The 72089-nt window shown below is 45.6% G+C and overlaps 1 protein-coding gene and 2 non-coding genes across 3 annotated transcripts; 1 reads left to right on the top strand and 2 right to left on the bottom strand.

Moving 5' to 3' along the window:
- The first annotated feature begins 22688 nt into the window (after nt 1–22688).
- Nucleotides 22689–24066, top strand: LOC139250752 (probable G-protein coupled receptor 139). Its single transcript, XM_070873115.1, has 2 exons — nt 22689–22779; nt 23165–24066. The coding sequence occupies exons 1-2, from the start codon at nt 22746–22748 to the stop codon at nt 24064–24066; spliced, it is 936 nt and encodes a 311-aa protein (XP_070729216.1). The 5' UTR covers nt 22689–22745.
- A 15144-nt stretch (nt 24067–39210) lies between these two features.
- Nucleotides 39211–39283, bottom strand: trnav-cac (transfer RNA valine (anticodon CAC)). Its single transcript has one exon. It is a non-coding gene; the product is annotated as a tRNA-Val (tRNA).
- A 14242-nt stretch (nt 39284–53525) lies between these two features.
- On the bottom strand, nt 53526–53599 carry trnan-guu (transfer RNA asparagine (anticodon GUU)). The gene has a single exon. It is a non-coding gene; the product is annotated as a tRNA-Asn (tRNA).
- Nucleotides 53600–72089: the final 18490 nt, after the last annotated feature.

Here is a 72089-nt window from a genome sequence, read left to right as displayed (position 1 = left end):
CTTGTTGTCCCTTTGCCAATAATGTATCCATGCTGCCATTTTATCCCACGTCATTCAATGTTGTTAACACGCCTCGCATGTGGTACGTCATCAAACGGCAGCTTATGGTCATCATATTGCTCAGTTAGTCACAAATTAAGGATATTCTTGTTTTATTTATCCGCGGAATGTGGGTGTCGTTGTAAGTTGGACATTTATTGCCCATCACGGATTGCCCTTTCAGAGGTGATGGTGAGCCACATTCTTGAACCTCTGCCATCCGTGTGGTGAAGGTCCTCCCACAGTGCTGTTAGGGAGGGAGTTCCACGATTTTGACCAAGCGACAATGAAGGAATGCCGATATATTTCTAAGTCAGAATGGTGTGTGACTTGGGTGGGCACCTTGAGGTGCTGATATTACTATGCACCTGCTGCCCTTGACCTTCTGGGTGTTAGAGGTGGCAGATTTGGGAGGTGCTGTCGCAGAAACAAAATAGATGAATTACTAGTGCAAACAGAACTTAATAGGTTTGATCTAACAGACATTACAGAGACATGGTTGCAAAGTGACCACGGTTGGGAACTAAATATTCCATGATATTTAACTTTTAGAAGAGATAGGCGAAATTAAAAAGGAGGAGGGATATCTGATAATGAAGACATCAGCGAAAGGATCTTAGCTCTAAAAACCAAGAAGTAGAATCAGTTTGGGTGGTGCAAAGAAACAGCAAGAGGCAGAAGCCTTTGCTGGGAGTTGTTTATAGGACCTCGAACAGAAGTGATAATGTAGGGCACAGTATAACTCCACAAAATTAGAGGTGCATGTAACGAGGGTAATATAGAAATCCTGGGGGAGATTAACCGACATATAGGCTGAGCAAACCAAACTTGCAATAATAGTGTGAAGGACGAATTCATGGAATGTGTACAAGTTGGTTTTCGAAATCATATGTTATGGCACCAACTGGAGAACAGGCCATTTTGGATTGAGTATTGTGCAATGAGAAAGAGTTAATTAATAACCTTGTAATAAAGCGGCCCTTGGGGAAGAGTGACCATAATATGATAGAATTTTACATGAAGTTTGAAAGTGATTTATTTAAATCTGAAACTAGGGTCTTGAATCTAAACAAAGAAACTATGTATGCATGAGGGGAGAGATGGCTAAGTTAGATTGGAAAACTACATTAAAATGTCTGACGATAGACAAGCAATGTCCAACATTTAAGGAATTATTACATAATTTACAATAACCATACATTCATTTAAGGCACACAAGCCCCACAAGAAAAGTGCTCCAACCGTGGCTAACAAGAGAAGTTTAAATTAGTATTAAATCGAAGGAAGAGGCTTATAATTTTTCCAAATAGAGCAGTAAGCCGGAGGATTGAGAGGATTTCAGAATTTAGCAAATGAGGACCAAGAAATTGAAAAGGAAAGGGAAAATAGAAAATGAGAGACTAAAAGCTTCGACAGGGATGTAAAAAGGAAACGATCAGCCAAAGTCAATGTGCGCCCCCTACAGGCTGAGACAGGAGAAATTATAATGGGGAATAAGGGAATGGAGGAGAAATTAAATAAATACTTTGTGTATGTCTTCATGGAAGAAGACACAAAAAACCTCCAGGAAATAATGGAGTACCAAGGGTCTAGTGAGAATTAGGATCTGAAAGAAATTAGTATTAGTAAAAAAAAGAAGAACTGGAGAAATTAATGGGACTGAAATCCAATAACTCCCCTGGACCTGACGGCCTACATCCTAGGGTGTCGAAAGTGGTGGCTATAGCGATAGTGGATGCGTTGGTTGTCATCTTCCAAAATTCCATAGATTCTATAACGGTTCCCGCAGACTGGAAGGTAGCGAATATAACCCTGCTATTTAATAAATGAGGGAGTGAGAAAATGGGGAACTACAGACCAGTTCGCCTGATATCAGTAGTATGGAAAATGCGATAATCTGTCATTAGCCCCCAGCTATTCATAATCTCGATCAATGATTTGGATGAGGGGACCAGGTGTGATATGTCCAAGTTTGCTGATGACACAAAGCTAGTTGGGGATATAAGTTGTGAGGAGGATGCAAAGAGACTTGAAGAGAATGTAGACAGGCTGTGTGAGAGGGCAAGAACCACGGCAAATGGAATAACATGTGGAGAAATGTGAAGTTATCCACTTTGGTAGGAAAAATAGAAAAGCAGAATATTTTTTAAATGGTGAGAGATGGGGAAATGTTGGTGATTAGACGGATCTGGGTGTCCCTGTGCACCAATCACTGAACGTTAATATGCAGGTACAGCAAGCAATTAGGAAAGCAAATGGAATGTCGTCCTTTATTATAAAAGGATTTGAGATAAAGAAATGTTACTGTAATTATGTAGAGCCTTGTTGAGACCAAACCTGGACTCCTGTGCATAGTTTTGGTCTTACCTAAGGAAGGATATACAGGGCACAGAGAGCATGCAACGAAGGTTCACCAGACTGAATCCTGGGATGGAGGCAGGAGGGGAGATTAGGTCCTATGAGGAGAGATTGAGTAGAATAGGCCTAGAGTAGAGAGGTGATCTCATTGAAACATACAAAACTCTGACAGGGCTTGACAAGGAAATGCAGGGAGGATGTTTCCCCTGGTTGGGGAGTCTAGAACCAGGGGTTGCAGTCTTGGAATAAGGTGTTGGCCCGTTAGGATTGAGATGAGGAGACATGTCTTCATTCAGAGGGTGGGGAATCGTTTGAATTCCCTACCCCGGGGTCTGTGCCTGCTCAGTCATTGAGTATATTCAAGATAGAGATCGATAGAGTTTTGCATGTTAAGGGACAATGGCTATGGGGATAGCACAGGACAGTGTTGAGGTAGAAGTTCAGCCATGATGTTATTGAATGGCGCAGCAGGCTCAAGGGTCTGATTGGCCTACTCCAGCTCCTATTTCTTATTATCATGTGTCCATTACAGACTTCGAGCACAGAGTGCCTGTGGGGAATGGGGAAGTGAACAAAACTTGTGCAGGTTGGGCCTATACTCACTGGAGTTTAGACGAATGAGAGGTGATCTTATTGAAACCGAAGATTCTATGGGGGCTCGACAGGTTTGATGCAGAGAGGATGTATCCCCTAGTGGAGTAATCTAGAACTAGGGGACATAGTTTCAAAATAAGGGATCGCACATTTAAAACAGAGGTGAGAAGGATTTTCTTCTCCAAGAGGGTCGTGAGTCTTCGGGATTCTCTACCACATAGAGCTTTTGAGGCAGGGTCATTGAATATATTTAAGGTGGAGATAGACAGTGTTTTCAATGATAGGGAAGTAGAGGTTTATGGGGAGCAGGCATAAAATTGGAGTTGAGGCCAAGATCATATCAGCCATGATCTTATTGAATGGCAGAGCAGGCTCGAGGGGCCGATTGGCCGACTCCTGCTCCTATTTCTTATGTTCGTATATGGAGACCAGCAGAAATCCCCACTGGGAGCACATGTCCATCTAATCTCCATTTTTATGTTGATTAGTTTTGATGGGCTTTCTGGAAAATAATTTTCAACCATTTTAAACATCAACCACATCTACACGACTGGGTCAATGATTACATCATCAGCACCAGTGATGTCGTCAGCTGGGACAGTGGGCTTTTGAAATAAAGTTATTGGCTGCTTGAAAACACAACAGTTAAACTTGTGTTGACCATAAAGAAGCTAGCGAGAGATTTACAGAACAAAATCAACTCAATCCTTCTACGAAATAGTTCCAAATCCATCAAACTAGAACTCCTGTGCAGAAAAGTCAAGTTATTATTGAGAAATCTGTTGCGAGAATTTCATTGGACCGCAGGGAAATCAGGCGAAGAAAACGAGTAAATCGACACCAGAGAACAAATCAACAGGAAAACTTCATTAACTCTTATGAAGACCACGGATAAAAAGCTGAGAGCTCTGTGCTCGAGCAGACCCTGAGTTTATCAACAGGAGATATTTTCTGCAAAAGGCAATCTGTTCACAACCGAATTACATCTTTTCTTCTTTTCTTATCAGTAGGAAACCTTTGGCATTGTTGCCAAATTAAGTCAATCTAAGGGTTAAGTCATGACAGGAGAGCCCAGACCCACGTCATGCTCCTCCTGTGCTATGTGGGAAGTCAGGGACACTTCCAGTATCCCTGGCTATTATGTGTGCAGGAAATCTGTTCAGCTGCAGCTCCTGTCAGACCGCATTGCAGCACTGGAACTGCGCATGAATTCACTCTGGAGCATCCGTGATGCTGAGGATATCGTGAATAGCACATTTAGTGAGTTGGTCACACCGCATGTAAAGATTACTCAGGCAGATAGGGAATGGGTGACCAGCAGGCAGAGCAGTGGAAGGAAGGTAGTGCAGGGGTCCCCTGCTGTCACCTCCCTCCAAAAGAGATATACTGTTGAGGGAGGTGGCTCATGAGGGGAATGCAGCAGCAGCCAAGTTCATGGCACCGTGGGTGGCTCTGCTTCACAGGAGGCCAGGAAAAAGAGTGGGAGAGTGATAGTGGTAGGGGAATCAATTGTAAGGGCAATAGCTAGGTATTTCTGCAGCCGCAAAGGAGACTCCAGAATGATATGTGGCCTCCCTGGTGCAAGGATCAAAAGATGTCTCGGAGCGGCTGCAGGGCATTCTGGAGGGGTGGAGTGAACAGCCAGCTGTCATGGTGCATATAGGTACCAACAATATAGGTAAAAAACGGGATGAGGTCCTGCAAGCTGAATTTTGGGAGCTAGGAGTTAAATTAAAAAGTAGGACCTCAAAGGTGGTATCTCTGGATTTCTACCAGTGCCTCATTCTAGTCAGAGTAGGAATAGCAGGATAGTTTCGAGAAATACCTGGTTTGAGGAATGGTGCAAGGGGGAGGGATTCAAATTCCTGGGACATTGGAACCAGTTCGGGGGGAGGTGGGACAAGTACAAACCGGACAGTCTGCACCTGGGCAGGACCGAAACTGATGTCCTTGGCAGAGTGTTTGCAAGTGCTGTTGGGGAGGATTTAAACTAATATGGCAGGGGGATGGGAATTTATGCAGGGAGGCAGAGGGAAGTAAAAAGGGGGCAGAAGCAAAAGATAGGAAGGAGAAAAATAAAAATGGAGGGCAGAGAAATTAAGGGCAAAAATCAAAAAGGGCCACATTCCAACATAATTCTAAAAAAAACAAGTCTGAAGGCTCTGAGTCTCAATGCGAGGAACATTCGAAATAAGCTGGATGAATTAACTGCACAGATAGCAGATATGATGTAATTGGGATTACGGAGACATGGCTCCAGGGTGACCAAGGCTGGGAACTCAACATCCAGGGGTATTCAACATTCAGGAAAGATAGACAGAAAGGAAAAGGAGGTGTGGTAGCGTTGCTTGTTAAAGAGGAGATGAACGCAATAGTAAGGAAGGACATTAGCTTGGCTGATGTGGAATATATATGGGTGGAGCTGCGAAACATCAAAGGGCAGAAGCCTTAAGTGGGGGTTGTGTACAGACCACCAAACAGTAGTAGTGAGGTTGGGGATGGCATCAAACAGGAAATTAGGGATGCGTGCAATAAAGGTACAGCAGTTATCATGGGTGACCTTAATCTACATATAGATTGGGCGAACCAAACTGGTAGCAATACTGTGGAGAAAGATTTCCTGGAGTGTATAAGGGATGGTTTTCAAGACCAATATGTCGAGGAACCAACTAGAGAGCAGGCCATCCTAGGCTGGGTCTTGTGTAATGAGAGAGGATTAATTAGCAATCTTGTTGTACGAGGCCCCTTGGGGAAGAGTGACCATAATAGGGTCATTACGATGGAGAATGACACAGTTAATTCAGAGACTAGGGTCCTGAACTTAAAGAAAGGTAACTTCGATGGTATAAGATGTGAATTGGCAAGGATAGACTGGCGAATGCTACTTAAAGGGTTGACGGTAGATAGACAATGGCAGACATTTAAAGATTACATGGATGTACTTCAACAATTGTACATCCCTGTGTGGCATAAAAATAAAACGGAGAAGGTGGCTCAACCGTGACTAACAAGGGAAATTAGGAATAGTGTTAAATCCATGGACGTGGCATATAAATTTTCCAGAAAAAGCAGCAAACCTGAGGACTGGGAGAAATTTACAATTCAGCAGAGGTGGACAAAGGGATTAATTAGAACGGGTAAAATAGAGTATGAGAGTAAGCTTGCAGGGAACATAAAAACTGACTGCAAAAGCTTTTATAGATATGGAAAGACAAAAATATTAGTGAAGACTAATGTAGATGCCTTGCAGTCAGAATCAGGTGAATTCATAATGGGGACAATGGAAATGGCAGACCAATTGAACAAATATTTTGGTTCAGTCTTCACTCAGGAAGACACAAATAACCTCCCGAAAATACTAGGGGACTGAGGGTCTCGCGAGAAGGGGCAATTGAGGGAAATCCCTCTTCGTCAGGAAATGGTGTTCGGGAAATTGATGGGATTGAAGGCCGATAATTCCGCAAGGCCTGAAAGTCTGCATCCCAGAGTACTTAAGGAAGTGGCCCCAGAAATAGTAGATGCATTGTGGTCATTTTCTCACATTCTACAGACTCTGGATCAGTTCCTATGGATTCGAGGGTTGCTAATGTAACCCCACTTTTTAAAAAAGCAGGGAGAGAGAAAACAGAGAATTCTCGACCGGTTAGCCTGGCTTCAGTAGTGGGGAAAATGCTGGAATCAATTATTAAAGATATAATAGCAGCGCATTCGGAAAGTAGTGACAGGATTGGTCCAAGTCAGCATGGATTTATGAAAGGGAAATCATTCTTGACAAATCTTCTCGAATTTTTTGAAGTTGTAACTAGTAGAGTGAACAAGGGAGAACCAGTGAATGTGGTGTATTTGGACTTTCAAAAGGCTTTTGACAAGGTCCCACACCAGAAATTAGCATGTAAGATTAAGGCACATGGGATTGGGGGTAATGTATTGACGTGGATAGAGAACTGATTGGCAGGCAAAAAGCAAAGAGTGGGAATAAATGGTTCCTTTTCAGAATGGCAGGCAGTGACTAGTGGAGTACTGCAAGGTTCAGTGCTGGGACCCCAGCTATTTACAATATATATTAATGATTTAGACAAAGGAATTAAATGTAATATCTCCACGTTTACAGATGACACAAAGCTGGGTGGCAGTGTGAGCTGTGCGGAGGAAGCTAAGAGGCTGCAGGGTGACTTGGACAGGTTAGGTGAGTGGGGAAATGCATAGTAGATGCAGTATAATGTGGATAAGTGTTTGGTTATCCACTTTGGTGGCAAAAACAGGAAGGCAGATTATTATCAGAATGGTGACAGATTAGTAAAATGGGAGCTGCAACGAGACCTGGGTGTCATGGTACATCATTCATTGAAAGTAGGCATGCAGGTACAGCAGGCAGTTAAGAAAGCAAATGGTATGTTGGCCTTCATAGCTGGAGGATTTGAATATAGGAACAGGGAGGTCTTGCTGCAGTTGTACAGGGCCTCGTTGAGACCACACCTTGAGTATAGTGTGCAGTTTTGGTCTCCGAAACTGAGGATGGACATTCTTGCTATTTAGGGAGTGCAGCGAAGGTTCACCAGATGGATTTCCGGGATGGCAGGACTGACATACAAAGAAGGACTGGATCGACTGAGCCTGTATTCACTGGAATTTAGAAGGATGAGAGGGGATCTCGTAGAATCATTTAAAATTCTGACGGGATTGGATAGGATAGTTGCAGGAAGAATGTTCCTGATATTGGGGAAGTCCAGAACCGGGGTCTCAGTCGAAGGATAAGGGGTAAGACATATAAACCTGAGATGAGGAGAAACTTCTTCACTCAGAGAATTGTGAACCTGTGGAATTCTCTACCACAGAAAGTTGTTGAGGCCAGTTCGTTGGATATATTCAAAAGGGAGTTTGATGTGGCCCTTACGGCTAAAGGGATCAAGGGGTATGGAGAGAAGGCAGGAGTGGGCTACTGAGGTGAATGATCAGCCGTGATCTTATTGAATGGTGGTGCATGCTCGAAGGGCCGAATGGTCTACTCCTGCACCTATTTTCTATATTTCTATGTATGTTTCCCTGTTGTAGTTTTTTTTAAGGTGATGTTTGTTGAGATATTGAATTGAAAAGATAGAATTACAGTGACGATGAATTGATAATCAAAGAACAAACTTCTACTTTGGAGAAATACACAACACTGGATTGTCAGGAAGAGAAAGAAGGGGAGCATTAAATTACTGACAGGAACTGGAATGAAACTCGAGGGATGGAGCATAGAGAGAGTGAACTGCTCGACACAGTGAATTACCAGCAGGAAAATGTCTTTAAAACGGGGATTTGGTGAGAGGGGGGATTAGGTGCAGAGAGGGAAGGAGGTGAGAAGTAATTTAAACCGGGGCGGGGGGGACAAGAGCAAAATACAGGAGGGAGGAGTGAAGCACTCGATGTAAAAAGAACTTTAACATCACTAACGGTTAATGTCAGTAAAATGATGGGAGAGCCAAGACCCATTGCCTGCACATTGTGTTCAATGTGGGAACTCGAGGACACTTCGTGTCTCCTGGATTACCACGGGAACAAGAAGTGCCTCTGCTGTTGGAGCTCGAGCTCAGGGTCTCTGAGCTTGTGGAGCGCCAGGTGTCACTGCTGGGAATATGGAAGGCTGAGATTTCCCGGGAGCACACGTTCCAGGAGGTGGCCAGCGTGCAGCACAGAGAGTTCAGGAGGACAGTACGTGGGTGGCCATCCGACATGGGAGGAATACGAGGCAGGCAGTGCAGCAATCTGCCGGGACTGTGGCACTCAGAAACTGGTTGTCTTCGCGGGTAGCAGCACCTTGGGCGCACTACAGTCGAGAGCACTGTGGGTCAAAGGACTACATGGGGGCACAGGAAAGGGTAGAAATGCCGAGTTCACAGGAGATTGAATAGTGAGGGGGATAGACATGTGCTTCTGTAACTCTCGGTGTGAGTCACACATGAAGTGTTCCCTCCCTGGTGCCAGATTAACAGATGACGTGGAACAGAAACATTATGTGGGGCAGGGTAACAGTCAGAAGTCGTGGTCCATGTTGGAACTAATGATATCGGATGCAAAAGGCTTGGCGCCCTACAGACATAACTTGGCCAGTTAGGGAGGGGCTGGAAGAGAAGGACCTCGAAGGTGACAATCCCTGGGTTATTGACACTGCCGCGCACTAGTACATCGATTACATACAATATGCAGCAAAGAATCAGACCATTCGGCCAACCAGTCCATGTCGGCGGTTATGTTCAACTGGAGCCTCCTCCTGTCCTTCCTCCTCTAAATCTATCAGCATAACCCTCTACATCCACCCCCCTCATCGGCTTATCTAGCCTCCCCTTAAATACATAGATAGTACAGTAATAACAAGATAAATCAGGTTAATGCGTGGCTGGTGATATGGTGCGAGAGGGAGGCTTTACATTCCTGGAACATTGGGACCAATCCTGCAGCAGGAGAAACATGTTCAAGATGGAGGGATGCACATGGACCGGGCTGAGGCAAATGTCCTCACAGGGAGGTTAACTCGTGCTATGGGGGAGGGTGGAAACTAATTTGCCAGTTGTTGGGAATCAGGATGATGCATCAGAGAGGAGGCACAAGGTGTACAGAGGACGGCAGTGACAAGCAGCATAAGAATTACAAGTAGTTCAAAAAGAGGGATCACACGGGGGAGAAATGCAAAGGCCAGTTTGGAGAACATGTGCGTAAATTCATCATCATCATAGACAGTCACTCGGAATCGAGGAAGATTTGCTTCCACTCCTGAAGTGAGTTCTTTGGTGGCTGAACAGTCCAATACGAGAGCCACAGACCCTGTCAGTGGTGGGACAGATCGTCGTTGAGGGAAGGGGTGGGTGGGACAGGTTTGCCGCATGCTCTGTCCGCTGTCTGTGCTTGATTTCTGCATGCTCTTGGCGACGAGACTCGAGATGCTCTGCGCCCACTCAGGATGCACTTCCTCCACGTAGGGCGGTCTTGGACCAGGGACTCCCAGGTGTCAGTGGGGATGTTACACTTTATCAGGGAGGCTTTGAGGGTGTCCTTCTAACATTTCCTCTGCCCACCTTTGGCTCATTTGCTGTGAAGTAGCTCCGAGTAGAGCACTTGCTTTGGGAGTCTCGTGTCTGGCATACGGACTATGTGGCCTGCCCAGCGGAGCTGATCGAGTGTGGTCAGTGCTTCAATGCTGGGGATGTTAGCTTGAATAAGGACACTGATGTTGGTGCGCCTGTCCTCCCAGGGGTTTTGTAGGATCTTGCAGAGACATCGTTGGTGATATTTCTCCAGCGACTTGAGGTGTCTGCTGCACATGGTCCATGTCTCTAAACCTTACAGGAGGGCAGGTATTACTACAGCCCTGTAGACCATGAGCTTGGTGGTAGTTTTGAGGACCTGGTCTTCAAACACTCTTTTCCTCAGGCGGCCGAAGGCTGCACTGGTGCACTGGAGGCGGTGTTGGGTCTCGTCATCAATGCCTGCTCTTGTTGATAGGAGGCTCCCGAGATATGGGAAGTGTCCACGTTGTCCAGGGCCGTGCCGTGGATCTTGATGTATGGGGGCAGTGCTGTGCGATAAGGGCAGGCTGGTGGAGGACCTTTGCCTTACGGATGTTTAGCGTAAGGCCCATGCTTTCGTACGCCTCAGTAAATACGTCGACTATGTCCAGGAGTTCAGCCGCTGTATGTGCGCAGATGCAGGCCTCATCCGTGTACTGTATCTCAACGACAGAGGTTGGGGTGGTCTTGGATCTGGCCTGGAGACGGCGCAATCTCTTTGCTATTAACCACTGGGAAAGTCATCGCTATAGTCCTCCTCAACCATCTTCTTCCCTTGGCCGAGGTGCTCCTCCCGGAGTCACAGTGCGGATTTAGTCCCCTACGGGGCACAACGGACATGATCTTTGCAGCGCGGCAGCTGCAGAAAAAATGCCGGGAACAGCGCCAGCCCTTATACATGGCCTTCTCGTACCTTACAAAGGCGTTTTACACTGTTAACCACGAGGGTCTATGGAGCGTCCTCCTCCGTTTCGGATGCCCCCAAATGTTCATCACCATCCTCCGCCTGCTCCATGACGACATGCAGGCCGTGATCCTAACCAATGGATCCATCACAAACCCAATCCATGTCCGGACCGGGGTCAAACAGGGCTGTGTCATTGCCCCAACCCTCTTCTCAATCTTCCTCACCGCCATGCTCCACCTCACAGTCAACAAGCTCCCCGCTGGAGTGGAACGGACTACAGAACCAGTGGGACCTGTTCACCCTATGTAAATGCACGGCTGTATTGAATGAGATTGTCACATGGGGTTATGATATAATAGTAATAAGGAGAACAAGCCCAGCTTCGGCAGTCTATTCATGTAACTGAAGTCCCTCATCCTTGGAATAACTCTCACCAATATTTTCTGACCCTCTCTGAGGCCGTCACATCTTTCCTGAAGTGCGATGCCCAGAATTGGACCCAGTATTCCAGTTGGGGCCGAACCAGGATTTTACATAGGTTTATCATCAGTTCCACACTTTTCCACTCTATACCTCTGTTTATGAAGCCCATGATCCTGTACGCTTTATAACCGCTATATCGACCTGTCCTGCCAGCTTCAACGATTTACGCACACATACCCCCAGCTATCTTCTGTTTGAACACCCACTTTAGTGTTTTGCCATTTAGTTTATATGTGGTCCCCTCATTATTTCTACCAAAATGCATCACTTCACACATTTCTGCATTAAATTTCAGCTGCCATCTCTGTCTTCCTGAAGACAATTACCTTCCTCCTCACTACACTTCCAGTTTCCTCAACTGAACAATGTGAAATTGTGCCCTGGATAGCCACGTCCAAGACATCAATACATACCAAGAAAAGCTGTGGTCCCAGAGTGACCCTGGGGAAGACCACCTTCCTCCAGACCGAAGAACAACCATTCCCCACTCCTCTTTGTTTCCTGTAACTGAGACCATTTTCTATCCAGGCTACTGGTCCTTATATTCCAGGGGCTTCAATTTTGCTGGCAAGCCTACTATGTGGAACTTTTTCAAATGCTTTTTGCAAATCCATGTACACTACGTTAACTGCATCACCCTCATCAATCCTCTCTGTTACCTCATCACAAATACTCCATCAAGTTGGTTAAACACGATTTTCCTTTAACAAATCCATGCATGCTTTCTTTCATTAATCTACTCCTATCCAAGTGACTGTTAATTATGTCCCTGATTATGGTTTCTCACATCTTTCTCACTACCGAGGTAAAACTTACTGGCCTGTAGTTGCTGGGTTAATTGTTACTCCCTTTCCTGAACAATCGTGTAACATTTGCAATTCTCCATTCCTCTGGCAGTACCCCTGTAGCTATGGAGGATTGGGATATTATGGCCAGTACCTCCACCATTTCTACCCTCAATTTCCTCAGTATCCGCTCCTAGTGATGTATCTGCTTTCAGTACAGCCAGCCTTCTTAAAGCCTCTTTATCAATGTTTATCCATTTGTCTCCACTACCCTCTCCTTCACTATGTCTATGGCAGCATCCTCTCCCTTGGTGAAGACAGATACAAACACTCATTTAATACCTGAAAGGTAGGAGGTAAAAGGGTGGGTGTTGCCTCTCCTGCCCTTGCACGGGAAGGTGCCGTGGGAAGGAGTGGGGCTGCTGGAGGTGACTGCAGAAGGCACCAGCTTGTCGGGGAGGGAGTGGGCCCTTTGGAATGCTGAGAGGGGAGGGAAGAGGAAGATGTGATTGATGGTGGGACCAGGCTGGAGCTGGAGGAAATGGCGGAGTGTGCCCGTAAAATGTGGAGGCTGGTTGGTTGGAAGGTGAGGACAAGGGGGACCCTGTTGTGTTTCTGAGAGGGAGGGGAAGGGGTGAGAGCAGAGGTGCAGGAAATAGAACAGACACGGTCGTGGGCCATGTTAACTATGGTGGGGGGAAATCCACTGTGAGGAAAAAGGAAGACACGTCAGAGGCACTCATGTTAATGGTGGCATCGTAAGGGCAGATGCGACGGAGATGGATAAATTGGGAGAATGGAATGGAGTCCATCCAGGATGCGGGATATTAGGGAGTATAGTCCAGCGAGCTGTGGGAGTCAGTGGCCGAAAGCCTATCGCTATAAATGGAGACAGAGAATTTGAGGACGTGAAGGGAAGAGTCAGAGATGGACCATGTGAAGGTGAGGGAAGGGTGGACATTGGATGCAAAGTGAATGACATTTTCGAGTTCACGGCGAGAGCAGGAACCTGCACCAATACAGTCATCAATGTTCCCGAAAAAGAGGTGAGGGAGGGGACCCAAGAAGGACAGACACAATGAATGGCAGATTCATAATACAGCGGATAATGAAACAGAATACAGAAAGTGCAGAGGGGAAATGTAAAGAAGAAATAAGGTGGGAATATAGAGTCTATGAGAATAGATTAGCTGGTAACATAAAAGGGAACACAAAGTATTTTATAAATGTACAAATAGTAAAAGGATAGACCGAGGAAGAGTGGGGCCAATTATGGAACAAAAAGGAAATAAACTTGTTAATGCAGAGGGCTGCGACACTAAATGATGACTTTGCATCTGTTGTTACAAAAGCAGAGAATGCTGCCAATGTCACAGTAATGCTGGAGTTAGTGGAGACATTCGATCGGTAAAAAAATTAAGAGGGAATATTTAGAAGGTTGGCAGTGCTCAAAGTAGAAAAGTCAACTGGTCCAGATGGGATGCATCCTGGGTTACTGAGGGAAGTAAGGGGAGAAATAGCAAAGGCTCTGGCCAAAATCTTTGAATCCTCCTTAATCTGAGACAGGTGCCCGAACACTGGAGGGGTGCAAACGTTACACCGCTGTTGAAAAAATATTAGAAAATGAGGGGTTAATAAATGATAGCCAGTATGGAATTGTGAACGGAAAATCCTGTCTGCCAAACTTGAAGGAGATCTTTGGTGAACAAATGGAGAGGGTTGATGAGGGTATTGTGGTAGATGTGGTATATCTGGACTTCCAAAAAGCATTTGATAAAGTACACACAAGGGACAGAAAGCAGAGAGTAGTGGTGAACGGTTGTTTCTCAGACTGGAGGGAAGTATAAAGTATAAAGTGGGATCTGCATTAGGACCACTGCTCTTTTCCATATATAATAATGACGGGAACTTGTGTATACTGGGAATAATTTCAACGTTGGCAGACTTCACCAAACTCAGAAATGTTGTAAACAATGAGGAGGATAGTAACAGACTACAGGAGGACAGACAGGAGAAATTGGCAGACACATGGCGGATGAAATTTATTGCAGGGACGTGTGAAGTCATACAATTTGCAAGGCAGAATGAGGAGAGGCAATATGAACTACATTTTAAAGGGATACAGTATCAGAAAGACCTGGCGTTTACATACACAAATCAGTGAAGGTGGCCGGACACATTAAGCAGGTTGTTAAATAAAGCATACACTATCCCTGGATTTATAAACACAGGTCGAATACAAATAGAAGGAAGTTATGCTCAATCATTACACATCACTGGTTTGGCATTAGATGGAGTATTGTGTCCAATTCTGGGCACCACATCAAATCATGGCAGAGCTTTGGAAATGGTGCCGAGGAGATTTCCTAGAATGGAGCCAGGAATGAGGGAATTAATACCGGGGTTTATGAGGCTTTTGAGTAAAATGGGAGAAAGTGTTTCCACTGGCTGCAGGGGCGGTATCCAGGGGAGACACATTTAATATAATTGGCAAAAGAACCAGAGGCGAGCCGAGGAGACATGTTTGTCGCAGCGGGTTGTTACATTCTGGAATGCGATGCCTGAATGAGAGATGGATACAGATTCAATAATATTATTCATAAAGGGAATTTGATCAATACTTGAAGGGGGGAAATTTTCAGGGCTACGGGGAAAGGCTGGGGAGTGGGACTAATTGGCTCGCTCTTTCAAAGAGCCAGTCCAGGGATTATGGGCCAAATGGCTTCCCTCTGTGCTGCATTCTATCGTGAGTCAAATCAGGAAGGATACAATTACACAAATTATTGCAGAAAGCAGTAACTCTCTCCACCAAGAGACTGTGCATGTTAATAGGCCGTTTCACAGGGCAGTTAAGGGTCACCCACATTGCTGTGGGTCTGGAGTCACATGTGGCCAGATCAGGTAAGGAAGGCAGATTTCCTTCCCGAAAAGACAGTCGTGCACGGGATGGGTTTTGACGACAATCTGGTGGTTCCATGGTCACCATTACTGATACTGGCCTTTTACTGCAGCTTTAGTAAGTTATTAAATTTAAATTCCCCAGCTGCCCAGGTGGTTTTAAGGACTTACGTCTCCAGATGATTAATGCAGTCCTCAGGATTACTCAGCCAGTAACATAACCACTATGCAAGCTTTCCCTTAGCCCTCGGCTTGCGTTCCCTTCCGAGGGGCTGGATGGTCTTCTCCTGTCCCAATGGTACTATATTGCTCAATATGGGGCACGATGACAAGTGAAAGGCCTGAGAATGATTCCACAATAAAAAGTGTTTGTGCTAGAGGAGCACTTCTGGGATTGTATGCCAAGCTGAGCCCCTGCAGTTTAGCCAAGAGCTGCCTTCCTGCAATAACAGACAGGGAGGAATGATTGGGGCAGGCATGGCTAGCTCAGGTGGGAGAGCAGGAGTCTCTGAATCTCAGCATTGTGGGTTCTAGCAGTTTGTCTTTCACTTCTCACACTGGGGGACAGATGGTTCCAGGAGCAATCTCTTGGCTTCAGTCCATGGAACCCAGTTATAAAAATGGCCACAACGCTGAGCGGCATGAAAGGAACCCTCCAGCGCTGTCGAATATCCAATCCGCTCCCATTGTACTCTCTCATTCCTTCCACGTGTGACACGGCACGTTAGCTGTTCAATTCAGTTTGATTTGTTGCTGTTATTAACGATGTGATATAGAAAATATAATATTTAGATGTTGCCAACTCATTAGACTATCTGACATCTCCTGAGCGAGCCGTCCCCTGTTTGATTCTCCCTGAACATCTTATTGTCTCTGATGTGCTCTGTCTCTTACCCTCTTATTCTGAGAATTGTCTTTATTCCATTATTCCTTTATTTTTTGCCATTATAACTAAGTTGTTATTTAGAACAAGTAATGTTGAGAAGCTGCAATGTTTAGAATATAACATGGGTCCATTAGCCTCTCTGATATCATCGGAGCGTCCCTTACCCTCACTGATTCTCCCTGGGCTCTTCAATCTTCTCCGATGCACTCTGTCTCTTACCTTCTCCGATATGCTCTGAAAATCTCTCATCCTCTTTGATGCCTGATCCGTATTCTTTACGCTCTCCAGTGCCCCTGAAAGCTCCTTCCCCATGATACGTTGACTTCACCCTCTCCGATGCCCTCAGAATCGCCACTGCTTCTCTCTGCTTGATACCCCTTAACTGTGGTACCTCCTGAGCCCCTTACCCTCTCTCATACCTTCTTGGTCACACTGCCCTCGCAGAGACCTTCTGAGAGGCCCGGACTCCTTGCCACCCCCGGGAATCCCTTGGATTCTGTTACAGCCTCTGAGAACCCCATGCACTTATAATCCCCACAAAAAATCCCTTAGCCTCCCTGATACTCTCTCTGAGGCCATTATCCCCTCTGATACCCAAGTAATATGGAATTACACATGTGTAACTACCTTCCAACATGAACGGTGAGATCAAATCTTTGTTCAGTCCCACTCCTCCCGGGGCTGCGCTCATCTTTCAAGAATCGAGTTGGGATGGAAACATTTTTACTGGCCATGAAACACAAGGGTGTGAGAACGGCGTCAGACATTTATTAGACTTACACTTGTCGGAGGCCTTCGCTCAACAACCTCCTGCAGCTACCCATCCAAAAAGCACAGCGCCCTCTACAGGGCATCTGGGACCTGTGTGAACAGGGAAGCAACTGTCTCTCCTCAACCAATCAGACTGAAGCATCGTTAATGAGCAGCGCAGCGTCTGACCAGGAAGTCTCAGTTGGAACATTAAATTCAGACCGAAACCACGCACTGAAAGAAAAATAAGGAGAGGGAAAGAAACATTGGATTAAGAGAGAAATATTTATTAAAAAACTCCACCAATAACTAAAAACTGAAGGAATGAGACTCCACAATTGGAAAAGTTAATTTTCAGTGCCGGGTAGTTTGTTTGGCAGTAATTAACATTTACCCGGCCGTTACAAGGGTACTTACACTGGAACGGGCATGTGTAAATCATTTTTGGTGAGTTTCTTATCTACAATGTCATTACAGCAACTTGACGCCATTTACTCCCTTTAAATGCTGAGTCAGATGGTGAAATGGTTTTACGAGGAAGCTTTGTGAGGAGCTGGGTATCTTACACAGGAACTTCCAGATTTCCACATTGAACAGCAGGGTCCCTGAAAGTTGCTGTCCGATTTGCTCACAAACGAAGGTGGGCACTGGAAGCCTCACCATTAATTAGAACAAAATTCGATCCATGAATCAGTAAATGGAATGTTCGGACTCTATATCCTGGCAATATTGATCAACAAACTATAAGTAAAACGTTTGACACTGAACCACATAAGGAAAAATCAGGGCAGGTGACCAAAAGCTTGGTCAGAGGTTTTTTTTAAGGAGTGTCCTGAAGAGGAAAGAGAGGTAGAGATGCGGAGAGATTTAGGCAGGGAATTCCAGAGCTTATGACATAGGCAATAGAAGGCAAGGCCAGCAATCTTTGAGCGATTATAATCAGCGATGGTCAAGAGGACAGAATTAGAGGAGTGCAGATGTCTCCTGGGGGGTTGTGGGGCTGGAGAAGTTTACAGAGATAGTTGGCGAAGCCATGGAGGGATTTGAAAATAGGAATAAGAATTTTGAAATTGAGGCGCTGCTTAAGCGAGAGCCAATGTAGGTCAGCGAGCACAGTGGTTGATGGGTGAGTGGGACTTGGTGCAAGATAGGACACGGGGAGCTGAGATTTGGATCACCTAGTTTATGTAGAATGTGGGATGCCAGCGTGGAGTACGTTGGAACAGTCAAGTCTAGAGGTAACAAAGGCATCGGTGAGGGCTTCGGCTGTGGATGAGCTGAGGTAAGGGCGGAGTGGGCGATGTTACAGAGGTAGTAATAAGCGGTCTTAGTTATGCTGTCAATAGGTGGTCGAAAGATCAACTCTGGGTCAAATATGACACCAAATTTGCGAACATATTGTTCAGCCTCAGATAGAAGTGGGGGAGTGGGATGGAGTCAGTAAGAGGGAATAGAGTTTGTGGCAAGTCCTAAAACATTGGCTTCGGTCTTCCCAATATTCAATTGGAGAACATTTGTGCCCATCCAGAATGGGATGTGGGACAAGGAGTCTGACCAATTCGAGACCATGGAGAGGTGAGCTGGGTGTCATCAGCGGACATGTGGAAACTGAGATGATGTTGCCAAGGGGCAACATGTAGATGCGAAATAGGAGGGGGCCAAGGAGAGATCCATGGGGAACGATGCGGGGGTGGGAAGAGAAGCCGATGCAGCTGATTCTTTGGCTACGATTAGATGAGAATGGAACCAGGCGCACGTAGTCCCACCCAGCTGGACTATGATGGAGAGACGTTGGAGAAGGATAGAGTAGGCAACCGTAGCAAAGGGCTGCAGACAGGTCAAGAGGGACCAGGAGGGATTGTTCTCCTTTGGCACAGTCACAAAGGATGCCATTTGTAACTTTGATGAGAGAAGTTTCAGTCCTGTGGCAGGCGCAGAAATCGGATTTGCGGGATTCAAACATGGAATTGTGGGAAAGATGGGCACGGATTCGGGAGGCGACAACGCATTGAAGAGCTTTCGAGAGAAGAGGGATGTTGGAGATGGGACAGTAGTTAACACGGACGGAGGGGTCGAGGATTGATTTTTGAGCAGAGGGGTGATGACGGCTGATCAGAGGGACACGGGGAACGTACATGAGGAGAGACAACCGTTAACAATATTAGCTAACATGGGAGCCTGAAAAGGATGTTGGGTGGTCAACAGTTTGTTGGGAATAGGGTAAAGGGAGAAGGAAATGGGTCTCATGGACAGGATGTGCTCAGAGAGGTCATGGGGGGAGATGGGAGATAAAGTGGAGAAGGTGTGAGCTCAGGCCTCGGGCAGTTGGACTTTAGAATAAGTTTGTCCCGGTGGGCGAGGGGAAGGAAGGGAAGAGGCAGAGGTGGCCGAACGAATGGTCACAATCTGAGAGACAAAGAAGTCCATGAGCTCCTCACACTTAGTGTCGGAGGGTGGAGACATGGGAGAGGGGTTTAAAAAGATGGTTAACTGTGGATAATACAAGCCACATTTTATATTGACATTCCAGAATGATTGTGGAATAGTGAGCAATGTTTGCAGACGGGAGCAGGACCCAATAATGCTTTATGTGATCTAGCCAGATCTGGTGGTGAATGACTAAACCAGTTATCCTCCAGATCCAAATAATGTTGGTGAGCTGTAGGTGAAAATATCCACATGGGAATATGATGCATGCGGGCTTAGACTGCTTCAGTATCTGAAGAGTTGCTCATGGACATAAGAACATAAGAACATAAGAAATAGGAACAGGAGTAGGCCATACGGCCCCTCGAGCCTGCTCCACCATTCAATAATATCATGGCTGATCTGATCATGGACTCAGCTCCACTTCCCTGCCCACTTCCCATAACCGCTTATCCCCTAATCGATTAAAAAACCGTCTATTTCTGTCTTAAATTTATACAATGACCCAGCTTCCACAGCTCTCAGAGGCAGCGAATTCCACAGATTTACAACCCTCTGAGAGAAGAAATTTCTCCTCATCTCTGTTTTAATTGGGTGGCCCCTTATTTTAAGAGCATGCCCTCTCGTTCTAGTCTCCCCCATCAGTGGAAACATCCTCTCTGCATCCACCCTGTCAATCCCCCTCATAATCTAATACGTTTCGATAAGATCACCTCTCATTCTTCTGAATTCCAATCAGTAGAGGCCTCTAGAAGCGCCCATGGTGTTTCTTTCCTTCAATATTCAATATCTGACATTGCAATCCCAGGTACACGTGAAGCGATACCCTTACCCAACAAACTTATAACGAGCTCAGGATAGAAAATGATTTTGAGTCACGTTCGTTACCCGGTAAGAGAGGAGAACAGGAAGGAAATGGAGCTCGAGAGGCAGAGGGCATTAAAGATGAAGACTGACAGGGAGAAATCTACCAGACAAGGAACTCGGGATTGTGTGAAAGGGGTCTGGACAATGAGAGTGACAGTACGAGGGGGAGTGACTGAAACAATGTGACCGAGATTTTGCTAAAGGCCATAGTCGGGCGATAGAAGGAACAACAGGGCTGGATTGGGATCTGCAGTACATGAGATTCAAGTAAAAATGGCACTTTAATCCGCAATATATCCTTTTATTTTACGCCGTGTGCTTCTGGTTACATTTGCCATGGGATATATGAAACTTAACAATCGTGGTTCTGTCATTGTGCATTTCATTGTTCCAAAAGATACTCAGTTGGACAATGTGTAATGTTGCATCAGCTTAATGAGTGTTATAGATAAACGTCACATGGGACCAAAACCTGTTTGTTCAAGAGTCTGTAAGTAATGTCAGTGGGGATGTGATCTAATTGTCCCACTAGGGGTTTGCTCGAACGATATTAACCCAAAACGTTATCTTCATGAACTGGCTATTGGAATCTGAACAGCTCTTTACAGCACAAATACAAGTCATCTTCAAAAATAAATGTTTTTTTATCGAATTACGGAGATCGAATTGGTGTATTACCCTATCCTGGCAGCAATTGGAGTACCTGGTGGGTCATTATCCACACCTCTGGTGTCAGTAACAGAACATTTGCTGTTTGTGCTGTGAGGCTGGTAGAAGTAGAATGTTGTTCTTCAAATTTAATTACATTGAGAGCCTTCCATTCTTGTCTGGATGGTAAATGCACAGAGAAACTCATCCTCGCTCTGTGCTGAACTGTCGAATCCAGACACCAAAGGTGTCCTTGGTGCTCCCAGGCCAGGCCAGGGTAAAACACGCAGGGTGCCACTGCTGGGTGTAATCCATTGATTCCTGGTGGAAAGCTCGCCTGTTGTGGAGATCGGGTTAGGAAGGGCAGGGTGGGATTGTCGTGTTTCCCAAAGTCAGAACACCTGCAGTCCCGGAGAGTGGATTGTGGCTGTGTGTCCCAGCGTGTGTCTCAGGGAGAGAGGATTGAGTCTGTGTATCCAGCGTGTGTCTCAGGGAGAGAGGATTGAGTCTGTGTATCCAGCGTGTGTCTCAGGGAGAGAGGATTGAGTCTGTGTATCCCAGCGTGAGTCTCAGGGAGAGAGGATTGAGTCTGTGTGTCCCAGCATGTGTCTCAGGGAGAGAGGATTGAGTCTGTGTATCCAGCATGTGTCTCAGGGAGAGAGGATTGAGTCTGTGTATCCAGCGTGTGTCTCAGGGAGAGAGGATTGAGTCTGTGTGTCCCAGCGTGTGTCTCAGGGAGAGAGGATTGAGTCTGTGTATCCCAGCGTGTGTCTCAGGGAGAGAGGATTGAGTCTGTGTGTCCCAGCGTGTGTCTCAGGGAGAGAGGATTGAGACTGTGTATCCAGCAGGTGTCTCAGGGAGAGAGGATTGAGTCTGTGTATCCAGCAAGTGTCTCAGGGAGAGATGATTTCGTCTGTGTATCCAGCATGAGTCTCAGGGAGAGAGGATTGAGTCTGTGTGTCCCAGCATGTGTCTCAGGGAGAGAGGATTGAGTCTGTGTATACCAACGTGTGTCTCAGGGAGAGAGATTTGAGTCTGTGTGTCCAGCATGAATCTCAGGGAGAGAGAATTGTGTCTGTGTATCCAGCGTGTGTCTCAGGGAGAGAGGATTGAGTCTGTGTATCCAGCATGTGTCTCAGGGAGAGAGGATTGAGTCTGTGTATCCCAGCGTGTGTCTCAGGGAGAGAGGATTGAGTCTGTGTATCCAGCATGTGTCTCAGGGAGAGTGGATTGAGTCTGTGTATCCAGCATGTGTCCAAGGGAGAGAGGATTGAGTCTGTGTATCCAGCATGTGTCTCAGGGAGAGAGGATTGAGTCTGTGTATCCAGTGTGTGTCTCATGGAGAGAGGATTGACTCTGTGTGTCCCAGCGTGTGTCTCAGGGAGAGAGGATTGAGTCTGTGTATCCAGCGTGTGTCTCAGGGAGAGAGGATTGAGTCTGTGTATACCAGCATGTGTCTCAGGGAGAGAGGATTGAGTCTGTGTGTCCCAGCAGGAGCCAGTGCCTTCAGGAGAACAGGCGACACACAGAAGGCGCATCAGATGAGCAAAACATGGAGCAGAAACTGTCCTCCTGACTTAAAGGTAAATTTGTGGGTTCCTCTCAAATGTTCAATTCAGATCATTATTATGATTTTGGAAAATGGCTTTTGTCGACATGTTTTGTGTTTGATGTTTAAAGTATGTTGAGGACCAGTGGGAAAAAGATGACGGCTTGCTTCAGTCCATGTGTGTTATTGTGGAGACGGGGCTCAGTCAGTGCAATACGGTTCGGGAGGAGTTTATCTGGAGGACATGAGTGAGAGCTCACGGTGATCTATTCTTACACAGCGCGGATTGTGAGATTTATCTTATTCCCAGGTGCCCACTGCCCCGTGTATTGCTCGAGCCTTGTGCTGAGACATGAAGCCTGTATCTGGTTATAACTGGAGCATGCTGCTGCATTACATTCCTTGACATATTGTGTCATAATGCATTCACATTGCTCCACTGGAAAGCTAATCTCATTAATAACTTATAGATGGCGGGCAACAACTCAACACCAGGCTCGTGTTCCCAATGTATTTGCTGCAATCAAAATCTCTGGCATTGTGTGGGTCAAGTCATTCGCTTTTTTAAGTACATTAGCATTTAAGTCAAATTTCGTGTCACTTAACCTGTACTTCCTGATTTAACTGGTCTTGTAGCCTTTCGCTTTTAAATTTGGCGATGTCCTGCCCCGCAGACCTCGCAGTGTCAGAATCGACAAATAAATGTAATTTCGAGGATCCCAAGTGAAGACTCAGCTGTTGGATGAGGGGTCACGGGAGCCAACGCTACCAGAAATGAAACCCCGGCATGAGCCCCTTCGTATGAGGAGACAAGGGGCGAAATAACGAAATAAAGACACTCACAGCCCGTGTACATCGGTTAAACTGATCGGTGGTTTCTCAGCCTGGTTAGTGATTTCACTGTTTCTTTATCTCTCCTTCTCGCAGTGAACCTGATGGCGATTGTGATCCTGTCCCGGGGAAAGTGCGGTCTCTCCAAATGCATCACTCGCTACCTGGTGGCCATGGCGACGGCGGATCTGACGGTGATTGTCTTTAATGTGATATTACTTCAGATGGCTGTGCTGTATTGGTGGGACACTTCCCTGTACTACACTCCTGTGTGCAGATTCATTCACTTCCTGGCTCAGACTGCCACAGACAGTTCTGTTTGGTTCACGGTCGCTTTTACCTTTGATCGGTTTCTAGCCATTTGTTGTCAGAAGCTGAAAACCAAATATTGCACCGAGAGAACCGCAGCTGTGGTTATAGTGACTTTGAGCGCACTGTTCTGTTCGAAGAATGTCCCTTGGCCCTTCGTGTATGCTCCTTATTTTACAGCTAATCACATACCGCGGGGTTGCCGTGTATCAGTGCAGTTTTATGCTGCACCCACATGGAGAGCTTTCTCTTGGTTTGAACAGCTGTTAACCCCAGTGCTTCCCTTCTGTGTGATTTTATTGTTGAATGCTCTCACCGTCAGACGCATTTTAGTGGCCAGTCGGGCCCGAAGGAACCTCCGGGAAGGCAGCGATGGTGGAAATGACCAGGACCCTGAGATGAGGAACCGCAGAAAGTCCATCGTTTTACTATTCGCAATATCCGGCAGTTTCATCCTGCTCTGGCTGACAACGGTTGTATATTTCTTATTGTATCGTATCCTAGGCATCTTTAATTACAGAACGTTTTATAACCCTTTGGCAACCTTTGAACACGCGGGAACTATGCTTCAGCTCCTGAGTTCCTGCACGAACACGGCCATTTACACCGTGACCCAGAGTAAGTTCAGGGAGGAGATGATCAATGCACTCAAATATCCCTTTACACTAATTGGTAAATTAGTAAAATAAAGCAAACGGTTGCTGTGAAACCGGACCTGATTCCCCGATTATCACAACTCATCTCCAGATGAGAATTTTCATCTATATATACAAAAGGGCCTCGGCAACAGGGCCAACAATATATCTTTTACATTACTGTCTTGTCTTAAATTATAGCAACAGTTAATTTAAAAATATTTGAGCATAATAATACCAGCAACCGATTAGCATTATTAATACATATTCCTGTATTCCTAGCATGTTTACAAATCGGCCTTGGAGAAACCGGGCCTCAATGCAATGAACCCGCAGCAAGGGCTGCCAATTAGTGACGGGATATTTGTTTGCACCGCAAAATGATTCTTTCCAGTGAGAAAGCAGATTGCTTGTTTCCGTGAACATTTCAGCTTTCATCCTCGCTCTCCTTCTATACCAATTCGCTGAATCACTGGGATGTTTTTCCATATTCAAATCAGCTCGATTCAACATTCTATCTGAGCGCTAGGTTTAAGGTTCAATTAAAGTTCAAATAAAAAAGGCATTTGAGATTTTGTTTCACACAGTGGAGATGAAATAGTTCTTCCATACTGCTGAGAAACTTGCTCAATTTCGAATTATTTAAAATGTTACTGTTAAAACTCAGTTATGCTGAAATAAAATACAAAAGTTGCTTTTGTGTGTTCCTTGTTAAACTGTCCGCCGAGGGAGGAAGATTTACTCGCATTACAATTGCTAGAATAATCAATTTGAGGTATTGGTTGGGGGAAGAATATTGGCTGGAACACCTGGGAGAACTTCCCAGCTCTTGTTGAATAATGTCATATTTCACAGACAGCTGAGCGGAGGTATAAGGCCTCGGTTTTTCTCATCTCCGTGCTGCCCCTTGGCGATATCCTCCGAAAACACAATGCCAGGTTCCACATGTACGCTGACGGCACCCAGCTCTCCCTCACCACCATCTGTTTCCTCTCCCCCATTGACTCAGATTGGTCACACTACTTGTCCCACATCCAGTACAAAATGAGCAGAAATTTCCTGCAACAAAATATTGGGAAGACTGAAGCCATTGTCTTCGGTCTGCATCAACAACTCTGTTCCCTCGCCAACGACTCCATCCCTCTCCCTGGCAACTGTCGAAGGCTGAACCAGGCCGCTCACAACCTTGGTGTTGTATTTGGCCCCAGATGGGTTTCTGACCACATATCTACTGCTTCACCAGGCCGCCGACTTCCATCTCCATAATATCGCTCGACTCCACCCTGTCTCAGCTGGTCTGCTGCCCAAACTCTCATCCATGCCTTTGTTACCTCCAGACTTGACAATTCTAACATTCTCCTGCCCAGCCTCCCATCATCCACCCTCCATCAACTTGAACTGATCCAAAACTCTGCTGCCCATAGTGTAACTCACAACAAGTCCCGGTCACTCATCACCTCTGTGCTCGCCGACCTACATTGGCTCCCAGTCCGAAAACCAAAAAGCACCTCAGAGAACATAGGCCGCAGTACAGCAATTAAATGTAAGCCGAGATGATGTGAAAATTCCCACGTGTGGATATTTGAAACCGCAGCCTTTTGACTCTGTTGTGCAATTTCTAGCACTGAGCCAGAGCTGGCACTTGGTAAGGTGATGGTGGGACTTCAACTTAGTGCTGCGCAGGCCAATTTAGAGCACAGTTCAGCAGCAGGCTGTACTCGAGCCGAATATAAAGACGGTGTATTACCTTCCCTAATGGTAAACCAGTTGGGCTTTTACAGCAATCCAACAGCTTCATGTCACACTAAAGGAGGAGGCACTCTGCTATTTCCCATCTGCATGCTGCCCCTCAGCGACATCATCTGAAAACGCAACCTCAGCTTCCACACGTATACGTCAATTGTAAAATGATCCTTCTTTTTTTCCAATCCCCCGTCTGTCCCAACTCTCTAACCACCTCATACTAGATAGCTTCGAGCTCTCTGTGCTTCTCCAATTCAGGTCTCCTGCACATCTCCGGTTACAGTTGCTCCATCATTAGTGGTTGTGCCTTCAGCTGCTGAGGCCTGAAAGCTCTGGAATTCCCTCTGGAAACCTCTCCGCCTCTCTACCCCTCCCCCTTCATTTAAGGTACTCCTTCAAATCTACCTCTTTTACCAAGCTTTCCGACTTTATCCTTACGTTGCTCGTGAACAAATCTTGTTTGATAATCACTCTCGCAAAGCGCCTTAGGACGTTTTACTGCAATAAAGGCGCTGTATATTTGCAAGTTGTTGAGGTAGTAGAGACATTGTACCGGATAAAATAGATAAAAAGGAGGGGATAAAACATTTGTCAGCCTTCAATGTGGAACAATCATCGGCTGGGCTGCATCCCAGGGTTTGCTCAGTGAAGTAAGGGTGGAGGTTCCACAGGCTCTTGTCACCATCTTCCAATGATCCTGGAACAAAGGAACTAAATTCCAGGTGTCAAAACTATGCACCGTATTTATTAACAACTTCAAGGATGGCACAGCAAGTCATATCTCCAAATGTGTCGTTGGCAAAAAGTTCGGCAACTTTGTTGGCAGTGTTGATGGAAGCATAAAATTGCTCGGGGCCATCGATAGATGAAGTGAATGCGCTAAACTGTGGCAAATGGATCTGAATGTAATAGGAGGCCACCCACTTTGGGCCTAAATAAGATAGAAAAGGGCACTTTCTAAATGGTGAAAAGCTGAGAATAGTGGCAGTCCAAAAAGATCTGCGGGTCCATAGATATAGATCATTAGAGAGTCATGGACAGTGCAGAAAATAATCAACAAGGCTAATGAGATGCTGGCCTTTATATCTAGAGGCCTAGAGTACAAGGGAACAGAAGTTATACTGCAGCTACACTAAACCCTGGTTAGACCACAGCTGGAGCACTGCCAGCCATTCTGGGCATCACACCTTAGGAAGGATATATTGGCTTTGGAGGGAGTGCAGCGTAGGTTTAGCACAATGATACCCTCACCCCAAGTTTTACATTCCAAGGATAGATTACACAAATGTGGTTGTACAGACCGGAATGTGCAGGATATTAAGGGGAACTTATAGGGGTAGATTGAGATAAAATATTTCCGCTGGTTGGGGATTCTAGGGCTGGGGGCATGGAGTAAAAATGAGAGCCAGATATTTCGAGAGTGACATTAGGAAACACTTCTACACACAGTGTGCTCGCTGTTTAGAACTCTTCCGCAAATGGCAAATGCTGTTCGGTCAATTGTTAAATTTAAACCTGAGATTGATAGAGTTTTGTTAAGAAAACATATTAAGGGATCTGGGCCAGAATGCGGGTACATGGAGTAAGGTCACAGGTCAGCAATGGGCTCATTGAATGGTGGATCAGGCTGTCGGAGCTGAATGGCCTTCTCCTGTTGTCGCGTTCTCGAGGAGAGATGAGAGTGACTGTCTTTGCCATCACGGCAGCATTTGACCGAATGTAGTATAAAACTTGAGTTAGGCCACAGCTAGAGTACTGCGTGCAGTTCTGGTCACTGCATTAGAGGAAAGATGTGATCGCACTGGAGATGGTACTGAGGAGATTTGCGGAGTTGTTACCCTGGACTGGAGCATTGTAGCGATGAGGAAAGCTTGGATAGGCTAGGTTTGTTTTCGTTGGAACGGAGGAGACGTTATTGAGGTGCGTCAAATTATGAGGAGCCTCGGTCGAGTGGATAGGAGGGATCTATTTCCCGTAACAGAGGCGTCAACAATAAATGGCATAGATTTAAAGTAATTGGTAGGAGGTTTAGAGGGGATTTAAGGGGAATTTTCTTCACCCAGACGGTGGTGGGGGTCTGGAACACTCTGCCTGAAAGGGTGGAAGAGGCAGAAACCCTCACCACATTTTCCAAGAGCTTGGATGTGCACTTGAAGTGCCGTAACCTACAAGACTACGGATCAAGAGCTGGAAAATGGATGTAGGCTGGATGGCTCTTTGTCGGTCGGTGCGGACATGATGGCCTCCTTGCGAGCTGTAAATTTCGATGAATCTATGAATGATCAAGGAGCCCCAGTAAAACTGAAGTCAATAGGGATCAGGGGTAAAACGATACCCTGGCTGGAGCCATACCTTGCACAAAGGATGATGGTTGTGGTTGTTCGAGTCCAATCATCTCAGCCACAGGACATCGCTGCAGGAATTCGTCGGGCAGTGTCCTTGGCCCAACCATCTTCAGTTGCTTCATCAATGACCTTCCCTCCATCATAAGGTCAGAAATGGGGATGTTAAGAAAATAAGAATTAGAAGCAGGAGTAGACCATTTGGCCCCTCAGCAACTGGGCTTCCATCTCACGGGAGCAGCGTGTAGCGGTTAGCGAGTAGGTGACGAGGTTTGGGGTTGATGTGTGTCGCTTTCAATCTTTAAAATTTCCCCAAGCAAAGAAACGGTGAATCCAACAGTTTGCGAAGGATTACCTCATGGCCAATGCCAAGCACAAAAAAGTCTCTCAGCATTTGTTCTAGGAATCCCTCAAATTTGCAATGTACTGTGAGACGTCTTAATTCGGCGACATAGCGCGCCACTTCCTTACCCTCCGACCGTTGGCACGTGTAGAACCGATACCTCGACATCAGAACGCTTTCTTTAGGATTTAGATACTCCCGTACCAGCGTACACATTCTTCATAGGATTTAGTTGTTGGTTTCACCAGAGCTAGAAGATTCTTCATGAGGCCATTGTTTGTTGCCCCACAGACGGTAAGAAGGGTCGCCCTTTATTTGGCAGCGTTCTCATCCCCTTCCAGCTCATTGGCCACGAAGTATTGGTCGAGTCTCTCCACGAAGGCTTCGAAATCATCCACTTCTGAGAACTTCTCCATGATACCAACAATTCCTTGCATTTTTGCGTGCTTGTTCATTGTCTCGTCGCCAATTGATACGCTCATAATAAAGGATGAAACTGAATACTGTGAACAGTGAGTAAGTGTGAACTTAGCTCCTTTAATAAGACTCCAGAGTGCAGGTACCTCATGGAAGACCTGCTTATATACCGTGTTCCCAAGGGATGCTGGGATCCCTTACGACTCCAATAGGTAGGCCCTCTGGTGGTGGTGTGATACAGGTGGCCAAGGGTTAAATACATCACACAAGGTGTGTACAGAAATCAACCATCAAAAGCCATTTCATTAACCACAGGGGTTTCCTGCAATTTTCTGATCGCAAAGATTTTTCAGTCTTTGTCCTTAAAATTGCAGACGCGGAAATTGGGGAGTTTAATGATTTTGAAAGGAGAACATTGTTGTTTCGTGCATTTCTGGTCAGAGAAATATTTGTGAAAGGAACTTTTTGCAGAGAGAGGGATTGAGCATTTCAGCTTGTTGCTGAACACTTCTCTCTGGGCACTGAGCTAAGCAGCAGTTTTGTCGTGTAGTGGTTATCACATTTCCCTCACACGTGAAAAGTTCCTGGTTCAAATCTGGGCAGAAACATTACTTCTCAAGCAAAAACTTGTCTGCAATAAAATTGAATAAAAGCTGTTTTGAATACCTTGTTGCATGAGCAATGAACATTTAAAACCAGTCTCCTCAAATACAGAGTGTGTAAAGTCAGATCGGGGATAAAACTTCATCAAGGATTAAAGTTTCATGAATTATTAAAGTTCCGTTATTGAAGTTTTGACTGTCCCTGTGAGCATTTCATTCATTCTGTGAAACAATGCTCTCAGTTTAAACCAGCAGATCTAAGCTGCATTTGAAACCACAAACAACTCATTAATTATTCGCTTTTCCCCAGTTCCAGAGCTCAGAGGGTTATTGTCCATCCCTGGGATGCAAGCTATCTCAGACCCGGGCCAAAGGTCCCCGTGCCCCGAGCACAGGCTCAGGAATACCCCGGGGGAGAGGATATCCCGGTCACTGGGCCTTCCAGCAACACTGAACAAGCGCCCGGTCTGAAACTTTCCAGAGTAATAACTTGTAACTGGAGCATCGAACAGTAAGGACGGCCGAGTGGTCTGAGGCGCTGCTTTCATTATTTAATTAAATTATCAACTCTCCCTCAGTTCACAATTTTATCATTGTGCAAAAGAAGATCATGGGTTCATTAACGATGTTTACCCACGAAAGCAACATAAAAGTTTAAGGAAAAGTAATCACCCAACGTGGGGCTCGAACACATGACCCTGATTTTAAAAATCTCATATTCCACCGACTGAGCTAGTCGGGCTTAGCCACATCTACCCTGTCAATCCCCTGCAGAATATTGTCCATTTCAATGCGATCACCTCTCATTCTTCTGAACTGCAGAGAGTATCGGCCCATTCTGCACAATCTCTCAACTTAAGACAGTCCTCTCATCCCAGGAATCAATCTGGTGAACCTCTGTTGTACCACCTCCAAGGCAAGTATATCCTTCCTCAGATAATGAGACCAAAACTGTGCGCAGTACTCCAGGTGTGGTCTCACCAGGGCCCTGTACAATTGTAGCAAGACTTCCTTACTCTTGTACTATGGGCTGTATATTAGGTACTGTGGGCCGAATATCCTGTTTCTCTGCTGATTCTACGGTTGTATAAAAAGTTATTGAATTTTGACAGTCACTCAGAAAATATATTTGTATTTCCTTCAGTGTGCAACACATGTGGGTGGATGAATGATTATTGAAACAATTATTCAGTATCTCACAGACTTGAATTATTTTTGTCAACTTGCTCTGTAAAAATGCTTTCTCTGACCAGGAATCAGACCCAGACCACGGCAGTGAGAGCACTGAATACTAACCACTAGACTACCAGGGAACACTGCTTGCAGCCTCTGCGATAGCTTTAAATATAGTCAGCTTACAATCACAGCTGAGAATTGTGCGGTGACACGGGGTGTAACTGGATTTGCTGGGAGCAGCGTGGAGGCCCCGACCTGCGTGAGAACACCAGCGGCAGGTCGGGGCCATAAAAGGAGCGGTGAGCGGCGGCCTGGGAGCAACGTGGTGGTGTACCACGGCAAGGTCCAGCGCGAGCTGGTGCAGGAGGGCGACGGCAGCGAAGAGTGATGTCATCAAAGTCCAGGTCGGTGATTGGAGCGTGGGCAGGTACAGCAGGTGCAGCGAGAGACTGTGGAGGGATGTGATCTGGGCCCAGGGGCGGCGTGAGTTCAGGGCCAGGGGTCCAGGGGCAGCACGGGCCTGCCCACACTGTGATATGTGTGGGCACTGGGTCCATGCAGCAGAGCTGGTCTCCAGTCGTCTTGGATAACCCTTGCCACTGGACCAAGACCTCGCTCTGTCAAGCCTGTGTGATGGCTGGTGTGCAACGGCCACCACACATTTAAAAAATCCATGCACAGGCATCTTCCACCCTTCAACATACAGTTCGGGACCTGGAATATTAGGTCCATCATTGAAACACCAGTGAACTCATCCTTTTTTGGCGTGGAAGCAAGTCATCCTCGCTTCGAGGGACTGCCGATGATGATGATGAACTGGATTTGCTGCAATCCGCGGGCAGCAGGTGATGAAAGCGGGCGTGAGAGGGTCAGTGACAGGTGGGCACTGCTTCTGATGCTGTATGACCCACGGTGGGAGTGGCCGGGGATTTTAAAGCCCTTTCATTGCACCAATGCAGGGTCAATGGAACTGTGTTTCAGGAACCTTCATGTATACAAACACGGGCACTCTGCACTGTAGACCTCGTGGTGCAACGGTAGTGTGTCTGACTCCAGATCAGAAGGCTGCGTGTTTATATCGGGGTCACTGTACTTTTCCATATTGTTCTTCCGTAATTGAGATTTACTTTGCTGTATCACAATTTACTTTCCCACCCATCTTTGTATCATCAGCAAACTTGGCTCCATATCACTGGGTCCCTGTATCCCTGGGATAGCGAAGGGAAGACACACCGGAGAAGTGTGAGCATGTGGACCGGAGCAGTTGCAGCTGCTGGAGCTGTGCTTTTTATCGGGGAGGGACGGGGGAGAGCCCGCCGAGCGACCGGAGAAGCTGAGAAGCTGCTGTGCTTTTCATCGGGTTTGACACTGTTTAAAAATGGCAGAGTGCCAAGTTTTCTCTCCCTACTGCCCATGCGCGAAGGTGCCGGCAGTGTTTTCGGCGCAGGCATTTGGCTCCGCCCCCCACTTCACCATCGACACCACGCCAGGACTCCGGGGACTGTACAAAGCGGCCAGGATGGGGCGAGTTTTTCCTCGAGCCGTTTCCAGCGAGCAAAGTCGGTGCGCTTGAGGTCAGTGCGCCGACAAAACTGCTTGGGGAAAATCTAGTCCTTGAAGAGTAAGGAGTACACTGAAGGAAATACAAATATGTTTGCCGAGCAACTGTCAAATTTTAATAACTTTTTATACAACCGTCAAATCAGCAAAAAAACAGGGCACTTGCCCCAGAGTACCTAATATATAGCCCACAGTACAAGAGTAAGGAAGACTTGCTACAATTGTACAGGGCCATAGTGAGACCACACCTGGAGTACTGCACACAGTTTTGGTCTCCTTATCTAAGGAAGGATACACTTGTCTGGGAGGTGGTACAACAGAGGTTCACCAGATTGATTCCTGGGATCAGAGGACTGTCTTAAGTTGAGAGATTGTGTAGAATGGGCCGATACTCTCCGGAGTTTAGCAGAATGAGAGGTGATCTCATTGAAACACACAATATTCTGAAGGGGATTGACAGGGTAGATGCTGAGAGGTTGTTTCCCCCGGGCTGGAGTGTCTAGAACCAGGGGGCACAGTCTCAGGTTAAGGGGTCGGCCATTTAAGACAGAGATGAGGAGGAATTTCTTCACTCAGAGGGTTATGAATCTGGAATTCTCTGCCCCATAGGCTTGTGGATGCTGAGTCTCTGAATATATTCAAGACTGCGTTAGATAGATTTTTGGAGTCTCGGGGAATCAAGGGATCGGGAGATCGAGCGGGAAAGTGGAGTTGAGATCAACGATCAGTCATGATCTTATTGAATGGTGGAGCAGGCTTGAGGGGCCGTATGGCCTACTACTGCTCCGATTTCTGATGTTGTTACCTGTGCTGGCTCTGTGAAAGAAATTTCCAGTTCGTCCCATTCCTCAGCACCCTGCAAAAGATTATTTTTCAACTATATTTCCCTTTGGAAAGTTAATATTAAATCTGCTTCCAAAACCCTGTCAGGCAGAAAAATATTCACATTAATTTTATACAGTCCCATTTTAAACAGGCTTTGCACGTCATGAATTATTATCCCTTCTCATTTTACACACAGCATTTTAGGACATTGCTTTAAAATGTTTGGTGCCTGTGACACCAGCCATTGATAGATTTAGTCACACACCATCCGACTTGGAAATATATCAGTCGTTCCTTCATCGTCACTGAGTTAAAAGCCGAGAACTCCCTCCCGAACAGCTCTGTGGGAGCATCTTCACCACACCGACTGCAGCGGTTCGAGATGGTGCTCACCACTATTGTGTTCCTCACACAGATGAGGCTGCACACAGAGAGATTAAAGTAACAGTGACCTCAGTCTTTAATAAGACATTCCAGTGTGAGGAACAGGCCTCAGGGGCCGGCTTAGAAATAGTGCTCCCAAGGGATGCTGGGATCACTTGGGACTTCAGGGGATGAGCTCCCTGATGGTGGAACATGGGAGTGCATGCTTTACATATACACAACATCACTACCCCGCAAAGTCAAATGAAAACTATTTACAAGGTGAGGCGGTCGGGAGCCTTTCTTTCCCTGGTGGACCGCCTCGGTACAAATGTCTGTTCTGGTGTGTTGGCTGTGCCCTCGCTGGGCTGGCATGTTGTTATCCCTGCAGGGCTGCTGGGTGAGCCTGGCCTTGCTGGGCTGTTGGGCGTGATGGGTTCGATTTCCTGGTCCGGCGTGGTGTCGTTGATCCTTTGGGTGTGTGTTGTGGGCTCGAAAAAGGTGGTGTCTGCTGTGGGTTGTTCAGGGCAGTCTGTGAACCGCAACCTCATTTGTTCCAGGTGCTTTCTGCAAATTTGTCCATCGTCCAGTTTAACTACAAACACCCTATTCCCTTCTTTCGCTATCTCCGTGCCTGCGATCCACTTGGGACCATGTCCATCGTTTAGCAAAAACACAGGGTCATTCAGATCAATTTCTCGTGACACAGTGGCGCGACCATCCTTTACATTTTGCTGCTGCCACCTGCTCTCTACCTGATCATGCAGGTTGGAGTGAACCAGCGAGAGTCTGGTTTTAAGTGTCTTTTTCATGAATAACTCAGCCGGGGTCACCCCTGTGAACGAGTGGGGTCTCGTGCGGTAGCTGAGCAGTACTCGAGACATGCGGGTTTGGAGTGAGCCTTCTGTGACTTGTTTAAGGCTCTGTTTGATGGTTTGTACTGCCCTCTCTGCCTGCGCATTGGAGGCTGGTTTAAACGGGGCCGAGGTGACATGTTTGATCCCGTTGCGGGTCATGAATTATTTAAATTCGACACTGGTGAAACATGGACTGTTGTCAATGACCAGTAGGTCAGGCAGTCCGTGGGTGGCAAACATGGCCCTCAGGCTTTCAATGGTGGTGGTGGCGGTGCTTCCCGACATTATTTCACGTTTAATCCATTTTGAAAAAGCATCCACCACCACCAGGAACATTTTACTGAGAAACGGGCCCGCATAGTCGACATGGATCCTCGACCATGGTCTCGAGGGCCAGGACCACAAACTTAGTGGTGCCTCTCTGGGCGCGTTGTTCAACTGAGCACATATGCTGCATTGCCATACACAGGATTCTAAGTCAGAGTCGATACCGGGCCACCACACGTGGGATCTGACTATCGCTTTCATCAATACTATACCCGGGTGTGTGCTGTGGAGATCCGAGATGAATGTCTCCCTGCCCTTTTTTGGAGGCACTACGCGGTTACCCAACAACAGGCAATCTGCCTGAATGGACAGCTCGTCCTTTCGCCGCTGGAACGGCTTGATTAGCTCTTGCATTTCAACGGGGATGCTGGCCCTGCTCCCATGCGGTACACAGTTCTTTATTAGGGACAGCAGAGAATCTTGGCGGGTTGTGACAGGTGATTTATAATTTCCAGACGCTTCCATGACCATCAACACGTCTGCGGGCTACGCCACCATCAACAAGTTTGCAGGCAGCACCATTTCCACCCCTGTGATGGGCAATAGTAGCCGACTGACAGCATTCTCACAGTTCTTGGTGCCTGGCCTGCGGCGGATGGTATAGTTAGAGGCTGATAGCACGAGTGCCCACCTTTGTATGCGGGCTGAGGCATTAGTATTTATCCCCTTGTTTTCAGTGAACAGGGATGTGAGGGGCTTGTGATCGGTTTCCAGCTCAAATTTGAGGCCAAACAGATACGGATGCATTTTCTTTTCCACCAACACACACACTAACGCCTCTTTCTCAATCAAACTGTAGGCCCTCTCGGCCTTAGACAAGGTCCTGGAATAATAGGCGACAGGTTGCAACTTCCCCGCAACATTAGCTTGTTGTAATACACACCCGAATCCGTACGACGCTTCACTTGCTTGCACAAGTCTTTTATACCGGTTATACAATACAAGCAGCTTGTTGGAGCATAAAATGTTTCTGGCTTTCTCAAAAGCAATTACTTGTCTTTTTCCCCATACCCAGTTCTCACCTTTGCGCAATAACACATGTAGGAGCTCTAAAAGGGTGCTTAACCCTGGTAGGAAGTTACCAAAATAGTTGAGGAGGCCCAGAAACGGCCGCAGCTCCATGACGTTCTGTGGCCTGGACGCATCCTGATAGCCTCTGCCTTGGCATCTGTGGGCTGAATGCCATCTGCTGCGATCTTTCTCCCCAAATACTCCACTTCTGATGCCATGAAGACACATTTCAACCTCTTCAGCCACAGCCCTTCGCGATCCAGTCGCTGGAGGACCTCCTCCAGGGTTTGTAGGTGCTCAGCAGTGTCCCGACCCATGACCAATATGTTGTCCTGAAAGACCACTGTGCGTGATACGGACTTGAGTAGGCTCTCCATGTTTCTCTGGAAGATCGCTGCAGCCGACCGAATTCCAAACGGGCATCTGTTGTAGATGAACAGTAACTTGTGCAGGTGAGGCTCTTCGAAGACTCCTCCAGCTCCTGCGTCATGTAAACCAAAGTCAGGTCGAGCTTGGTGAATGTCTTGCCTCCTGCCAGCGTCGCAATTAGGTCGCCTGCCTTAGGTAGCGGGTATTGGTGCTGGAGCGAGAAACGATTAATAGTTACTTTATAATCGCCGCAAATCCTGACTGTGCCATCACTTTTGAGTACTGGAACAATCGGGCTGGCCCACTCGCTGAATTCCACTGGGGAGATGATGCCCTCGAGTTGCAGCCTGTCCAGCTCGATTTCCACTCTCTTCCTCATCATGTGAGGTACTGCTTGGGCCTTGTGGTGAATGGGTGGTGCCTCTGGGACCAAGTGGATCCGCAACTTTGCCCCGGAAAAGTTTCCAAATCCTGGCTCAAAAAGGGAAGGAAATGTTTTAAGAACCTTGGTACATGAGGCCTCATCGACATGTGATAGCGCTCATATGTCATCCCAGTTGCAGTGGATTTTGCCCAGCCAGCTCCTTCCAAGCACTGTGGGGTCATCGCCCGGGACAATCCAGAGTGGCAGTACATGCACCATGCCCTCGAAGGTGACCTTGACTATGGCGCTGCCCAGGACAGTGATAAGCTCTTTGGTGTATGTTCTCAGTTTCGTGTGGATGGGGCTCAGGGCTGAACTGAATGCCTTGTTGCATCACAATCTCTCAAACATCTTTTTACTCATGATGGATTGGCTGGCGCCAGTGTCCAGTTCCATGGCTACGGCTAAGCCATTCAATTATACGTGCAGCATAATAGGTGGACATTTCGTCGAAAATGTGTGCACTACGTGTACTTCAGCATCTGCCTCCTCTCTCGAAGGCTCTAAATTGCTTTGATCCACCATGGACCGATCTTCCTCCGCCACATGGTGGTTAGCAGGTTTTGCAGAGCTTGCAGCTCATTTGCAAGCTCATTGGAGGTGCTCCATTGTTCCACAGCACTTGCAAACATACCCTTTGAAGCGTCATGAATATGCTGAATGGAAGACTCCACAACGCCAACAAGCTGTGAATTGCTTTGCATTTATTCTTTGTTGGGGACTCTGAGTCATCTGGATCACCTGAGCCCTGCTGGCAGTTACAAACTCGTGGGTTCTGCCCTGTACATTTCTGCTTGCAAACACAGTTCCAGTTAATTTATGAACATTGCTAGCACTTGTGTGCTGAGAGATTTGTTGGGTGTTATCACTGGTGGACATACACACCTGTACTGTCGCAATGGCCTTATTGAGGGTCGGTATCTCTCCAGTCAAAATTTTTCATAGGATGGTCTCTTGGCCAATGCCCAGTACAAAAAAGTCTCTGAGCATTTACTTCGGGCAGCCATCAAACTCACATTGTCCTGCAAGTTGCATGAGCTCGGCGACGTAGCTCGCCATTTCCTGACCGTCAGATCGCTGGCACGTATAGAACCGATACCGCTCCATCAGCAAGCTCTCCCTCGGGTTAAGATGCTCCCGAACCACGGTACACAGCTCCTCATATGACTTATCTGTGGATTTCACCGGAGCCAGAAGATTCTTCATGAGGCTGTAGGTCGGTGCCCCACAGACTGTGAGGAGGATCGCTCTCCTTTTTGCAGCGCTTCCTTCTCCATCCAGCTCGTTGGCTACAAAGTACTGGTCTAGCCGTTCGACATCGGCTTCCCAGTCCTCACCCTCCGAGAACTTCTCCAGGATGCCCACAGTTTGCTGCATCCTTGCGTTGGATTCGTATTCTCGTCGCCAGTTATTGTGTTCCTAAAACAGATGAGGCTGCACACAGGGAGGTTAAAGTAACAGTGACCTCAGTCTTTAATAAGACACTCCAGAGTGAGGAACAGGCCTTGGGCGCCGGCTTATATACAGTGCTCCAAAGGGATGCTGGGATCCCTTGGGACTTCAAGGGATGAGCTCCCTGGTAGCGGAACATGGGAGTGCATGCTTTACAGATACACAACAACCACCAGCTTCTCAAGGGCAATTAAGGTTGGGCAATAAATTCTGGCCTTGCCAGTGACACCTTGATCCTGTGAACTCATGTAAAAAAACATTATTTTAGGAGTCTGGTTCGAAATATTCATTGCTGACGACACCAGGAATCTGGGGCAACTTTTGTCAAATTGGGCTCAAAACTGGAGCGTAATTCCTTCCGTGCACAGATAATAGAATCAGTATTGAAGGTAAAATCACATGGTGCTCATTTTCAGAATCAACGCAGTAAGATTTGAAATAAAGTGAAGGAATTTTATGGTGAAAGGATTTTGAAATTAAATGTGACTTGTACTTCGGTCTTTAATTAAACTTTGTGGCGTCTGTCTGCCGTTCATGTCTCTGTTGAATAAGGAAGGAGGGGTTTGACATTGACCAGACTGCACTGCTCCTGATATTTGTGAGCTCATCGGTTATAATGAGATGTTTTTACCCATTGGTCAGTGCCAACTTTAGCTCAGCTGTTACTTCGTGATACCAACTTTGTGAAAAGTTTGAATTGGTCTTAATGCAGTCACTGCCTGGTGTTTTTGTTGTCATTGCAATCCCCTTCTTTCACACTGAAACAAATCGTAACCGTGTTTTTAAATTAGCAGTGTGAGATTTTTAGAGAGCAACTTTAAATGCTTCACAAAACCATTCCGATCCCTTCAGCTTCCCGAGTTCGATTCCCAGTTAGGGAAGTAATTTTGCTCCCACCGTTTTTAATTAAAGTGAAGTAATTTAACTAAATTACATAGATGACCTAAAGCACTTCAGAGTGGTGTCAAAACAAATGAGTTAGTAATCAGAAATAATGAATGTCAGAAGTTGGACTTGAGTTTCTGGATGGAGTATAAATAACCCTCTGTGCAATGGAACTGGGAAGGGTGAATAATGAATGAGTTGTTTCCGGGTTTGAAATGCGGCTTAGATCTGCTGGTATTAACCGACAGCATTGTTGAGCAGAATCAAAGAAATGCTAACATGATCACTGAGGGTCAGTCGAAAATTCAACAACTTCATTTTAATAATTTGTGAAACTTTAATCATTGAGGAAGTTTTATTCCCTTTCTGATTTTACACAGTCTGTATTTTAGGAGACTGGTTTTAAATGTTCTTCATGGAAGCAGAGAAGTTTACAGCACAGAAGGAGGCCATTGTTGTATGAGCAATGGACATTTAAAACCAGTTTTTGTTTCAAAAATAATGTTTCCGCCCGGGCTTGAACCGGGGAATTTTCGCGTGTGAGGCAAACGTGATAACCGCTACACTACGGAAACTGCTGCCTAGTGCAGCGCCCAGAGAGAAGTGTTCAGTGACAAGCTGAAATGCTGAATCCCTTTTTCTGAAAAAATTCCTTTCACAAACATTTCTCTGACCGAAACGGCACAAAACAAAAATGTTCCTTTCAAATGTGCCAATTATTTTCGTTAAACTTTTATTTTGCTTTCATGGGATAACATGATTAATGTTTCGATAATTTTCTTTTGCACAATGAAAGAAATACTAACTGAGGGAAAGTCACCACGTCAATAATTTGTTCTGTGCTCTGCATGTTTGTAATGTCGCCAAGTTTGCTGATGATACAAAGATAGGTGGGAAAGCAAGTTGTGAGGAGGATGCAAACAATCTGCAAAGCGATATTGATAGGCTCAGTGGTTGGGCAGAAATTTGTCAGATGGAGTAAAATGTGGGAAATATGAGGTTATCCACTGTGGTAGCAATAATAAAAAAGCAAATGATTATTTAAATGGGGAGAGATTACAAAATGCTGCGGTGCAGAGGGACCTGGGGGTCCTTGTACATGAAACACAAAAGATTAGTATGCAGAAACATCCTCTCTGCATCCACCTTGTCAAGCCCCCTCATAATCTTACACGTTTCCATAAGATCACCTCTCAATCTTCTGAATTCCAATGAGTAGAGGCACAACCTACTCAACCTTTTCTCATAAGTTAGCCCCCTCATCTCCGGAATCAACCTAGTGAACCTTCTCTGAACTGCCTCCAAAGCATCTATATCCTTTCTTAAATATGGAAACCAAAACTGCACGCAGTGTTCCAGGTCTGGCCTCACCAATACCCTGTATAACTGCAGCAAGACTTCTTTGTTTTATACTCCATCCCTTTTGCATTAAAGGCCAAGATTCCATTGGCCTTCCTGATCACTTGCTATACCTGCATACTAACCTTTTGTGTTTCATGCACAAGTATGCGCAGCTCCTGCTGTACTGCAGCTCTGTGCAATTTTTCTCCATTTAAATAACAACTTGTTCTTTAATTTTTTTTGCCAAAATGCATAACCTTGCACTTTCCAAAATTATACTCCATCTGCCAAATGTTTCACCACTCACTTAGACTGGCTATGTCTTTTTGCAGATTTTTTGTATCCTCCTCACACATTGCTTTTCCTCCCATCTTTGTATCATCACCAAACTTGGCTATGTTACACTCAGTCCCTTCATCCAAGTCGTTGATATAGATTGTAAACAGTTGGGGTCCCAGCACTGATCCCTGCAGCACCCCACTAGTTACTGATTGCCAAACAGAGAATGAACCATTTATTCCGACTCTCTGTTTTCTGTTCGTAAGCCAATCCTCTACCCATGCTAATATATTACCCCCAACCCCGGGAACTTTTATCTTGTGCAGTAATCTTTTATGTGGCACCTTGTCAAAATGCCTTCTGGAGGTCCCAATACACCACATCCACTGGTTCCCCTTTATCCACCCTGTTAATTACATCCTCTAAGAATTTCAGCAAATTTGTCAACCATGACTTCCCTTTCATAAATCCATGCAGACTCTGGCTGACTGAATTATTTTTTTCCAAAAGTCGGAGGAGTAGTGACCGGAGGAGGTGTGAGCAGCGGCCTATAAAGGCTCAGCGGGAGTCCGGGGATCGGCGGCAGTCGGAGGAGCAGCGGCTGGAGGAGCAGCGAGCAGCGAGCTACAGCTGGTGCAGGGTCAAAAGTAAGAAAGAGGTCAAAAGTAATCAAAGGGTGACATCACAGCCAAGAGGGTAAGTGATTGGCTGGTTGAGTGGTGAGCAGTTTTCTGTTTCTTTGATTTCTTCTTGTTCTTAGCAGCAAGGAAACTTTGAAATTGTTGCCAAAATAAGTAAATTTCATGGTTAAGTCATAGCAGGAGAGTTCGGACACATGTCATGCTCCTCCTGTGCTATGTGGGAAGTCAGGGACGCTTCCAGTGTCCCTGATGACTACATGTGCAGCAAGTGTATCCATCTGCAGCTCCTGACAGGCCACATTGGGGCACTGGAGCTGCACACGGATTCACTCTGGACCATCCGCAATGCTGAGGATGTCGTGAATAGCACGATGAGTGAGTTGATCAAACCGTAGGGAACGGTTATTCAGGCAGAGAGGGAATGGGTAAACATCAGGAAGAGCAGTGGAAGGAGACAGTGCAGGAGTCCCCTGCGGTCATCCCCCTGCAAAACAGACACATCACCTTGGGTACTGTTGGAGGAGATGACTCATCAGGGGAGGGCAGCAGCAGCCAAGTCCATGGCACCAGGGGTGGCTCTGCTGCACAGGAGGGCAGGAAAAAGAGTGAGTGAGCTATAGTGATAGGGGATTCTATTGTAAGGGGAATAGATAGATGTTTCTGCGGCTGCAATCGAGACTCCAGAATGGTATGTTGCCTCCCTGGTGCAAAGGTCAAGAATATCTCGGAACGGCTGTAGCGCATTCTGGAGGAGGACGGTGAATAGCCAGCTGTCGTGGTGTTTATGGTACCAACGATATAGGGAAAAATGGGATGAGGTCCTATAGCTGAGTTTAGGGAGCTAGGAATTAAATTAAAAGGTAGTAATCTCAGAATTGCTACCAGTGCCACGAGCTAGTCAGAATAGGAAATGCAGGATAGCTCAGATGAATATATGGTTTGATGAGTAGTGCAGGAGGGTGGGATTCAAATTCCTGGGACATTGGAACCGGTTCTGGGGGAGGTGGGACCAGTACAAATCGGGCGGTCTGCACCTGGTCAGGACCGGAACCAATGTCTAGGGGAATGTTTGCTCGTGCTGTTGGGGAGGGGTTAAAATAATATGGCAGGGAAATGGGAACCTCTGCAGGGAGATAGAAAGAAGTAAAATGGGGGCAAAAGCAAAGGATAGAAAGAAGAAAAGTAAAAGTGGAGGGCAGAGAAACACAAGGCAAAAATTAAAAAGGGCCACATTACAGCAAAATTCTAAAGGGACAAAGTGTAGTAAAAAGACAAGCCTGAAGTCTCTGTGCCTCAATGCGAGGGTTATTCGTAATAAGGTGGATGAATTCACTCAGAGGCAGCAATTCACGAATATGTTATAACTGTGATTCCAGAGACATGGCTCCAGGGTGACCAAGGCTGGGAACTCAACATCCTGAGGTATTCAACATTCAAGAAGGATAGACAGAAAGGAAAAGGAGGTCGGGGAACGATGCTGGTTAAAGAGGAAATTAACGCAATATTAAGGAAGGATATTAGCTTGGATGGTGTGGATTCTGTATGGATAGAGCTGCAGAATACCAAAGGGCAGAAAACACGAGTGGGAGTTGTGCACAGACCACCAAACAGTCGTAGTGAGTTTGGGGACAGTTCAAACAAGAAATTATGGCTGCGTGCAATAAAGATACAGCAGTTATCATGGGCGACTTTAATCTACAGAAAGATTGGGGTAACCAAACTGGTAAAAATACGGTGGAGGAGGATTTCCTGGAGTGTATTAGGGATGGTTTTCGAGACCAATATTTCAAGGATCCAACTTGAGGGCTGGCTATCCTAGACTCGGTGGTGTGTAATGAAAAAGGACTAATTAGCAATCTTGTTGTGCGAGGCCCCTTGGAGAAGAGTGACCATAATATGGTAGAATTCTTTATTAAGATGGAGATTGAAACATTTAATTCAGAGACTAGGGACCTGAACTTAAGGAAAGGTAACTTCGATTGCATGAGATGTGAATTGGCTAGAATAGACTGGCAAATGAGACTTAACAGGTTGACGCTGGATAGGCAATGGCAAACATTTAAAGATCACATGCATGAACTTCAACAATTGTACATTCCTGTCTGGAGAAAAAATAAAACAGGGAAGGTGGCTCAACCGTGGCTAATAAGGGAAATTAAGGATAGTGTTAAATGCAAGGAAAAGGCCTATAAATTTGCCAGAAAAAGCAGCAAAGCTGAGGACTGGAAGAAATATAGAATTCAGTAGAGGAGGACAAAGGGTTTAATAAGGAGTGGGAAAATAGAGTATGAGAGGAAGCTTGCTGGGAACATAAAAACTGACTGCGACAACTTCTATAGATATGTGAAGAGAAAAAGCTTAGTGAAGACAAACGTCGGTCACTTGCAGTCAGAATCAGGTGAATTTATAATGGAGAACAAATAAATGGCGGACCAGTTAAACAGATACTTTGGTTCTGTCTTCACGAAGGAAGACACAAATAACCTTCCTAATGTACTCAGGGACCGAGGGTCCAGCGAGAAGGAGGAACTGAAGGAAATTTTTATTAGTCAGGAAATTGTGTTCGGGAAATTGTTGGGATTGAAGGTTGATAAATCCCAGGGCCAGATAGTCTGCATCCCAGAGTAGTTAAGGAAGTAACCCTTGAAATAGTGGATGCATTGGTGATCATTTTCCAACAGTCTATCGACTTTGGATCAGTTCCTATGGACTGGAGGGTAGCTAATATAACACCACTTTTTTAACAAGAAGGAAGAGAGAAAATGGGTAATTATCGACCGGTTAGCCTGACATCAGTAGTGGGGAAAATGCTGGAATCAATTATTATGGATGAAATAGCATAGCATTTGGAAAGCAGTGACAAGATCGGTCCAAGTGAGCATGGATTTAGTGAAGGGAAATCATGCTTGACAAATCTTCGAGAATTTTTTGAGGATGGAACTCGGAGAGTGGACAAGGGAAAACCAGTGGATGTAATGTATTTGGACTTTCAAAAGGCTTTTGACAAGGTCCCACAAAAGAGATTAGTGTGCAAAATTAAAGCACATGGTATTGGGGGTAATGTATTGACATGGATAGAGAACTGGTTGGCAGACAGGTAGGAACATAGAAACATAAAAACATAGAAAATAGGTGCAGGAGTAGGCCATTCGGCCCTTCTAGCCTGCACCGCCATTCAATGAGTTCATGGCTGAACATTCAACTTCAGTACCCCATTCCTGCTTTCTCGCCATACCCCTTGATCCCCCTAGTAGTAAGGACCTCATCTAACTCCTTTTTGAATATATTTAGTGAATTGGCCTCAACAACTTTCTGTAGTAGAGAATTCCACAGGTTCACCACTCTCTGGTTGAAGAAGTTCCTCCGCATCTCGGTCCCAAATGGCCTACCCCCCTTCCCTAGACTGTGACCTCTGGTTCAGGACTTCCCCAACACTGGGAACATTCTTCCTGCATCCAACCTGTCTAACCCCGTCAGAATTTTAAATGTTTCTATGAGGTCCCCTCTCATTCCTCTGAACTCCAGTGAATACAAGCCCAGTTGATCCAGTCTTTCTTGATAGGTCAGTCCCACCATCCCGGGAATCAGTCTGGTGAACCTTCGCTGCACTCCCTCAATAGCAAGAATGTCCTTCCTCAGGTTAGGAGACCAAAACTGTACACAATACACCAGGTGTGGCCTCACCAATGCCCCGCACAACTGTAGCAACACCTCCCTGCCCCTGTTCTCAAATCCCCTTGCTGTGAAGGCCAACATGCCATTTGCAGAGAGTAGGGATAAATGGGTCCTTCTCAGAATGACAGGAAGTGACTAGTGGGGTGCTGCAGGGCTCAGTGCTGGGACCTCAGCTATTTACAATATACATCAATGATTTCGATTAAGAAATTGAGTGTTATATCTCCAAGTTTGCAGGTGACTCTAAGCTGCGTGACGGTGTGAGCTGTGAGGAGGATGCTAAGAGGCTGAAGAGTGACTTGGAAAGGTTAGGTGAGTGGGCAAATACATGGCAGATGCACTATAATGTGGATAAATGTGATGTTATCCACTTTGGTGGCAAAAACTTGAAGCCAGATTATTATCTGAATGGTGGCAGATTAGGAAAAGGGGAGGTGCAACGAGACCTGGGTGTCATGGTACATCAGTCATTGAAAGTTGGCATGCAGCTACAGCAGGCGGTGAAGAAGGCAAATGGCATGTTGGCCTTCATAGCTGGGGGATTTGAGTATTGGAGCAGGAAGGTCTTACTGCAGTTGTACAGGGCCTTGGTGAGGCCTCACCTAGAATATTGTGTTCAGTTTTGGTCTCCAAATCTGAGGAAGGATGTTCTTGCTACTGAGAGAGTGCAGAGAAGGTTCTCTAGACTGATTCCCTGGATGGCAGGACTGACATATGAGGAGAGACTGGATTGACTGTGCCTGTATTCACCGGAGTTTAGAAGAATGAGAGGGGATCTCAAAGAAACATATAAAATTCTGACGGGACTGGACAGGTTAGAGGCAGGAAGAATGTGCCCGATGTTGGGGAAGTCCAGAACCAGTGTTCAGCGTCTAAGGGATAAGGGGTAAGCCATTTAGGACCGAGATGAGGAGAAACTTCTTCACTCAGAGAGTTTTAAACCTGTGGAATTCTCTGCCGCAGGGAGTTGTTGATGCCAATTCATTTGATATATTCCAGAGGGAATTAGCTGTGGCCTTTATGGCTAAAAGGCTCAAGGGGTATGAAGAGAAAGTCGGAAAGGGGTACTGAGGTGAATGATCAGCCATTATCTTATTGGAATGTAGAAACATAGAAAATAGGTGCAGGAGTAGGCCATTCGGCCCTTCGAGCCTGCACCACCATTCAATTAGTTTATGGTTGAACATGCAACTTCAGTACCCCATTCCTGCTTTCTCGCCATACCCCTTGATCCCCCGAGTCGTAAGGGCTACGTCTAACTCCTTTTTGAATATATTTAGTTAATTGGCTTCAACACCTTCCTGTGGTAGAGAATTCCACAGGTTCACCACTCTCTGGGTGAAGAAGTTTCTCCTCATCACGGTCCTAAATGGCTTACCCCTTATCCTTCGACTGTGGCCCCTGGTTCTGGACTTCCCCAACATTGGGAACATTCTCCTGCATCGAACCTGTCTAAACACGCCAGAATTTTAAACGTTTCTATGAGATACCCTCTCATTTGTCTGAACTCCAGTGAATCCAGTCTTTCTTGATATGTCAGTCCCGCCATCCCAGGAATCAGTCTGGTGAACCTTCGCTGCACTCCCTCAATAGCAAGAACGTCCTTCCTCAAGTTAGGAGACCAAAACTGTACACAATACTCCAGGTGTGGCCTCACCAAGGCCCTCTGCAACTGTAGTAACACCTCCCTGCCCCTATACTCAAATTCCCTCGCTATAATGGCCAACATGCCATTTGCTTTCTTAACCGCCTGCTCTACCTGCATGCCAACCTTCAATGACTGATGTACCATGACACCCAGGTCTCGTTGCACCTTCCCTTTTCCTAATCTGTTACCATTCAGATAATAGTCTGTCTCTCTGTTTTTCAACCGAAGTGGATAACCTCACCTTTATCCACATGATACTTCATCTGCCATGCATTTGCCCACCTCACCTATCCAAGTCACTCTGCCACCTCATAGCATCCTCTTCGCAGCTCACACTGCCACCCAACTTAGTGTCATCTGCAAATTTGGAGACACTACATTTAGTCACCTCGTCTAAATCATTAATGTACAATGTGAACAGCTAGGGCCCTTGCGGTACCCCACTAGTCACTGCCTGCCATTCTGAAAAGTACCCATTTACTCCTACTCTTTGCTTCCTGTCTGCCAACCAGTTTTCAATCCACGTCAGCACACTACCCCCAATCCCGTGTGCATTAACTTTGCACACTGATCTCTTATGTGGGACCTTGTCGAAAGCCTTCTGAAAGTCCAAATACATCACATCAACTGGTTCTCCCTTGTCCATTCTACTGGAAACATCCTCAACAAATTCCAGAAGATTTGTCAAGCATGATTTGCCTTTCACAAATCCATGCTGACTTGGACCTATCATGTCATCTCTTTCCAAATGTGCTGCTATGACATCCTTAATAATTGATGCCATCAATTTCACCACTACTGATGTCAGGCTGACCGGTCTATAATTCCTTGTTTTCTCTCTCCCTCCTTTTTTAAAAAGTGGTGTTACATTGGCTATCCTCCACTCCATAGGAACTGATCCAGAATCTATGGAGTGTTGGAAAATGACTGTCAATGCATCAGCTATTTCCAAGGCCACCTCCTTAAGTACTCTGGGATGCAGACCATCAGGCCTGGGGATATATCGGCCTTCAATCCCATCAGTTTCCACAACACAATTTCCCGACTAATAAGGATTTCCCTCAGTTCCTCCTTCTTACTAGAACCGGAAGATTGTTTGTGTCCTCCTTAGTGAATACCGAACCAAAGTACTTGTTCAATTGGTCTGCCATTTCTTTGTTCCCAGTTATGACTTCCGCTGATTCTGACTGCAGGGGACCTACATTTGTCTTTACTAACCTTTTTTTCTTTACATATCTATAGAAGCTTTTGCAGTCCATTTTAATGTTCCCTGCAAGCTTCCTCTCGTACTCTATTTTCCCTAATCAAACCCTTTGTCCTCCTTTGCTAAGTTCCAAATGTCTCCCAGTCCCCGGGTTCGCTGCTATTTCTGGCCAATTTGCATGCCACTTCCTTGGCTTTAATACTGTCCCTGATTTCCGTTGATAGCCACGGTAGAGCAACCTTCCCTTTTTTATTTTTACACCAGACAGGGATGTACAATTGTTGCAGTTCATCCATGCGGTCTGTAAATGTCTGCCATTGCCCATCCACTGTCAACCCCTTAAGTATCATTCGCCAATCTATCCTAGCCAATTCACGACTCATACCTTCAAAGTTAGCCTTCTTTAAGTTCTGGACCACGGTCTCTGAATTAACTGTTTCATTCTCCGTGGTGGTGCAGCTCGAAGGGCCGAATGGCCTTTGCCTGCACCTATTTATTTCTGCACGCAGAGGGTTGTGGGGGTCTGGAACACACTGCCTGAAAGGGTGGTAGAGGCAGAAACACTCACCACATTTAACAAGTGCTTGGATGTGACCTGAAGTGCTGTAACCTGCAGAGTTATGGACCTCGAGCTGGAAAGTGGGATTAGGCTGGATAGCCTCTTGTTGGCCGGCGTGGACATGATGGGCCGAATTGGCCTCCTTCCGTGCTGTAAACTTCTGTGATTCTATGAACTCCTTCACAAAGTGTTGAGGTGCGTGTGGGGTGATTTTGGCACATCTTTACTCACGTGACAACATTTCAAAGGTAACTCAACAGTTGTAAAGCGCTTTGGGGCGTTATGAGCTCCTAACAGACGCTGCAGAAATGCAAGTCCTTCTTTGCAAAAGTTCGATGCAAATTCAAAATTCACGGCAAAAAAAGGGCTCGCCCGGGATCTCTCGCAAATTTCAAGTAACAACCCCAAAGTGAGAATCATACAACTGGACCAACGAGCCAACTGCTTAGCAAATATGGAGATAAAGGCCTTACGAAGTACTATCTGTTAATAAACCTCCAGTCAAATCTTCTCAGATTATTAAAAGCATTGCCAAAGGAAAAGCATGAGTTTTACCCTCTATCTCAAGGGATATCTTGGTGACTGCAATCAAGAGTTGCCACAACAAAGTAGCACAAATAGAACTTTGATGGGAAGAATGTATTCGCACTACCGTTGTGGTGTCTTTAGACTGTAGAGGCTGCACGGAGATAAAGTGTTACCATTATTGAAGCATTGTTAGTGTGTGTTGTTATTCTTGATCGGAGGAGCACATGAGGCGGAATCAGTGACTTTGCCTTTTCGACATGTTTTCTGAAGTGCCGCACGGTCCCACTCCTGCAGTCAATGAGCTGTTGGGACGTTAATGTATCCATCATCATCATCATCATCATAGGCGGTCCCTCGAAACGAGGATGACTTGCTTCCACGCCGAAAATGGATGAGTTCACAGGTGTTTCAATGAATGGCCCGAACTACAACCCGAAGGGTAGAAGATATCTGTGCGTGGATTTTTTTCAGTTGTGATGGCCGTTGCACCCCAGCCATCAAACGGGCTTGACAGAGCTTGGTCTTGGTCCAGTGGCAAGGGTTAAGCAGGTCGACTGGAGACCAGTTCTGCTGCACGGACCCAGTGCACACATATCGCAGTGTGGGCTGGCCCGTGCTAACCCTGGGCCCCTGGCCCTGAACTCATGCTTCCCCTGGGCCCTGATCATATCCCTCCACAGTCTCTCGCCGCTCCTTCGCCCCGATCTCGCCGCTCCTGCTGTACCTGCCCACGCTCCAATCACTGACCTGGACCTTGATGACGTCACTCTTCGCTGCCGCCGACCTCCTGCACCAGCTCGCGCTGCTCCCTGGAGGAGTCTCCCGGGACCTCCAAGCTGCTCCCAGGGCCGCTCGCCGTTCCATTTATGGCCCCGACCTGCCGCTGGTGTTCTCCCGTTAGTGTATCCAGGCTGTGGGTGGCCACTCCGAGCACAGCAGAGGGGTTTCTGCATTAGTTCTGGGTGGGGGCAGTATCTTTCCCCTTCTCTCTTCCTCTTGTCTTTATCCCTGTGCTTTTATTTCTCTATTTATTCCCTCTGTCTCAGTTTCTAGTGTTTAAAAGGGAACAAAAGATGAAATGGGTGTCACTGTGGAACAATTTCTCTCATTCAAAGTTAGACGCACTACCGTTGCACCATGAGGTCTAGGTAGCTAGCCATTGATATATTTATATATATCTACATGTATCATAACTGTTCCCTGGTGGTCGAGGGGTTAAGATCCGGCGCACTAACCTGGTTTCAATTGTCGATCAATTCATCGCATAAAAATAATTGAGGTCTGTGAGACGATTAATTATTGCTGTAATCACCATGAATACCAATACTTTCTGCGATAGACCGAGCTCACAGACTATCTGGCTTCTGCTGCCCTTTGCCGGGCACGTGTTCCGGGTTTAATTTTGTAAACTGGGCGAGTTCGCTGATCGCAGGGAGACGGTAGGAGCCTCTGTGGCCCCACTCTGAGGATGTGGAAGTGAACACGGTGGCTGGGTGATCCGTGACATTTCTGTAAAGGGCAGCGGAGGAGAAGGATTGAGAACTTTCAGTGTGGGACAGAAGTTGTTTCAGGTGAGCCGACACATTCCTGATCAGCACAGAGAGAGCTCACTGGTCAGCTCCCCTCTGTTGTGCCAGCTGTGCCAGAGGTTTCTGTCGTGTCGTGGTTATCACGTGTGCTTATCACGTTTGCATTACATATGAAAGGTATGAGGTTCGATCCCGGGAAGGAGCATTATGTTTAAACTTGCTATAGAGGAACAATCAGAGGCGAGTTTCGTCTCCTGGCAAATGCTGCCTGACCTGTTGAGATTTCCAGCATTTGCTGTTTTTATTTGCTATTTATTCTCCTGGCAAAAGTGATCACTTATTCCTTAAGTGCTCTTTATTGCACTTCAATAAATAGATAACTTTCAGTGAGAGATAACGGATTCACCGGGGACATTGCACGTGTGACGCCAATGTGATATCCGCTACACTGCAGCCCATCAAAAGGCGAGGAACCACTGAATATAAAGGATGAGCTCACAAATATCAGGGGCAGTGCAGTCTGGTCAACGTCAAACTCTCCTTTCTTATTCAGCAGTGGCATGACCGGGAGTCAGACGCCACAAAGTTTAATTAAAGACACAAATACGAGTAACACTTCCAAATCTTTTCACTGTAAAATTCTTAAACTTTATTTGAAATCCTACTGCGTTGAATCTGAAAATGAGCACCATGGGCTTTTATCTTCACTGCTGATTCTATTTTCTGTGCATGGTCGGAATAACCGGTGCTGTTAAATTTGAAAAAGTTGCCCAGATTCCTGATGTCATCAGCAATGAAGATTTTGAACCAGACTCCTAAAATACAGTGTGTAAAATGGGTTAATATGCATAAGAACATAAGAACATAAGAAATAGGAGCAGGAGTCGGCCATACGCCCCTCGAGCCTGCTCCGCCATTTAATACGATCATGGCTGATCCGATCATGGACTCAGGTCCACTTCCCTGCCCGCTCCCCAATAAACAGGACAAATGATTGAAGTATCGACTGTCCCTCAGTTAGCATTTCTTTCATTGTGCAAAAGAAGGTGAGGGGTTAATTAATGATGCTTTCCCGTGAAAGCAACACAAAAGTTTAAGAAAAAAACATATAGTGACTGGGAGGTGAGCGCTGCTTCTGACACCAGGTGGGAATGGGCGGAGATTTTAAAGCTCCTTGTATTGTGACACCTACATATAGACGAACATCTGAGTCTTATGATGTAGACCTCGTGGCGCAATGGTAGCGTGACTGATTTCAGTTCCGAAGGTAGCGTGTTTAAATCACATCAGGGTTACTGTACTTTTAGATATTATTCTTCCAGAATTAATATATTCTTTGCTGTTTGGCAATAACCAGACCCTTGCTCCAAGGTTTGTCTCACTGTTTCCCCGGTGTCAGACAGAGATACGCCTGCTGCCCTCATTTATTTCATGTGACAGGACACAAAAGTTCAAAATCAACCTGCAGATGGCCACATACAGCATTAAATAGTCAGGATGGCCGAGCGGTCTCAGGTGCTGTGTTCAGGTTGCAGTCATCTCTCGAGGTCTGTGTTTAATTCTGACATTTCTTATTTTTAATCATTAAGTGAAACTCATTGTTTGACACCACGATCAACTCCTTCAAAGTGGGATTCAGCAGTTCACCTGCTCGCTTAACATTTCCGTCTGACCGGGTGCTGAAAGTGGAGATGTTTCCGCAGTGTCGCGGTTAACACGTTCGTCTCACACGCGGAAGCTCACCGGGTGGGAATATTTTCTGGAGCTATCTCCTCATGTATGCTCAGGGGCGAGTTTGTTCTCCTGTGAAAGGTCATAAGGTCATAAACATGTAAGGATTAGGGGCCGGAGTAGGACATTCGGCCCCTCGAGCCTGGTCCACCATTCAAGAAGATCCTGTCAGTTCCTTGACAGCAAGTTTAAACATCTGGGGCGGAGCCAACAGGCACCTGGCTGCAATCAACGACAAAAACGTCTATTTGGTAGAAGCCCCGTGAGATCAATCGTTCGAGCATGAGAATCTTAATCTCGAATTTGGGGGTTCGAGCCCCACGTTAACTGTTAAAGCATGTCCCATTTTGCACAGTGTGTTTTTGGTGTCTGGTGCAAAATGTTCATTGCTGGTAACATCAACAGGAGACTGGGGAAACAGTGAGAAAGACTTTAGAGCAAAGGTCTGGTTATTGTGAAACACCAAAGGAAATATAAATTCAAGAAACATAGAAAACATAGAAAATAGGTGCAGGGGTAGGCCATTCGGCCCTTTGAGCCTGCACCGCCATTCAATGAGTTCATGGCTGAACATGCAACTTCAATACCCCATTCCTACTTTCTCACCATAGCCCTTGATCCCCCTAGTCTGAAGGACTACATCTAGCTCCTTTTTGAGAAGAATAACCTCGAAAAGAAATGTGACCCCGACACCCAGGAAGAAGTGTTAAGGCAGAAGATTAAATGCTGCATTCCTCTGTTCAAAAAATTCCTTTCACAAACATTTCTCTGACCATAACTGCACAAAACAAAAATGTTCCTTTCAAAGTCATTAAACTTCCGAATTTCCGCGCCCCCCGAATCTCCTGAATCAGATGCCTCTAGTTTTGCCGACTCAATCCATGTCCCTTTGCAATGTTCTGCTTCCACCCACACTATGAAATGTGCCACTAACTTATAGAATCAAGGAATGGTTACAGCACGGAAGGCCATTCGGCCCGTCGAGCCCGTGCCGACTCTCAGCGAGTCCCACTCCCCCGCCCTTTCCCTGTCGCCCTGCAATTGTTTTTCCTTCAGACACTGATCCAGCTCCCGTTTGAAAGATAAGATTGAGTCTGCCTCCACCATCCTTTCAAGCAGTGCATTCCAGATCCTAACCACTCGCTGCTAAATGGCCACCTCCTGTTCCTATGTGTAAAGTCTGGGAAACACTCGATCAATTCCTGCCACACTCACAGCCTTCCTAAATATAGCACCGTCATTCTATTCTCATAAAACCAGCTCCTGAAGTATAGGCCAGCTGTGTAGGTTAAAGCTCTGGTTATGTTCTGAACATTGCTGTAGTGTTTCCGTAATGTAGTGGTTATTAGATTCACCTCACACGCGAAATGTCCCTGGTTCAAAACTGCGCGGAAACATCTTGAAAACATGTTCAATTAAATATTTGAAGAAATGGATTTATTCATATTAGTGGTTCAATATTAACAAAAAACAATGTCCCACAACCTTGTTAAATTTTCTGATATCTCTGTTCAGTTCTGTATACACTCAAACTGAATGCCCATAAAAGTATTGGAGTGGGAACTCACTGGATAACAGCAAAGCTGGCAATGTTTGTGGAATATATTCGCGCAGCCAAAACGCACAATGACAACCTGGAATCGTGCAGCACCGAATTCACGGGGAAAAACAGTTAAATGCTTTGCCCCTGGGTGGGCTCGAACCACCAACCTTTCGGTTAACAGCCGAACGCGCTAACCCATTGCGCCACAGAGACTGACATAGTTACACACTGCAAGACATCCCAAACCAGGGTGTCAGTCAGTTAAAGCTTCAGATTGCTCTGACCGGGATGGAACTTGTCCACTCTCAGTTGTACTTTTCCCAAGTAAAGGGTGGGACATTCATTGTGGATGTGTGGAAGCAGTCTGGTCCCGCACACTGCAGACACTTCCATGTCACCACCAACCAGCTCTCCCACAACCGGTGTGATCGACCTTCCAGCCTTCCGGTGCCTTGTCTGTGACGAAGTATTCTGATTGTCCCGAAGCCGGTATTAGGTATACATTCCTTTTCAGCTCCTGACTGCGGATATTGTTGTGATTAAATGCGAACACAATGCTAACAGGGACAGTTCAATTCACCGTTTCTTTGCTTGGTGAAATTTCAAAGATTGAAAGCGACGCACATCAACCCCAAACCTCGTCACCTAGTCGCTAACTCGACAAAACTTTGCATTTTCTTTCCATGCCAAGCATTTTATATCAATACATTGCAATGCCAACGCACTTTTTACCTGGCAAGACTGAAGTACAAGCAGTGATGAACAGTGTGAAACAGAAACAGCTACTTGAAAAACCATAGCCTCGATGGCATCTGTGTGAATTGTTCTGCATCGATAATTATCAGAGAGCAAAGAGGAAACTGATGGTGTGGATGAGAAAAGGCCGAGACAAAGTGTACTGTTGGAGATGATTTTGTTGTTTTTGAGAATTGTTTCAAATATTTTACCACGGTTGGTTCCATAGTGTAATGGTTAGCACTCTGGGATCTGAGTTCAAATCTCGGTGGAACCTGATTCCTTGTTGTCCCAGCTGCTGAAAAGTTGGGACAAACAAGTGAAAGACACCTGGTACTGGTGGGCAGTTTTGTTGCCTTTGTCACTGATGCTTGATCTACAAGTCTAGTTATCAAATCGTGTGCTCAACCATCAGTTACCTGTTACAAAATGTTGTGAACGGCTGTCTTGCTCTTTTTGCTTCGTTGCTTTTAACCTCGAATTACTCGCACACATTCAGTTGTAGTAAAGGCAGGATCGGGTCTTTTATTTAAACATTCATACCAAACAAACCAAGTATGAAAGTTACTGAGAACACTTCACAAAGGCAGCTTGCTTTGATTTCCGTGGCTGCTTGAGACACACACCTTCCGAATGTTCAGTGTATCTGGTGTCTGCGTGTGTGAGTCTTATCTTTATACTCTTATTTCTTTGCATTTAGACAATCACGGCTAACTGATTTGTGAATTGTTTAACATACAGACTTAATATTGCTTGTTTAACCTACAGATGTCATTAAATAGTAACAAAGGTACAATCAAATATTTAACATACAGACAATGACCAGTTACTCATTTCAATGGCTGAAGGCACCACATTGTCTAACAGTCTCTTTCCATCCAAACTTCAATCTTCCTATTTTTTAATCCAAACTTCAGACTGCGTGCTGAAGCAAAGAGTTCAGCAATGCTCCCACATTCCCCCACTTCTTCTCCTCGCCTCTCTGCAGGTCTTATCTGGGTAACATACATTTGCATGGTGGCTCGAGCTCGATCAACAGCATTGTCCATTTGTTGTCCTTGTTTTCCAACACAACATCCGCAGTAAATCAAAATGACCAGCATGATCAGCTGAACCAGCACCAGCAGAAGGGCAGGGTGTATCATTGTGTTCATCACACCTGTTGCCGTCGGGCTCCATCCCAACAATGACTCCCACCAGCTCACATGTTCAATCTGGTCCAAAGTTGTGTGCACCTTCTCGATTTCCGCAGTGTGATGGTTAATGTCCACAACGATTGCTTGATTCAAACTCTGTAGCTGTTGAAATGTTGTATTCCATTTCCGTATTTCCTTCTTCCAAATAGCAGCATGCTTCGGGTCAAAGTAGGGTTCTTGTCGATTCAGATTCTCAGGATGCTATTGTAAAATCCGTTGGTCTGTGATCACCATATCCATTTTTACTTAAAAGTCAATTTTCAATTTTTGATGTTTCCAACTGAATTCCATGCTGTTTACATTCAGAAATGTAAACTCGCAATCGGTGTCTTCGACTAAATCTGTTACCCTCTGCACAGGTTTTAACAATTTCCTCTGCTTTGTGGGAGAAGTGTAACAGCATCGAGTAAAGGATGACGGAAATGCTGAATAGTCAGTCGAGAGACCCAGTCCTTCCCTCAGTTCACCCTTCGGAACTGCTGTAATTCACTCTCTCGACATTTGCAACAATCCAACTTCTATTTCACATCCTTTATGATCATGTTTGTAACTCCCACATTTGAGCTTTTCACTGAACATCTCATCAGTTCTGAGACAGCCCATTCCTGCAGACACTTTAAATGTTTCTGAACAAGCTTCTCCCACTGCTTTCATCTCTGACTGTTCAGTAACTGCTCCTCGTGTATCTGGGGTGTTGGGGAACTGTCTCTGAAGAGGGGAATCCCCTTCCTCCAGGAGCACCTTCATTTGTCCGGCAGACCCTGTGTCCATTTCCCGCTGCCCTTCCACACAAGCCTCGATAAGGGTATGGCCACCGCTATCCTGAAGTAAGGGTCCTAAATGAACGATATGTGTGGTTGAGGCACGGCATCCCTATCGGGATCCTCCCTCACCTGCGGAATCTACCCCCGACCTCAGCAACTGAACCGAGGTATCATTCCTGTCTGTGTCTCCAGCTTCTCTTTCCTGATTCTTCAACTTTTCTTTTAACTTTTCTAATTCTTTAGCCAGTCTATCCCTGTCCTCTATCAACTGACGGCCACCTCCTGGTCCTGCTCCTTTTATGTGACTCCTCGCGGGATTCATCCACTAAGGCCCTTCTGCCTTCCATCGCTGTAACCCCTGTCTCACTTCCATGACTGAAATTCCTGCAGTTCCCTGATACAAGCTTTCTACCCTTGCCAACCATTTATCAAAACGTTTGTCCCCACCCCAGGCATCTACTTGCAGAACTACTGACGGGGGTAGGAGAGTCAAAATGATCTCTCTATGTGTACCATCACCGTAATGACTGATATCAATCCAATTACTTCCCAAACTTTTACACAACTGGAATATACGTTCCCCAGCTTCCCTGGGTCCTTCCCCTGGTAATAATACAAGCCGCTTTATTAACTGTGGCCCTGAGTGAGTAACAAAGATTGCAGCGATTATTCTACCAAGCATGAGACCTGGAAGTTGTTTCAAAACCTACTACCTTTCCCCCGTGATTCCCTAACGCGCGCAGAACCATGTGAACCCTTGGTTTCTCTGATATGTTCCCTGACTGTCACCATCCCAGAATATTACACCACCATTGGGCAAATTTATTAAGATCCTGAAGGTGTGTGGGTCCCACTTCACTAAGGATAGCTCTCATGTCCTGTAACTGTACCCCTCCTCGCTCATACCAGGTATCGCCAAAACCCCTGAAGGTCGTGTTCCCTTCACGAGCTCCACAGGGAGTAGAGGAATCATGATCCTGCTCTCGCCTTGTTCGCTCGAGCGTGCTTCCCCCACTCTCCACATTACCGGAAGGTCGTGTGTAATGTTGTGGGGTGTTAAGCGTCTGAGCAACCGAAGAGGCATCTAACTGCTCCGCCTCCGATCCTAACGTTGCCACGTGAACCACACGGGTTCGAGGCTCCGAAGTCAGAGAAGACAAAGGAGCTGTGGATGGGAACGGTGGGCATTCTCTCTGTCCCTTAATCCCCTTTTCAACTCTCAGACCCGGGGAATCCTCCGAATACCACCCAGCTTTATCAATTGCTGTCTCCGTGGGCAACCTAATACCACCATCTGCTGCAGCTTAGATATTCCTTTCTCTAGATCTTGATTACGCTTCTGTTCATCAGCAAGATGCTGCCCCGAGTGCCTGAAATCACCAATTCTCTGCTTCTTTACTCACTGCTGTTAGCTGCTCTCTGAGTTCTGAGACTTCCCTATCTCGAGCCTCAGCCTCTTCTCCTAACGTTTGAATCCCCAGCATGAGACACTGCAACACTAACGCTTTTCTCTTTTTATCACTTTTTAACCCAAACACTTTAATCTTTTTTAACTGGACACTCTCCACTAAGGACTGCCGTGTCTCTCTCCATCCTCCTGTCATTGTTTCCTGTCTTATCCCATAGGTTCCCCCTTTCGACTCAATCCACTCATTAAGAAATGACTGGAGCTCAACTGGAATATCCCCTGAGCCTCCCATTACTAACTGAAGATCCCTTTAATTCACGACAACTAAGAGAATGCTCACCCCTCGAACTGATGTGTGGGAAACACTTCTTCCAACAACTCAGCCAACTTTCTGCTTCATGTCGGGGACTTCGAATAAGCTAACGAACTTTTGAAAATCATGTCGGGGTCAACAAAATGTTGTAAACAGCTGTCTTGCTCTTTTCGCTTCGTTGCTTTTAACGTCGAATTACCCGCACACACTCCGTTGTAGTAAAGGCAGGATCGGGTCTTTCAGTTAATCATTCATACTAAACAAACCAAGTATGAAAGTTACTGAGAACACTTCACAAAGGCAGCTTGCTTCGATTTCCGTGGCTGCTTGAGACACACACCTTCCGAATGTCCAGTGTCTCTGCTGTCTGTGTCTCTACAGTCCATAAAAGTCTCATCTTTATACTGAAAAAGCCTTTGAACTCTTATTCTTTCCATTTAGACAATCCTGACTAACTGCTTTCTGAATCGTTTAACAGACAGACTTAATATTGCTTGTTTAACCTGCAGATGTCATTAAATAGTAACAAGGTTACACTCAAATACTGAACATGCAGACATCATCAAATCGTTTAGTCCAGAGTTTCCATTATTCCCACCGTAACAAGGTACTCAAATATTTAACATCCAGACAATGACCAGTTACTCATCTCACTGGCTGAAGGCACAACATTGTCCAACAGTCTCTTTACCATCCAAACTTCAATCTTCCTGTTATTTAATCCAAACTTCAGACTGCATGCTGAATCAAAGAGTTCAGCAATGCGGGACTGTGCTAACACAGAGCACAGGATTTGACAACTAGACTTGTAGATCAAGCATCAATGACAAAGGCAACCAAACTGCCCACCAGCACCAGGTGTCTCTCACTTGTTTGTCCCAAATTTTTAGCAGCTGCGACAGCAAGCATTCAGTTTCCACCGAGATTTAAACTCAGATCGCTAGATTCATGTCCACAGTGCTCACCATTACACCATGGAACCAACGATGCCAAATTCTTTGAAACATTTCTCAAAAACAAGATCATCTCCAACATTACACTTTGGCTCGGCCTTTTCTCATCCACACCGTCAGTTTCCCCACTTTACGCTCTGCTAATTATCGATGCAGAGCAATTCACACAGATACCTTCGAGGCTACGGGTTCTCAAGTAGCTGTTTCTGTTTCATACTGTTCATCACAGCTTGTACTTCAGTCTTGCCAGGTAAAACGTGCGTTGGCATTGCAATGCACTAATGTAAAATACTTGGCATGAAAAGAAAATGCACCTTTTTATTGAGTGCAAAACATGCATTGCCTGCATTTCAAAAAGCGTTGCTTTTATTCATCCTGTGGAATGCATATTGCACAGATAATCTCAGCACACATTGTGCAGGTAAATGCAGCAACAAACTGATTTCCCCTCCGCTGATTTGTAACAGGTAACTGACGGTTGAGCACACGATTTGATAACTCAACTTGTAGATCAAGCATCAATGACAACGGCAACAAAACTGCCCACGAGCACCAGGTGTCTTTCACTTGTTTGTCCAAAATTATTAAATTATTGACTCTCATTCAGTTAGCATTTCTTTAATTGTGCAAATGAAGATCATCGGTTAATTAATGATGTTTTCCGGTGAATGCAGGATAACATTTCACAAAAAGCACCAACGTGGGGCTCGAACCAGCGACCCTAAGCTTCAGAGTTTCATGCTCTCCCAATTGATCAAGCGGGGCTTCTTCCAAATGCGGGTTTTTGTCGCTGATTGCAGCCAGGCGCCTGTTGGCTCCGCCCCAGATGTTTAAACTTGCTGTCGAGGAACTGCCAGGATCTTCTTGAATGGTGGATCAGGCTCGAGGGGCTGAATGGCCGACTCCGGCCCCTAATCCTTACATGTTTATCATCTCATGACTTTTCACAGGAGAACAAACTTGCCCCTGAGCATGCATGAGGAGAAAGCTACAGAACATATTCCCACCCGGTGAGCTTTCGCATGTGAGGTGAACGTGTTAACCGCTACACTGCGGAAACATCTCCACTTTCAGCACCCGGTCAGACGGAAATGTTAAGCGAGCAGGTGAACTGCAGAATGCCACTTTTGAAGAGTTGGTCGAGGTGTCAAACAATGAGTTTCGCCAAATGATTAAAAGCAGAAAGTGTCAGACATTGGATTTGAACTCACTCCTCCACATGCAATTGCAATCCAAACACAGCACCTTTGACCGCTCAGCCATCCTGACTAGGTGCTGCTGTGTTTGGCCACCTGCAGGTTGATTTTGAACTTCTGTGTCCTGTCACATGAAATAAATGAGGGCAGCAGGCGTATCTCTGTCTGACACCGGGGAAACAGTGAGACAGACCTTGGAGCAAGGGTCTGGTTATTGCCAAAGAGCAAAGAAAATATTAATTCTGGAAGAACAATTTCCAAAAATACAGTGACATCAACATGACAAAATTAAACCCGGAACACGTGCCCGGCAAAGGGCAGGAGAAGCTAGATAGTCTGGAAGCTCGGTCTAGCAAAGAAAGTATTGGTATTGGTATTCATGGTGATTACGGCAATTATTAATCGTCTCACAGTCCTCAATTATTTTAATGCAATGAACTGCTCGAGGATTGAAAGCAGATTAGTTCACCGGATCTTAACCCCTTGACCACCAGGGAACAGTTATGATACATGTAGATACATTTATATATATTTATATATGAACCTGAATATCAGTCGCTAGCTACCTAGACCTCATGGCGCAACGGTAGTGCATCTAACTTTGAGTGAGAGAAGTTGTTCCACAGTGATACCCATTTCATCTTTTGTTCCCTTTTAAACACTAGAAACTGAGACAGGGGGAATAAATAGAGAAATAAAAGCCCAGGGATATAGAGAAGAGGAAGAGTTCCTATGGAGTGGAGGGTAGCCAATGTAACCCCACTTTTTAAAAAAGGAGGGAGAGAGAAAACAGGGAATTATAGACCGGTCAGCCTGACCTCAGTAGTGGGTAAAATGATGGAATCAATTATTAAGGATGTCATAGCAGTGCATCTGGAAAATGGTGACATGATAGGTCCAAGTCAGCATGGATTTGTGAAAGGGAAATCATGCTTGACAAATCTTCTGGAATTTTTTGAGGATGTTTCCAGTAAAGTGGACAAAGGAGAACCAGTTGATGTGGTATATTTGGACTTTCAGAAGGCTTTCGACAAGGTCCCACACAAGAGATTAATGTGCAAAGTTAAAGCACATGGGATTGGGGGTAGTGTGCTGACGTGGATTGAGAACTGGTTGTCAGACAGGAAGCAAAGAGTAGGAGTAAACGGGTACTTTTCAGAATGGCAGGCAGTGACTAGTGGAGTGCCGCAAGGTTCTGTGCTGGGGCCCCAGCTGTTTACATTGTACATTAATGATTTAGACGAGGGGATTAAATGCAGTATCTCCAAATTTGCGGATGATACTAAGTTGGGTGGCAGTGTGAGCTGCGAGGAGGATGCTATTAGCCTGCAGAGTGACTTGGATAGGTTAGGTGAGTGGGAAAATGCATGGCAGATGAAGTATAATGTGGATAAATGTGAGGTTATCCACTTTGGTGGTAAAAACAGAGAGACAGACTATTATCTGAATGGTGACAGATTAGGAAAAGGGCAGGTGCAACGAGACCTGGGTGTCATGGTACATCAGTCATTGAAGGTTAGCATGCAGGTACAGCAGGCGGTTAAGAAAGCAAATGGCATGTTGGCCTTCATAGCGAGGGGATTTGAATACAGGGGCAGGGAGGTGTTGCTAGAGTTGTACAGGGCCTTGGTGAGGCCACACCTGGAGTATTGTGTACAGTTTTGGTCTCCTAACTTGAGGAAGGGCATTCTTGCTATTGAGGGAGTGCAGCGAAGGTTCACCAGACTGATTCCCGGGATGGCGGGACTGACCTATCAAGAAAGATTGGATCAACTGGGCTTGTATTCATTGGCGTTCAGAAGAATGAGAGGGGACCTCATAGAAACGTTTAAAATTCTGACGGGTTTAGACAGGTTAGATGCAGAAAGAATGTTCCCAATGTTGGGGAAGTCCAGAACCAGGGGTCACAGTCTGAGGTTAAGGGGTAAGCCATTTAGGACCGAGATGAGGAGAAACTTCTTCACCCAGAGAGTGATGAACCTGTGGAATTCTCTACCACAGAAAGTAGTTGAGGCCAATTCACTAAATATATTCAAAAGGGAGTTAGATGAAGTCCTTACTACTCGGGGGATCAAGGGTTATGGCGAGAAAGCAGGAAGGGGGTACTGAAGTTTCATGTTCAGCCATGAACTCATTGAATGGCGGTGCAGGCTAGAAGGGCTGAATGGCCTGCTCCTGCACCTATTTTCTATGTTTCAATGTTTCTAAGTGGAAAGATACTGCCCCCTCCCAGAACTAATGCAGAAACCCCTCTGCTGCGCTCGGGGTGGCCACCCACAGCCTGGATACACTAACGGGAGAACACCAGCGGCATGTCGGGGCCATAAAAGGAACGGCGAGCGGCCCTGGGAGCAGCTTGGAGATCCCGGGAGACTACTCCAGGGAGCAGCGCGAGCTGGTGCAGGAGGGAGGCGGCAGAGAAGAGTGACATCATCAAGGTCCAGGTCGGTGATTGGAGCGTGGGCAGATACAGCAGGAGCGGCGAGATCGGGGTGAAGGAGCGGTGAGAGACTGTGGAGGGATGTGATCAGGGCCCAGGGGAGGCATGAGTTCAGGGCCAGGGGCCCAGGGGCAGCACGGGCCAGCCCACACTGCGATATGTGTGTGCACTAGGTCCATGCAGCAGAGCTGGTCTCCAGTCCTCTTGGTTAACCCTTGCCACTGGACCAAGACCTCGCTCTGTCAAGTCCGTGTGATGGCTGGGGTGCAACGGCTACCACACATTAAAAAAATCCACGCACAGGCATCTTCCACCCTTCGGGATGTAATTCGGGTCCTTCATTTAAACACCTGTGAACTCATCCTTTTTCGGCGTGGAAGCAAGTCATCCTCATTTCGAGGGACCGCCTATGATGATGATGATGATGGATACATTAACGTGCCAACAGCTCATTGACTGCAGGAGTGGGACCGTGCGGCGCTTCAGAAAACATGTTGAAAAGGCAAAGTCATTGATTCCGTCTCATGTGCTCCTCCGATCAAGAACAGCAAAACACACCAGAAATGCTTCAATAATGGGTACACCTTATCTCCACATTTGCAAAGCAGTTGGTTCGTTGGTTTTGGAGTATGCTTGTAGTTTTAAGGTTGTTACTTGAAATTTGTGAGAGTTTCTGGGTTCAAATCTCGCACGAGCCCTCAATTTGTCGTAAATTTTGAATTTGCGTCAAACTTTTGCAAAGAAGGACTTGCATTTCTGCAGCGCCTGTCAGGAACTCATGACGCCCCAAAGCGCTTTACAGCCATGGAGTTACCTTTGAAGTGTTGCCATGTGAGGAAAGATGTGCCCAAATCACCCCACACGAACCTCAACTCTTTGCGAAGGAGTTCATAGAATCACAGAAGTTTACAGCACGGAAGGAGGCTGTTTCGACACATCCTGTCCACGCCGGCCAACTAGAGGCTATCGAGCCTAATCCCACTTTCCAGCTCCAGGTCCATAACCCTGCAGGTTACAGCACTTCAGGTGCACATCCAAGCACTTTTTAAATGTGGTGAGGGTTTCTGCCTCTACCACCCTTTCAGGCAGTGAGTTCCAGACCCCCACCACCCTCTGCGTGAAGAAATTTCTTCTCTAAACTTTCTACCAATTACTTTAAATTTATGCCTCCTGGGTGTTGACCCCTCTGCTAAGGGAAATAGGCCCTTTCTATCCACTATATCTAGGCCCCTCATAATTTTATCCACCTCAATAAGGCCTCCCCTCAGCCTCCTCTGTTCCAGGGAAAACAAACTCAGCCTGTCGAATCTGTCCTCATCGATAAGATTCTCCACTCCCAGCAACATCCTCGTAAATCTCCTCTGTACCCTCTTCAGTGCAATCACGTACCTCCTGTAATACGGCGACCAGAACTGCACGCAGTACTCCAGCTGTGGCCTAACCAGTTTTTTATACAGTACAAGTATAAATCCCCACCCCATCTCTTGTAATCTGTGCCTCGGCTAATAAAGGGAAGCATTCCATATTCCTTCTTAACCACCTTATCGACCTGGCCTGCTACTTTCAGGGATCTGTCGACATGCACTCCCTGGATTCTGTGAGGACCCAGCTGATTGGAAAACTGCAAATATAACGCCCCTATTTAAAAAAGGAGGCAGACAAAAAGCAGGAAATTATAGACCAGTTAGTCTAACACCTGTGGTTGGGAAAATGTTGGAGTCCATTATTAAAGAAGCAGTATCAGGACAGTTGGATAAAATAATTCAATCAGACAGAGTCAGCAGGGATTTATGAAGGGCAAGTCATGTTTGAAAAATTTGTTGGAATTCTTTGAGGATGTAATGAACAGGGCGGATAAAGGGGAACCGGTGGATGTGATGTATTTTGACTTCTCGAAGGCATTTTGACAAGGTGCCACATAAAAGGTTACTGCACAAGATAAAAGTTCACGGGGTTGGGGGTAATATATTAGCATGGATGGAGGATTGGCTAACTAAAGAATACAGAGAGTTGGGATAAATGGTTTATTCTAGGTTTGGCAATCAGTAATTAGTTGGATGCCGCAGGGATAGATGCTGGGGCCCCAACTATTTACAATCTATATCAATGACTTGGATAAAGGGATCGAGTGTAACATAGCCAAGTATGCTGATGATACAAAGATGGGAGGAAAAGCAATGTGTGAAGAGGATACAAAAAATCTGCAAAAGGACATAAACAGGCTAAGTGAGTGGGCAAAAATTTGGCAGATGCATTATAATATTGGAAAGTGTGAGGTTATGAACATTGGCAGAAAAAATCAAAGAGCAAGTTATTATTTAAATGGAGAAAGATTGCAAAGTGCTGCAGTACAGCGGGACCTGGGGTAATTTTGCATGAAACACAAAAGGTTAGTATGCAGGTACAGCAAGCGATAAGAACATAACATAAGAAATAGGAGCAGGAGTAGGCTATACGGCCCCTCGAGCCTGCTCCTCCATTTAATACGATCATGGCTGATCCGAACATGGGCTCAGGTCCACTTCTCTGCCCGCTCCCCATAACCGCTTATTCCCTTATCAGTTAAGAAACTGACTATCTCTGTCTTAAATTAAATTTATGATCAGGAAACCCAATGGAATCTTGGCCTTTATTGCAAAGGGGATGGAGTATAAAAGCAGGGAAGTCTTGCTGAAGTTATACAGGGTATTGGTGAGGCCACACCTGGAATACTGGGTGCAGTTTTGGTTTCCATATTTACGAAAGGATATACTTGCTTTGGAGGCAGTTCAGAGAAGGTTCACTAGGTTGATTCCGTAGATGAGGGGGTTGACTTATGAGGAAAGGTTAAGTAGGTTGGGCCTCTACTCATTGGAATTCAGAAGAATGAGAGGTGACCTTATCGAAACGTATAAGATTATGAGGGTGCTTGACAAGATGGATGCAGAGAGGATGTTTCCACTGATCGGGGAGACTAGAACTAGGAGGCATGATCTTAGAATAAGGGGCCGCCCATTGAAAACTGAAATGAGGAGAAATTTCTTTTCTCAGAGGGTTGTAAATCTGTGGAATTCGCTGCCCCAGAGAGCTGTGGAAGCTGGGTCGTAGAATAAATTTAAGACAGATACAGACAATTTCTTAAACGATAAGGGAATAAGGGGTTATGTGGAGCGGGCAGGTAAGTGGACCCAGTTCATGATCAGAGCAGCCATGATCATATTAAATGGCGGAGCAGGCTCGAGGGGCCGTATGGCCTACTCCTGCTCCTATTTCTTACGTTCTTATGTTCTTATGTCCCTTTGTTCCTCGACACTTCTCAGTGTCCTACCATTTAATGTGTATTCCCTTTCCTTGTTAGCCCTTCCAAAATGCATGACCTCACACTTCTCCGGATTAAATGCCATTTGCCACTGTTCTGCCCACCTGACCAGTTGCTTGATTTCCCCCTGCATTCTGCAGCTTTCTTCTTCATTATTAACCACACAGCAGATTTTAGCATCAACTGCAAACTTCTTAATCATAACCCCTATATTCAAGTGTAGATCATTGATGTAAATCACAAAAAGCAAGGGTCCTAGTACTGAGCCCTACGGAACCCCACTGGAAACATCTTTCCAGTCGCAAAAACACCCATCAACCATTACCCTTTGCTTCCTGCCTCCGAGCCAGTTTTGGATCTAACTTGCCACTTTGCCCTGGATTCCATGGGCTTTTACTTTTGTGACCAGTCTGCCATGTGGGACCTTATCAAAAGCTTTGGTACAATCCATATACACTACATCACATGCTTTGCCTTCATCGACCCTCCTGGTTACCTCCCCAAAAAATTCAATCAAGTTTGTCAGACACGACCTTCCCTTAACAAATCTGTACTGACTGTCGTTGATTAATCCGTGTCTTTCTAAGTGAAGATTTATCCTGTCCTTTAGGTTTTTTCCAATAATTTTCCCACCACCGAGGTTAGGCTGACTGGCCTGTAATTACTCGGTCTATCCCTTTCTTCCTTCTTAAACAAAGGTACAACGTTAGCAGTCCTCCAGTCCTCTGGCACCATACCTGAAGCCAGAGAGGATTGGAAAATGATGGTCAAAGCCTCTGCTATTTCCTCTTTTGCTTCATTTAACAGCCTAGGATGCATTTCATCCGGGCCTGGGGATATCCACTTTCAAAGCTGCTAAACCCCTTAATACCTCATCTCTCACTATGTTTATTTCATCTAATATTTCACACTTCTTCTCCTCGATAGTAGTGTCTGCATCGCCCCTCTCTTTTGTGAAAACAGACGCCATGTATTCATTAAGAACCATCTCCACATATCCGCCTCCACACACCGATTGCCCTCATGGTATCTAATAGACCCACCCTTTGTTTAGTTAGCCTCTTGTTCTTAATATATTTATAAAACATCGTGCATATGCTGGAGAAATAAAGAGCTGATGTTGAATTAAGACCTACTCGACTCGACTATTAGAAGAACCAGAGGTGGTCTCGGTAGAAAGCCAACTGAGACAGTGCGGGCACATTTCACCCGGACGAGGTCCGGTCTTTGAAGTGCTACATCAACAGCCCCTCTCTTTTGTGAAAAAGAGGCAAAGTATTGATTAAGAATCATAGCCACGTCTTCTGCCTTCACACACAGATTTCCTTTGTGGTCTCTAATAGGCTCCACTCTTTCTCCAGTTATCCTCTTACACTTAATGTCTTTGTGTTTGTGTTTTTCCTGATTTTACTTGTCAACATTTTTTCATGCTCTCTCTTTGCCTTCCTGATATATTTTTTAATTGCATCCCTGCACTTCTTATATTCCTTTAGAGTTTCTGCACTTGGTGGTCTCACAATTGTACAGTTGTAGCAGGATTTCCCTGCTTTTATACTCCATCACCCTTGTCATAAAGACTAACATTCCATTTGCCTTCCTAATTACTTGCTGTACCTGCATACTAACCTTTTGTGTTTCATGTACAAGGACCCCCAGGTCCCTCTGCACCACAGCATTTCGTAATCTCTCCCCATTTAAATAATTATTTGCTTTTTTATTATTGCTACCACAGTGGATAACCTCATATTTCCCACATTATACTCCATCTGACAAATTTCTGCCCACCCAGTGAGCCTATCAATATCGCTTTGCAGATTGTTTGCGTCCTCCTCACAACTTGCTTTCCCACCTATCTTTGTATCATCAGCAAACTTGGCGACATTACAAACATGCAGAGCACAGAACAAATTATTGACGGATTGACTTTCTCTCAGTTAGCATTTCTTTCATTGTGTAAAAGAAGATTATCGATTCATTAATTATATTATCCCATGAAAACAAAATAAAAGCATAACAAAAATAATTGGCATATTTTAAAGGAACATTTTTGTTTTGTGCAGTTTCGGTCAGAGAAATGTTTGTGAAAGGAATGTTTTGCAGAAACGGATTCAGCATTTCAGCTTGTCGCTGAACACTTCTCTCTGGGCACTGCACGAAGCAGCAGTTTCTTTAGTGTAGCGGTTATCATGTTCGCCTCACCCGCGAAAAATCCCTGGTTCGAGCCCAAATGAAAATGTTATTTTTGTAAAAAAAAGTAATTTTAATTGTTCATTCCCTCCTTCCGTCCGGTAAACTTCTCTGATTCCATGATGAGCAATGAACATTTAAAACCAGCCTCCTAAAATACAGACTGTGTAAAATCAGAAAGGGAATAAAACTTCCTCAATGATTAAATTTTCACAAATTATTAAAAGGAAGTTGTTGAAGTTTCGACTGACCCTCAGTGATCATGTTAGCATTTCTTTCATTCTGCTCAACAATGCTGTCGGTTAATACCAGCAGATCTAAGCCGCATTTCAAACCCGGAAACAACTCATTCATTATTCACCCTTCCCAGTTCCAGTGCACAGAGGGTTATTTATACTCCATCCCAGAAACTCAAGTACAACTTCTGACATTCCTTCTTTCTAATTATCAACGCATTTGTTTTGACACCAGTCTGAAGTGCTTTGGGTCATCTGTGTAATTTAATTAAATTACTTCACTTCGTGGTAGCAAAATTACTTCCCTAACTGGGAATCGAACCCTGGTAACTGAAGTGATTGGAAAGGTTTTGTGAAGCATTTCAATATGCCCTGCAAAAATCTCGCACTGCTAATTTAAAAACACGGTTGCAATTTGTTTCAGTGTGAAAGAAGAGGATTGAAAATGACAACAAAAACACCAGGCAGCAAGTGCATTAAGACAAATTCAAACTTTTCACAAAGTTCGTACTCCGAATCAAAGGCTGAGCTAAAGTGGGCACTGACCAATAGTTAAGAAACATCTCATTATAAACGATGAGCCCACAAATATCAGGAACAGTGCAGTCTGGACAATATCAAACCCCTCCTTCCTTATTCAACAGACACATGAACGGCAGACAGACGCCACAAATTTTAATTAAAGAGCGAAATATAAGCCACATTTAATTTCCAAATCCTTTCACGATGAAATTCTTTCACTTTATTTCAAATCTTACTGCGTTGATTCTGAAAATGAGCACAATGTGATTTTATCTTTAATACTGATTCTATTTTCTGAGCACGGTAGGAATTACCGTTCCAGTTTTGAGCCCAATTTGACAAAAGTGCCCCAGATTCCTGGTGTCGTCAGCAAAGAATATTTAGAACCAGACCCCTAAAATAGTGTTTTATTATATTAGTTCACAGGATCTGGGTGTCACTGGCAAGGCCAGAATTTATTGCCCAACACTAATTGCCCTTGAGAAGGTGGTGGTGAGCCACCATCTTGAACCACTGCAGTCCGCGTGGTGAAGGTGCTCCCACAGAGCTGTTAGGGAGGGAGTTCGAGACTTTTAACCCAGTGACGATGAAGGAACGACCGATATATTTCCAAGTCACGATGGTGTGTGACTAAATCTAACAATGGCTGGTGTCACAGGCACAAAACATTTTAAAGCAATGTCCTAAAATGCAGTGTGCAAAATGAGACAAGATAATAATTCATAGAAACGTAGAAACATAGAAAATAGGTGCAGGAATAGGCCATTCGGCCCTTTGAGCCTGCATCGCCATTCAATGAGTTCATGACTGAACATGCAACTTCAGTACCCCATTTCTGCTTTCTCGCCATACCCCTTGATCCCCCTCGTATTATGGACAACATCAAACTCGTTTTTGAATATATTTAGTGAATTGGCTTCAACAACTTTCTGTGGTAGAGAATTCCACAGGTTCACCACTGTCTGGGTGAAGAAGTTTCTCCTCATCTCGGTCTTAAATGGCTTACCCCTTATCCTTAGACTGTGACCCTTGCTTCTGGACTTCCTCAACATTGGAAACATTCTTCCTGCATCTAACCTGTCGAACCCCGTCAGAATTTTAAACGTTTCTGAGATCCCCTCTCATTCTTCTGAACTCCAGTGAATACAAGCCCAGTTGATCCAGTCTTTCTTGATAGGTCAGTCCCGCCATCCTGGGAATCAGTCTGGTGAACCTTCACTGCACTCCCTCAATAGCAAGAATGTCCTTCCTCAAGTTAGGAGACCAAAACTGTACACAATACTCCAGGTTCGGCCTCACCAAGGCCCTGTACATCTGTAGTAACACCTCGCTGCCCCTGTACTCAAATCCCCTCGCTATGAAGGCCAACATGCCATTTGCTTTCTTAACCGCCTGCTGTACATGCATGCCAACCTTCAATGACTGATGTACCATGACACCCAGGTCTTGTTGCACCTTCCCTTTTCCTAATCTGTCACCATTCAGATAATAGTCTGTCTCTCTGATTTTACCACCAAAGTCGATAACCTCACATTTATCCACATCATACTTCATCTGCCATGCATTTGCCCACACATGACATTCAAAGCAGGGAAAGTACTGTCGAAAATGGGGCTGTATAAAATTAACGTGAATCTTTTTCTGCCTGACAGTGTTTTGGAAGCAGATTTAATAGTAACTTTCCAAAGGGAAATATAGTTGAAAAAGAAACATTTGCAGGGTGCTGGGGAATGGGACTAATGGACATTTCTTTCACAGAGCCAGTACAGATAACAACATAAAAAATCGGAGCATGAGTAGGCCATACGCCCCCTCAAGCCTGCTCCACCATTCAATGTGATCATGACTGATCGTCGATCTCAACTCCACTTTCCCGCTCGATCTCCCGATCCCTTGATTCCGTAAGACTCCAAAAATCTATCGAACGCAGCCTTGAATATATTCAGAGACTCAGCATCCACAGGCCTTTGGGATAGATAATTCCACAGATTCATAACCCTCTGAGTGAAGAAATTCCTCCTCATCTCTGTGTTAAATGGCCGACCTCTTAACCTGAGACTGTGCCCCCTCTCCAGATACTCCAGACCGGAGGATAAAACCTCTCAGCATCTATCCTGTCAATCCCCTTCAGAATATTGTGTGTTTCAATGAGATCACCTCTCATTCTTCTAAACTACCGGAGAGTATAGTCCCATTCTACGCAATCTCTCAACTTAAGACAGTCCTCTCATCCCAGGAATCAATCTGGTCAACCTTCGTTGTACCACCTCCCAGGCAAGTGTATCCTTACTCAGATAAGGAGACCAAAACTGTGTGCAGTATTCCAGGAGTGGTCTCACCAGGGCCCTGTACAATTGTAGCAAGACTTCCTTACTCTTGTACTGTGGGCTATATATTCGGTACTATGGGGCAACTGCAAACAGTGCTCCCTGGTAGCCTCGTGGTTAGGGTTTGGTGCTCTCATTGCTGTGGTCAGGGTTTGATTTTCGGTCAGGGAAAGCATTGTAACAGAGCAAGTTGATTAAAAATAATTCAAGTCGGTGAAATACTGAATAATTGTTTCAATCAGCATTAATGCACCTACATAGAAACATAGAAACGTAGAAACATAGAAAATAGGTGCAGGAGTAGGCCATTCGGCCCTTCTATTCTGCACCGCCATTCAATGAGTTCATGGCTGAACATACAACTTCAGTACCCCATTCCTGCTTTCTCACCATACCCCTTTATTCCCTTAGTAATAAGGACTTCATCTAACTCATTTTTGAATATATTCAGTGAACTGGCCTCAACAACTTTCTGTGGTAGAGAATTCCACAGATTCACCACTCTCTGGGTGAAGAAATTCCTCCTCATCTCGGTCCTAAATGGCTTACACCTTATCCTTAGACTGTGTCCCCTGGTTCTGGACTTCCCCAACATTGGGAACATTCTTCCTGCATCTAACCTGTCTAACCCCATCAGAATTTTAAACGTTTCTATGAGGTCCCCTCTCATTCTTCTGAACTCCAGTGAATACAAGCCCAGTTGATCCAGTCTTTCTTGAGAGATCAGTCCCGCCATCCCGGGAATCAGTCTGGTGAACCTTCGCTGCACTCCATCAATCGCAAGAATGTCCTTCCTCAGGTTAGGAGACCAAAACTGTACACAATACTCCAGGTGTGGCCTCACCAAGGCCCTGTACAACTGTAGCAACACCTCCCTGCCCCTGTACTCAAATCCCCTCGCTATGAAGGCCAACATGCCATTTGCTTTCTTAACCGCCTGCTGTATCTGCATGCCAACCATCAATGACTGATGTACCATGACACCCAGGTCTCTTTGCACCTCCCCTTTTCCTAATCTGTCACCATTCAGATAATAGTCTGTTTCTCTGTTTTTACCACCAAAGTGGATAACCTCACATTTATCCACATTATACTTCATCTGCCATGCATTTGCCCACTCACCTAACC

Source organism: Pristiophorus japonicus, unplaced genomic scaffold, assembly GCF_044704955.1.
Source record: "Pristiophorus japonicus isolate sPriJap1 unplaced genomic scaffold, sPriJap1.hap1 HAP1_SCAFFOLD_42, whole genome shotgun sequence".
In the NCBI taxonomy this organism is placed as follows: Eukaryota; Metazoa; Chordata; class Chondrichthyes; family Pristiophoridae; genus Pristiophorus; species Pristiophorus japonicus.
This window is presented reverse-complemented; position numbering and strand designations above follow the sequence as displayed.

Excerpts from the sequence above, each read along its gene's own strand:
- LOC139250752 (XM_070873115.1), top strand. The coding sequence starts at position 22,746 with ATGTATTTGCTGCAATCAAAATCTCTGGCATTGT. Across the intron at positions 22,780-23,164 it reads ATCAAAATCTCTGGCATTGT|TGAACCTGATGGCGATTGTG; the intron begins GTGGGTCAAGTC and ends TCCTTCTCGCAG.